We start from the raw sequence: 70556 nt of genomic DNA on the forward strand, positions 1-70556 counted from the left end.
TAATACAGGACTGTAGTTGTGTTAGCTGATTTCTTTCATCTGGCTTCATGGACAAGTAGAGTTGGGTGTCATCAGCATAACAGTGAAAGTTTATAGAGTGTCTTCTGATCAAGTCCCCTAGTGGGAGCATATAGATTGTGAATAGTATTGGACCAAGAACAGAACCTTGTGGGACACCATAGCTGACCTTAGTCTGTCGATTAGAGGTGGTTGACATGTACATAGTGCGTTCTATCCGACAGGTAAGATTTAAACCAGTTAAGAGCAGTTCCACGAATGCCTATATGGTTTTCTAGCCTCTGTAGAAGGATTTGGTGGTCGACAGTGTCAAATGCAGCACTGAGATCTAGAAGAACAAGAACTGAAACATGGCCCTGATCAGAGGCCATCAGTAGGTCGTTACTTACTTTTACCAGGGCGCTCTCTGTGCTGTGGTGTTCCCTAAAACCAGACTGAAACACCTCAAATTGATCATTGTCCTGGAGATAATCACAGAGCTGACTTGTTACCACTTTCTCCAGAAGTTTTGAAATGAAGACAAGATTAGAGATAGGCCTATAGTTAGTGAGGAACTCTGGATCAAGAGTGGGTTTTTTAAGCAGAGGTTTAATTACTGCAACTTTAAAAATCTGAGGCACATAGCCTGATGTTATTGACAAGTTAATAATGTCAAGTATGAAAGTGCTAAGTAAGGGGAACAGTTATTTAAGTAGCCATGTAGGAATAGGTTCGAGAAGACATGTTGTGGACTTTGAGGAGGAAACAACCCGGGACAGCTGTCGAGGACTCACTGGTAGAAAGGAGTCAAAATATGTATCAGTCATAGTGTCCGGTGAGGCTGCACCGGTTGTATTAGAAGAATCTAGCAGGTCTTGAATCTTTCCTCTGATAGTTACAATTTTTTAATTAAAAAAGTTCATGAAGTCACTGCTACTGAGATGAGGAGGGATGGACTGCTCAATGGACTGATGGCTCCGTGTCAGCCTGGCTACAGTGCTGAATAAGAACTTGGGGTTATTTTTATTTGCTTCTATAAGTGATGAGTAATAGCTGGCTCTGGCTTTCCGAAGAGATGCCTTGTATATTTTTAACTTATCCTGCCAGTCCTGGTAGAATTCATTATGTTTTGATGAACGCCATTTCTTCTCTAGTCGTCTAGAATCCTGTTTTAATTTACGTGTTTCCTGAGTATACCAGGGAGCAAGACTACTTCTGTTAACAGTCTTTTGAGTTAGTGGTGCAATTAAGTCAAGCGTATTATGCAACTATTCTGTAAAACTGCCCACAAAGTTATCAATGTCGGGGTGACTATGGGTAGAGTTTCTTGACACACTGAGGCTAGGCATTTTACTGAGCACTGAGGGAATTATTTCCATAAACTTGTTAACGGCACTTTCAGACAGACATCTTTTGAGAGTGCTCCTGCTCTGTAGACTTTGGTCATTTAAGATAAAATCAAAGGTTATTAATTGATGGTCAGAAAGAACTGAATTCTGAGGAGAGACATTAACATTTTTAATTTCAAGTCCGTATGCTAGGACAAGATCTAATGTGTGCTTAAAACAGTGAGTCGGTTCATTTACGTACTGAGAGAAACCAAATGACTCCAGGATAGAGTTAAACCTGTTAGCTAAGCTATCGTGGACCATATCAACATGGATGTTAAAGTCACCAACAATAATCACTTTATCTGATTTAAGCACCAGGCTGGTCAGGAACTCCGGGAACTCAGACAACAATTCAGAATAAGGTCCAGGGGGACGATAGACTCCAACAAAGAGAAGTGACTGACCTGATCTCACCTAGAAAAGAACATAGAATTGCATTTTAGATTATTTCCATGATGGGATGGGATGTGTTATTACTTACTTACTTACTTACTTACAAGTTTGTGTTCACTATGTTACAAATATTACTTACTCACTTACTTCACATTTGAAATCATTTGGCAGGAACCACTTCCATGCAAAAACAAAACAAAAACATACCAGTGCTCCCTTTTAAATATAATAAATCAATACAAGCAAGTTTACTTGATCATTCAGAGATAAGCTCTCCATGTTTCCTTCATCCATTGTTTGATGGTGTTTCCATCTGGTTTACCTCTTTATGCTGGAATTTAAAATAGTTTTCATTATTATTTTATATATATTCTTTCATTTAAAGAAAACTACAACAGATCAAATCCCTCATCCAAAACGGTTAAAATAAACGTATACTTATATACTTAAATACGTTAAATATGTTATCTGTATTAATATGCGGAAGTTATAAATGAAATCAATATCTTGAATATTAATAAAATAAATCGCCTACCATGACCTACCAATACAGCAAACTTTTTTATTGGAATGTAAATATATTTTTGTCCTTTCAAATTAACAAACAAAATATGTGTGTGAGTTGCATTATAATTTAAAAAGCTATTAATTTTTTAGCGAACTAGCTATCATGTTAACGCACCACAGAAAGTTACATTACAGGCAATGAAACATTATTTCTGAGTTGACTTAAAGCAAAAATTATAATATTTCTTACCTCAATAGACGAGTGATGCGCACCTTGTTCCGTCAAGTTACTGCACAAACGTGAGGACAAAAACGCATGTTCTGGGACGAGTAACAACAAGTGACGTGAACATCCGGAGGTTTGGAGGAAGTTGCGTATGGAGTGCGGCAGTTTGAAAACTTTTTAGCTGATGCTGAAACTACAAAACTGAACTCGGTCTTTATACTAGCACACATCTACAATTGTATTCCATGGCGCTTTTAAACAAACAAGCACAATATCTCGTTTTATTTCTGTGGTGTGACAGTGTACACTGAGCTGTGTAAAAAAAATTGAGGTCAAATTCAGATTAAATGCACATTTTTCAAGTTGAATAAACAAGGAAAATTTATTAGGAACTGGATCATTACTTTGTCAATGTGTGTTTTTCTAAACTCCTGTTTATTAGCGTGTGTGACGTCACCTCTGCAGGATCGCGATTACTGTTGACAAACGTCACGTAGATCGCTCATAATCGCAGCTAAATAAAAAGAAAACATATATCCATAAACACAATCTCAATGAAAGTTCAATTTTTATACAAAAGCACACCGGATTATAAAGAGGATCAAGCAAAATAGCACATCCAGACTTTATTTTACTCATTCATAAAACAATCTCAACATTGTGGAGTTGTAACACCTAAAAATATACAATATAGTCACTTCTACAGGACCTTTTAAGCATGTATTACTCCATGAGAGCCTCTTGACTTCCGCGATGCGTGAACAATCCAAGCTTCAAAAAATACAAATGAAGCATTTTTTACAGATATATGGTCGCCGTATACCACTTCAAAGTGGTTCGAGGTCGTTAAACACAATCTGGTGTAGAATCTTACTGTTGACATTAAACATTTCAAGTGCGCTTCATCATTTTAGAATAACGGTAGCCAAATGACAACAGCGACTCGTCACGTCACGTTACCATGGCAATGAATAGTTGGGTGACGCGTCAAATGTTACCCGGGTCGTTTGTATCCGACGTCGGGGAGTGCCTTGTATATTAATGAGTGACTCGGGTAGGCTAAAACTCTCTGTTTTTGTCACCCCTATCATAACCTGGTCCACCTTCAGTCACAGTAAACTCCTCTGGTGCAGAGACAGACTGTGACCACTAGGGGGACGCCATCAGGTACTGCTTTGACACCACAGACTGGGATGTGCTGCTGAAGTCTCATGGTGAGGACATCAGGGGTCAGACACACTGTCTAACGGATTATTCGAATATCGGCTTAGACGTTGTCGCGCCTGCTAAGACTGTCCGTTGTTACCCTAATAATAAACAGTGGGTAACAAAGGAGGTCAAGGATGTCCATAACAGGAAGAAGGTGGCTTTCAGGAGCAGCGAGGGGAGGCCATGAGGTCAGCACAGCAGGAGGTGAAGCAATGCTTGAGGGAGGCAAAGGACACCTACAGGAGGAGGTTGGAGGAGAAGCTGAGCGGGGAACAAAGGAGAGTCTAGGATGGTGTTAAAACCATCACTGGACACAAGACCAAGTCCTCTCTGACTGCAGTGGACACGGTGGAGGATGCAAACGGTCTAAACAACTTTTTCAACAGGTTTGAACAGGTCACCTCACCCTCATTGCTGCCTGCTTCAGGACCTGCCCCACACAGTGTCTGCTCGACTGCTAAAGACCTGTGCTGCTGAATTAGCTGAGCCGCTCCAGCATGTCTTCAACCTCGGTCTACGGCTGGGGAAAGTACCAACCCTGTGGAAGACTTCCTGTATCGTTCCAGCCCCTCTCCTCCTCACCATTTATTCTTCAGATTTCTGCTACAACTCAGAACTAAGTCTTGTCCAGAAGTTGCTGACGACACTGCCTATGTTGGATGCATCAGGGACATCAGCTCGTTTTACAGTTCTGCCCGTCCTTACTCTAACATTCCCTCGCTCCCTTGTCGCTATTAACCTGTTGTACTTTCGGCAAGTTTTTTATTATTATTGACTTTCTCCATGAACTGTTTCTCTAGTGATTCGTCAATCTGTTCTGGATTCCTCATTCGGGATTATTTGTATTATTCACAACAATTTTAAGACAAAGGGTGAATCTTTATTTAAGATTTATTTTTCAAAGTCAGAGATGAGGTTTTCTCGCGAACATATAGAAATACTTCCCTGTTAGCAGCACCTCTGTCTCCGCAGACGTCACCTTCATGATGGCCATCAACCTTCAGACATATGAAACTACATTTAGAATTTATTGTACGTTATAATTTCTGAATCGTGTCACCTTTGGAGGACGTCTCGGGACAGTGACGCAGCCTTCTCAGGGTCTTCCTTCAGCAGAGCCTGGTAGTTGGTGAAACTCTCCACAAGTCCGATGTAGCTGGACAGAGGTACGAGCCTTTCCACCGTCACACTGTCGTGCCTGACGAACATGAGCATGTGATTTATTTATTTTACTGTATAAGCTTATTATCATGACACAGTCAGTGGACACTTACCACTCTTTCTCAGAGTAAGGAATGGAAGAATAAGCGTCCAGGTAGTTTTGTTTGTCATTGGCGACTATAGGAGGCAAGTAGGGTTCCAGAGCGCTATAAAACTGAAACAAAAGAAAATAATAAGGAATAAAATAAGGAACAAAATTCAGTTCAAGTAATTTCATGAGGCCCGCTGGATGGTGGCTCAAATAAATGTAGATTTATTTTCATGTTGATGTTCCGACCTTAGGGTTAGAATATAAAAGAATATTAAATTATATATATATATATATATGTCAAATGATGAAAAATAATGATTGACAGGTCTGCACCTCTTGACACACTTGGTGAAGGGACTCCTGGCAGCAGTCGGAGAAGCTGACGTCCATGTATTCATATGTGAAGTTGAACAAAGCCAGAACTGCACCCGGCTTAAGGACTCTGTCGACCTCCTGAAGAAAGCGAGGTCCGTCGAAATAGTGGAGGGCAGAACTGGACATCAGCAGATCCACAGAGCTTTCAGCGACCGGCAGTTTCTCAGCTGAACATTCGCTGCAAACACAAACATTTGCCTCTGGTTTCGAACACGTGCAGTTGTCGCTCATTCACGCTCACCTGTAAGTGATGTTGGGCTTCATAGAATGTTCCAGAGCCATTTCCAGCTGTGCAGCACTCACATCTGTCCCCAACACACGGTCAAAGTGTTTGGCCAGCACCAGCGTGCCCTGACCCGACCCACAACCCACGTCCACCGCCAGCTCAAACGGACCAGCTTTCTGATGAAACAGGTTTAAAAACGTTAACAATTTACAATCATTTACAAGTTTTGTACTCGTAATACTATTCGGAACAACTACACATGTTGTTTTTGAACTTCTCGTCAGTATTCATGTCAAACAATTAACATTTTTAATCAGATTAATCGATTAATTGATTTTTTGATTAATTGTGATTAATCATAATATAATATTTCATATTTTAATCCAAAACACAGAAGGATAAATAGTTCATGCACTAAATATGTTTATTAAACATTTCATGTGAAATTCTATTGATTGGTCCAGACTATTATTTTTCGAACTACAGGGTGTTGTTTGTTTTCTTTTTTTTCTGCTTTTTTGTTTAGTTGGCGTGTCTTTATTTCGTATGCCTATTTTCTGTTTGAAAAAGAAAAAAAAAAAAAGTCCATTCATTGATTCCTTAATTCATTTAGACTAAGTTCATGATTTGGTAAAAAAAAATACAATAAAAAAAATGTTTTAAAAGACAATTACTTATTAAAAAACGAACAATATGAGTTTTAATTTGTCAATTTCTTTCTGTTCAGATGATCATTTGACCTCAGGATATTGTTGAGATGTAAGAGGAAACCAAAAAGCCCAGGAAATAAACAAAAACATTCAACGTTTTTTGGTTCTGAATTAAGTAGAAAGTTGTTTTGAAGATGATTTACCTGTTTTTCCAGAAACTTGACGGCCTCTTCGAACAACTCTGATGGAGAAAGTCTGTACTTCCAGTAGGTCTCAGCGTGTTTCTTCTCTTCAAACAGGCGGGTGGCCATCGTTGACTAGTTCTTGAGTGTCAGACCTTTAAGGTATTTGAAACATTCACTGAAGATGGACTGTTTCCCAAGGTCGTTTCTGGAGAGAGCAAACAATAAATCAAACTGTTTATATAAACCTGTTTTTTTTGTTTTTTTCTATTGATTCTATTGTATTTTTCCTAATTTCATTCTCTTATACCGTGCTGACATCACTAATTGAAATCTATGTTGTATTTGGCAATACAAGTTTCAGATTCTGATAATATTTGACTTGATTTTTTAAGTAGATTTTTAGTTTTAGAACCAAGTCTTACAACTCTTTGGCAATTATCCCTTATCACAGCCTAAATATTAACTATTATAAATTGGTTTTTCATGAGAATTGTTTTGTTGAAACAGTTTTTAGGAGATTTTGCAAATAGATTGTTAATCACAAGTGATTTTCCAAACATTTACAAAGACATTAATGCGCTTTTACAACATCAATTTTCAGGTTGATATAGGCTTTCATGTAATACAAGTAAACATCTCCTAAAAATGAGTAAGTAAGTAAGTAAGTAAGTAATATATATTTATATAGCGCTTTTCGAGACCAGGGTCACAAAGCGCTTTAACAATCAAAACAATACTCAAAACAGTACATACTTCAAAGATCAAGACAACACCGAGAACAACACAGGAGTTCGAGAAATTCAAGGAAAAGCCTGCACAAATAGAAACGTCTTAAGATGTTTCTTAAAGGAGTCAGTAGACTCCATCAAGCGCAAAGAGAGAGGAAGATTGTTCCAAAGCTTAGGAGCAACAGCCTGAAAAGATTTCTCTCCTCTGGTCCTGAGCCGTGTGCGTGGAACCATAAGTAGATTCTGATCCACAGACCTCAGAGACCGAGCTGGGGTGTAAGGCTGGATCAGATCAGTGATGTAAGGAGGAGCCTGACCATGAATAGATCTGAAAGTAAGAACCAGAATTTTAAAGTTGATCCTGAAAGAAACTGGAAGCCAGTGAAGAGTTTTAAGGACCGGAGAAATGTGAGTTCTTCTACTAGAGCGGGTCAGAATTCTCGCTGCAGAGTTCTGAATCAACTGCAGGCGAGACAGATCCTTCTTGTTAAGACATGAAAACAAACTGTTACAATAGTCCAGACGAGAAGAAACAAACGCATGGATTACAAGCTCCAGATCATGTTGTGACAGCATTTTCCTAAGTTTAGAGATTTTTCTCAGTTGAAGGAAACAGTTTCTGGTCAGTTTTCTACAGTGTTGAACAAGAGACATGTCTTTATCAAATACAACACCCAGGTTTCTCAGGCTCAGTTTGACAGACTGACCTAAGTCACCCAAGTACTGACTCAACCCTGGAATCGTATCATCAGGAGCAATCACCAGAGTTTCAGTTTTGTCCACATTAAGCTGTAAAGTGTTTTCACTCAGCCATTGTTTGATTTTTAGCAAACAATTGACTAAGCTGTTCAGCCTTTGGGGCTCAGTTGGGTCAAAAGAGCAGTAGAGCTGGATGTCATCAGCAAAAATGTGATAAGAAAAGAAAAGAGTACCATATATACCAATAGTGGATCTAGTTTCGAGTCATATTTGTTACTTTTTTTATGAAAATGCTCGAGAGTTAAAGCTTACATACCAGCAGGAGGTGATGTGTCCAACAGTCTCAAAGGCTTCGAAGCGTGTGTCGAGTAATCCGGGACGACTTTCCTTAAATGCGTGTCGAGGTGTTTGTTGGTGATGCTTCGCTATTGGTTAGAGGGCGGAGCACCAAATTATATAGAACCCCTACGTTATTGGTTTAACATCAGGTTCTACGTGCCGAACTTGCCGAAGCAGTTCACATGAGCATGTGAATAAAACAAAACAGAAGTGGATCGTGACAATTCAGCCATGAAAGATTATGATGGCACTGAAATACTTCCATATTTAATCCTTTCAAAAGACTATATATAATAATTATTCTTTTGCTAACCTTAGATTATGTAAATGTCAGAACATCAACATGAAAATAAATCTACATTTATTATTATTATTATTATATATTGCTGTTTAATTTAGTTATTTTTCTTATTTTATTCCTTATTATTTTCTTTTGTTTTATAGCGCTCTGAAACCCTACTTGAGTTATTTAGTCGCCAACTACCAGGCTCTGCTGAAGGAAGACCCTGAGAAGGCAGTCACTGTCCCGAGACGTCCTCCAAAGGTGACAAGAGTCGGAAAATAAAACGTACCAAAAATTCTAAATGTCGTTTCATATGTCTGAAGGTCGATGTCCATCATGAAGGTGACGTCTGCGGAGACAGAGGTGCTGCTGTCAGGGAAGTATTACTACATGTTCGCGAGAAAACCTCATCTCTGACCCTTGGAAAAATACATCTTAAATAAAGTTTCACCCTTAAAATTGTTGTGAATGATCTTCTCTTAATCGACCTTTTTGGAAAAGAAAATCACAATTTCCACTTCATGCATGCTTACACCTTTACATGCTGTCGCTATGGGTCACAAATACCGTGAGCTATGAGAGATTAATGTCCGACACAGAAACCCCTGGAATGCTGCTCGGGTAGGACGGATTCGCTCAACAGCCCAGGTTGGTCGGAGACACATTTGAGCTTGTCATCCATGGCAGAACCGGATCACCGACACATCCTCGACGACCCTGTTCGGGCCTAGAGATGGCAGATTAAGTGGCCCTTGAGGGAAGCGTTTTTTTTTTTGCCGGTAGAGGTGGTTTTTCTGGCCAGTCCCTACAGATGTCAAAGGACACACACCCTCCTCACACTCTTTCTCCTTCAGGGAAGATCGTGAGCGAAGCGCCGGCAGCGAAGAAACCCGAGCAATTTGAAATAAATGATCATTAAATGTAGTCGTTATATGTTAATCATAATCCAGTGGAATTTCTCACTAAGCTTTTAAGGATTTTTTTTAATTAAATAGTTTAAATGTGGTCATTAATGACTGTATTAAATGATCATTTATTTCAAATTTCTACAGTATAATCCCTCCAAATTTACCAGGATAGTAGTGAACGTACTCATGAAGCATAATCCAGTGTAATTTTTCACTAAATTTTTAAGGATTTTTTTCTAATTTAATTTTTTAAATGTAGTCAATAACATATAATGACTATATTTAATGATAATTTATTTTACATTTCTACAGTAAAATCTCTCCATATTTACCAGGATAGTAGTCAAGGTACTCATGAAGCAGTCCAGTGGAATTTTCCACTAAGCTTTTAAGGTTTTTTTTATTTTTATTTAATTTTTAATAATCATTAATTTCAAATTTCTACAGTAAAATCTCTCCAAACTTTTTCAGGATAATAGTCAAGGTATTCATGAATCATAATCCACCCACTAACTTTTAAGACTTTCTTTATAAGATATTTAAAATAAATTTGCAGTTATTGACAGATTATAATGATATAACTTTTGAATTTACCCTAAACAAGTTTAAGATACATTTCCTCTATAGTGCCAATAACACATTTTAAATTAGTTTATTCATATTGTTGATTAAAATAAATAAATGGAAACATAATACATATAAATAAAGGATATAATCATTTAGTCTAAAGAAAATAGAACAGGATTGCATCAGGTTGAATAAAATACAACATAAAACATTTTAACTGTTAATTTATTGCGTGGCAATAACAATGTTCAAGTTGTCTCAAGCGATCTGCGAGCGCTCAGCGTCTTTACCGTAAGCTTAGCAATAGATGCGCAAGATTTCTTCAGCGCATAATGGCAGTTTCGCTCTGCTGGAAGGACGGATTCGCTCAACAGCCCAGGTGGGTCGGAGACACATTTGGCTGAGCTTGTCATCCATGGCTGAACCGGATCACCGACACATCCTCGACGACCCTGTTTGGGCCTAGAGATGGCAGATTTAGTTGCCCTGGAGGGAAGTTTTTTTTGCCCAGGAAGTGGTTTTACTGGCCAGACCTCTACCAAATTTCAGCATTCCAGTGGTTTCTCTGTCGGATATTCATCTCTCATAGCTCACGGTGCACCACATACTGTACATGTTCGGCCATGTGACCCATAGCGACAGCATGTAAAGGTGTAAGCATGCATGAAGTGCAAATTGTGATTTCCTTTTCCAAAAAGGTCGATTAAGAGAAGATCATTCACAACAATTTTAAGGGTGAAACTTTATATAAGATGTATTTTTCCAAGGGTCAGAGAAGAGGTTTTCTCGCGAACATGTAGTAATACTTCACTGACAGCAGCACCTCTGTCTCCGCAGACGTCACCTTCATGATGGACATCGACCTTCAGACATATGAAACGACATTTAGAATTTTTGGTACGTTTTATTTTCTGACTCGTGTCACCTTTGGAGGCTTCTCAGGGTCTTCCTTCAGCAGAGCCTGGTAGCTGGAGAAACTCTCCACAAGTCCGATGTAGCTGGACAGAGGCACGAGCCTTTCCACCATCACACTGTCGTGCCTGACGAACATGAGCATGTGATTTATTTATTTTACTGTATAAGCTTAACATCATGACACAGTCAGTGGACACTTACCACTCTTTCTCAGAGTAAGGAATGGAAGAATAAGCCTCCAGGTAGTTTTGTTTGTCAACTAAAGGACTCCAGTAGGGTTTCAGAGCGCTATAAAACTGACACAAAAGAAAATAAGAAAAAATAACTCAATTCAACAGTCGGACTCACAGCAATATATAATAATAATAATAATAATAAATGTAGATTTATTTTCATGTTGATGTTCTGACCTTAACAGAATTCAAGGTTAGCGAAAGAATAATTATTATAAATGTCAAAGAAAAATCAAGTCAAATGTTATCAGAATCCGACACTTGTATTGCCAAATACAACATAGATTTCATTTAGTGATGTCAGTACAGTATAAAAGAATGAAATTAGGTAAAACATAATGGAAGCAATAGAAAAAAAAACAACAACAGGATAACAGGTTTAAATAAACAGTTTGATTTATTTTTTGCTCTCTGCAGAAACGACCTTGGGAAACAGTCCATCTTCAGTGAATGTTTCAAATACCTTCTGACACTCAAGAACTAGTCAACGATGGCCACCCGCCTGTTTGAAGAGAAGAAACACGCTGAGACCTACTGGAAGTACAGACTTTCTCCGTCAGAGTTGTTTGAAGAGGCCGTCAAGTTTCTGGAAAAACAGGTAAATCATCTTCAAAACACCATTCTACTCAATTCAGAACCATAACAAAGTTGTTTTTGTTTATTTCCTGGGCTCTTTGGTTTTCTTTGACATCTCAAAAACATGTTGTGGTAAGGTAATAATTTGTAAAGAAATAAATAGATAAATCACTCATATTGTTAGTAGTAATTGTCTTTTAGAATTATTGTTTTTATTGTATTTTTTTTTTAACCAAATCATGAACTGAGTCTGAATGAATGAATGAATGGACTTATTTATTTTAAACTTTTTCAAACAGAAAATAGGCATACGAAATAAAGATACACCAATTAAACAAGAAAGCAGAATAAAAAACAAAACAAACAACACCCTGTAGTTCGGAAAATTATAGTCTGGAACAGTCAATAGAATTTCACATGAAATGTTTAATAAACATATTTAGTGCATGAACTATTTATCCTTCTGTGTTTTGGATTAAAATAAAAATGACTAAATTATGATTAATCACAATTAATCCAAAAATCAATGAATCGATTAATCTGATTAAAAATGTTAATTGTTTGACATGAATACTGACGAGAAGTTCAAAAACAACATGTGTAGTATAGTATTACGAGTACAAAACTTAAATGATGTACATTGTTAACGTTTTTAAACCTCTTTCATCAGAAAGCTGGTCACACCAGAAACACTTTGACCGTGTGTTGGGGACAGATGTGAGTCCTGCACAGCTGGAAATGGCTCTGGAACATTCTATGAAGCCCAACATCACTTACAGGTGAGCGTGAATGAGCGACAACTGCACGTGTTCGAAACCAGAGGCAAATGTTTGTGTTTTCCAGAGAAAGTGCAGCTGAGAAACTGTTGGTCACTGAATATATAAATATATATATAAAACTTGTTTAAAAGATTATTTTACGGATTGGTTTATAATAGAGGGTTATTTTAGATCAGACCTGGGCAAAGTGGGGGCCTTTGACTTTATTTATGCGGCCCTCGTAATATCAAAGTATGATCATGTATAAATGGTTCTAAAACATTAACACATTTATTTTGTATTTATTATTCACTTACATTTTCACATAACACTTCCCTCCTTTTTTGTGTAATTATTTGTGTATATATTAATCCCTCAAAACATTTTTTTAAGTTAATTAAAGAATGAAAAAACGAATCTATACAGGAATAAAGTTGCAGCTTATTTAGCTTAATAAATGTCACAGCCTAATGACAAATGTCCTTTTTGTTTTAAGGGATTTATTCTTCGTTCTTTTTGCTTGACGGCCCCTAACAACATTCACAGAATTGAATGTGGCCCTCGAAGAATTTTAATTGCCCACTTCTGTTTTAGATATTAATAAAATGTAGCAACACATAAGAAAACTATAACTGTATAAACTATACAAACGCACACGCACACACACGCACGCACGCACACATTCAACACCACACAGATTGGAATTTATACGTGACTGTGTATAGAGATGTCCCCACGAGGGGGCGACATTTACACAAGTGTTGTTTAAAGTCCAGCACCGATCAAATGTAACATATATCGTTTAATAACCGTATAGATAATAATTTTAAAAATATATGACAGTGTAAATAAATACAAATTGTGTAACTAGAAGTTTTCTTTTTTTTTAACATGAATTCAACGTCACCCCCCCTCTCGTCTCCAACATGGTATGATCCAACTCCACTTCTCCCAACAACCTGCAGCGAGAGGAAGTTTTTAAACCGCTTTAAATCAGGATTTATACAAGTTTATCATGTTCTTTTGACGACGAAGATGTTTTCTTTTTAAAAAACTCCCTTTATCTAAGACGCATTTGAAAGGCTGTTCCTGCTGGTTTGTAAGTGTTAACTGTCGAGCAAAGGTTAGTCTTTCTTTGTCAATTATTTTCCAAACAATTATGACTCGAAACTAGATCCATTATTATTATATATGGTACTCATTATTAGGCGGTGTTTACTTGTTAACATGAAAGTCTTTATCAAACTGGAAATTGATGTTGTAAAAGCACATTTATTTTTCTGCAAATGTTTGGAAAATCACTCGTGATTAACGATCTATTTGTAAAATCTCCTAAAAACAGGTTTAACAAAACTATTTTCATAAAAAAACAATTTAAAAAATGGTTCATATTTATGCTGTGATAAGGAATAATTGCCAAAGATTTGTAAGACTTGAAAAATCGACTTTAAAAAAATCAAGTCAAATGTTATCAGAATCTGAAACTTATATTGCCAAATACAACATAGATTTCATTTAGTGATGTTAGTACAGAATAAAATAATGAAATGAGATAACACACAATAGAAGCAATAGAAAAAAAGAGAACCGGGATAACAGGTTTAAAAAAAACAGCTTGATTTATGTTTTGCGCTCTGCAGAAACGACCTTGGGAAACAGACCATCTTCAGTGAATGTTTCACAGGCTGATGAATAATTGAAAGACTCTTTTGAAAGAGCCACCGACACAGAAGACCTTAAAGGTCTGACACTCGAGAACAAGTCAACGATGGCCACCCGCCTGTTTGAAGGGAAGAAACACGCTGAGAACTACTGGAAGTACAGACTTTCTCCGTCAGAGTTGTTTGAAGAGGCCGTCAAGTTTCTGGAAAAACAGGTAAATCATCTCCAAGACAACATTCTACTCAATTCAAAACCAAAAAAAAGATGAATGTTTTTGTTTCCTGGGCTCTTTGGTTTCCTCTGACATCTCAAAAACATGCCGTGGTAAAGTGATAATTTGTTAAGAAATAAATTGATAAATCACTCAAATTGTTAGTTTTTTAATAGGTTTTTTAATATGATTTTTTAGTGTATATATTTTTTTCCCAATCAAGTCTGAACCCAGTCTGCACCAGTTAATGGAATTTAACGTAAAATGTAGTTTAATAAGCATATTAAGTGTATGAATTATTTCTCCTTCTGTGTTTTTTGTTCTAAAATAATGTGAACATTTATTTAAAAAGAATGAAAACTATGAAATTGTGATAAATCAATATGAATTCACAAATCCATTTATCAATAAATCAGATTAAAAGTCTTATTGTTTGACATCACTGCTGACAAGAAATCACAGTAGAAAACACATTTCAAAAAAATTGTAATCTTTCCCATTTACAATTTGTGCTATGTTGCATTCAATGACCATACATAAGTGTTGGAATTGTTCAAAAACAACATGTGTAGTTGTTCCGAATAGAATTACGAGTACAAAACTTGTAAATGATTGTAAATTGTTATCGTTTTTGAACCTTTTTCATCAGAAAGCTGGTCCGTTTGAGCTGGCGGTGGACGTGGGTTGTGGGTCGGGTCAGGGCACGCTGGTGCTGGCCAAACACTTTGACCGTGTGTTGGGGACAGATGTGAGTCCTGCACAGCTGGAAATGGCTCTGGAACATTCTATGAAGCCCAACATCACTTACAGGTGAGTGTGAATGAGCGACAACTGCACATGTTCGAAACCAGAGGCAAATGTTTGTGTTTGCAGCGAAAGTGCAGCTGAGAAACTGCCGGTCGCTGAAAGCTCTGTGGATCTGCTGATGTCCAGTTCTGCCTTCCACTGGTTCGACGGACCTCGCTTTCTTCAGGAGGTCCATAGAGTCCTGAAGCCGGGTGCAGTTCTGGCTTTGTTCAACTTCGTAACTGCGAACATGGACGTCAGCTTCTCCGACTGCTGCCAGGAGTCCCTTCACCAAGTGTGTCAAGAGGTGCAGACCTGTCAATCATTGTGTTCTGAGTGTAGACAAATATCTCACGCTCCAGATCTTTCGGAACTTGCATTGGTTTCCCCCGAAACTGGGCGACATCAGAGAGGAGCCGCCGGCGCGTCGCAATATCACCGAATCTATAATAAATCCTCCTCTTTGTACACGCACACATAACACCTTATAAATGATGCTAACAACTTAGCTTGTTAGCATACGGCGAAGACGGACAGGTTTACACGTGTTTGAAAGTTCACGATCTTATAAGAAAACAACTGAGACGAGATGAAAAGTTCTTACAATATGTTGCTTTAACTAAGGAGGTTGAAAGAGATGAGTGACTGGATCACTAGTGTTTGACTAGATCATAAGTTATTATTAATTCCGTGTATATACTGAGCCGCACGAAGTCGGCGCGCCGGCAAGACGCATCTCCATAGCAACCGAGCCTAGCAAGCTGTGCCGTGCAGCTCACAGACAGACGTAAACGACAACGAGACATAGAAGTACAAATTGAAGTACAAAGCGGGCCTCATGAAATTACTTGAACCGACCGAATTTGCTCCCGGGCCTTGAGTCCGACTGTAAACTGAATGATTTTCCTTATTTTATTCCTAAATATTTTCTTTTGTGTCAGTTTTATAGCGCTCTGAAACCCTACTGGAGTCCTGTACTCGTCAACAACAAACAAAACTACCTGGAGGCTTATTTTTCCATTCCTTACTCTGAGAAAGAGTGGTAAGTGTCCACAGACTGTGTCACGATAATAAGCTTATACAGTAAAATAAATAAATCACATGCTCATGTTCGTCAGGCACGACAGTGTGACGGTGGAAAGGCTCGTACCTCTGTCCAGCTACATCGGACTTGTGGAGAGTTTCTCCAGCTACCAGGCTCTGCTGAAGGAAGACCCTGAGAAGGCTGCGTCACTGTCCCGAGACGTCCTCCAAAGGTGACACCAGTCGGAAAATAAAACGTACAAAAAATTCTAAATGTAGTTTCATATGTCTGAAGGTTGATGGCCATCATGAAGGTGACGTCTGCGGAGACAGAGGTGCTGCTGTCAGTGAAGTATTACTACATGTTCGCGAGAAAACCTCATCTCTGACTTTGAAAATTACATCTTAAATAAAGATTCACCCTTTGTCTTAAAATTGTTGTGAATCCAAATAATCCTGAATGAGGAATCCAGAACAGAGTGGCGAATCACTAGAGAAACAGTTCATGGAGAAAGTCAATGATAATAAAAAACTTACCAAAAGTACAACAGGTTAATAACGAAAAGGGAGCGAGGGAATGTCAGAGTAATGACGGGCAGAACTGTAAAACAAGCTGATGCCCCTGATGCGTCCAACAATGGTAGTGTCGTCAGCAACTTCTGGAACGAGACTCAGCTCTGAGTTGTAGCAGAAGTCTGAAGTACATATGGTGAAGAGGAGAGGGGCCAGTACTGTCCCCTGAGGTGCTCCTGTACTGCACACCACCGTGTCAGACGTGATGTCCTTCAGCCTGACATACCGTGGTATGTCTGAGATCCCGGAGACCAGACCAGGGTGCACATGCATCCGTGTCAGTTTGTCCTGGAGCAGAGTGGGCTGGATGGTGTTCGAAGGCACTAGAAAAGTCCAGGAACAGGATTCTCACTGAGCCGCTTCCTCTATTCAGGTGGGAGTAGGTCCGATGCAGGAGGTGAATGATGGCATCTTCTACACCAGGGGTGCTCACACTTTTTCAGCATGCAAGCTACTTATAAAATGATCAAGTCAAAAAGATCTATCTACTACAAAAATGCAAAACATATATTTATTTATAAATATATTGAGGATTCTTTATATCTACAATGTATGTTGATGTACATACATAACCGCATGAGCCAATATTGCTCAACACAACACAACACAACACAAGCCTCAAGCACACTTCCGAATGTTCATCAGTCATGGTGGAAAGGTTCTTGGACTTTATTATCTTCATGTGGGAAAAGGCTGACTCACATAAATAAGTGGAGCTGAATGATGCTGTCAAGGAGGTAGCACATTTCCTCATGTTGGGGTACTTTACCCCTGTGAGTAAGTTCCAGAAATGTCAATGAGCTCTATGCTGTGTCTCAAATCGCATACTAGCGTACTAAAAGTTAGTATTTTTAGTGCGTTAGTGCGTCTCAATTCTTAGTATGCGAAATTTAGTGCGCCATGCACACTAAATTGGCGTACTAACACGCCCACAAAACTTATCATGGTTCGATGGACACTAACCACACTAAACAGCCGCCATCTTAGTGACGTTTTAAACAGAAGTTACGTCATATATAAATGCATATATATACATATACTTACAGGTGCATTTTCCGCAGCAGTAGGAGGATAAACACTTCTTCGCTGCTGATACCAGTTTAAATATCTCGCAATTATGACATTTTTTCTTTATTTCTTTTTCCAAAGTTGCAAAACGTGCTGCCAGCAGGTGTCGGCGATAGCGTTCAAACAGCTGGTTGAAACATCGTTAAATAGAAGTAGAAGAAGAAGCTGTCATGTGATTTCCGGTTAGTGTGTAGCAGCAGAGTTTGATTTGAGACATACTGTGGAGAATTTGCGTACTAGTTAGTCCGTACACTAAACTGATGCATACTAACTTCTAGCATACTAAGAGTAGTATGCGATTTGAGACACAGCACTAGACTTCAGCTCAATGTCGGCTTGTAGTGTCAAAATCTCATCTTCCACTGCAGCAGAGTTCAGGTGAAACAGTGTTGCAGTTTTTGATGAGAGTGAATCAACCTCAGCATCTTCCCGAAAAGGATAGCACATGAATGTAGCGACTGGCTCGAGCAAAGAAAAGTCTTGAAAGCGTTTGTCAAACTCTGATATAGACAATTGTTAATCACCCACTGACCGTCATTTAGTTTCGTGTATTCTGCTTGTCCAGCTACACGGAAAAACTCCTTAATCTCTGGACAGAGCTCTCGAAATCGTTGCAGGAATTTCCCTCGACTAAGCCATCTCACGTCAGTGTGTAGCACAACTCAGAGTGGTCGCAGTCAGCATTCTCACAAGCGATCTTCGTTGCAACATCCATGATCTCTTTCATGTTGAGCATTTTAGTGCATAACGCTTGTTGGTGGATTATGCAATGGTAATTTAGGAAGTCCGGGAAAGCATCGTCCTGCCTGCAATAAATCCATTCAAGCGGCCAACCATTGCGGGTGCTCCATCCGTGGTGATAGAGTTTTCCCGTTAAAGTTTTTAAACGACAGAAATATGTCCTCTCCTCGCGGCTGTTCTTTCATGGGCAGTAATTTTAATAGCTCTTCTTTTGTAGTGATATCACTAAACACCATACGAATGAAAATGCACATCTGGGCTGTGTCACTCATGTCCGTAGATTCGTCCAACTGCAGTGAGAAACACTCGCAATCTCCGATCTCCTTCCAAAGTTGCTGAGTTAAATCCTCAGCCAAGGCTTCACTTGGCTTAACTTTTCTCTTTCTCAGCTCGCTTCTCGGCGGGAAGTCGGTGTCGTATTTTTTATGAACAGTCCGAAAATGCCGCTCCACATTCCCTTTCTTTGGCATTGCGATGGTAGACTTGCAGATGAGGCAAACGCACTTGGAGAATGTCATCGTAAAAAATAAGTCCTCCTCCCAATCCGTATGAAAGTGATACTTTTTTTTCATCTTACTTGGTCCAGCTTGCCCATTCATTTTTACACCCTTTCTTAGGTTTAAGAGAAAAAAACGAAGGCTGAAAACTGGCGGTAACTCCGTAATATTATTTTAAAAATTGATTGATTTATATTAACTTTGGCACACGTACACTGGAAGAGGCGGGAGCTCAGATTGGCTGCTGTGCATGTCAATCAAATGGTGAGTGCCCCGATTGGTTTTCAGCCTTCGGTTTGTTCTCTTAAACTTGTCGAGACTCAACCTAAGCTCTCTTCACTATTTTCTTATATCATATTTTATTAAATCAGGCGATCTACTTGCAACAGCTTCACGATCGACTGTTCAGCTGAATCGGCCAGATCTTATTTTGGACTGGAACGATACAGGAAGTCTTCCACAGGGTTGGTACCCCAGCCGTAGAATGAGGTTGAAGACATGCTGGAGCGCCTCAGCTAGTTCAGCAGCACAGGTCTTTAGCAGTCGAGCAGACACCTTGTCAGGACCAGCAGCCTTCCCTGGATGAATCCTCCGAAGTACATCATGTACCTGGAGTGAGGTGAAGCTGGGAAGAGGTTGTGTGGAGCTGAGGGGGGCACAGGAAGGTGGGGAAGGTTGTAAAGTGGGCAGCAGTGAGGGTGAGGTAACCTGCTCAAACCTGTTGAAAAAGTTGTTGAGACCGTTTGCATCCTCCACCGTGTCCACTGCAGTCAGAGGGGACTTGGTCTTGTGTCCAGCGATGGTTTTAACACCATCCCAGACTCTCTTATTTCTTCTCTGCTCAGCTTCTCCTCCAACCTCCTCCTGTAGGTGTCCTTTGCCTCCCTCAAGCATCGCTTCACCTCCTGCTGTGCTGACCTCATGGCGTCCCTGTCCCTGCTCCTGAAAGCCACATTCTTCCTGTTATGGACATCCTTGACCTCCTTTGTTACCCACGGTTTATTATTAGGGTAACAACGGACAGTCTTAGCAGGGGCGACAACGTCCAAGCAGAATAATCTGTTAGACAGTGTGTCTGTCCCTCGATGTCCTCACCGTGAGACTTCAGCCGCCCATCCCAATCTGTGGTGTCAAAGCAGTCTCTGATGGCGTCCTCCACAGCTGGTGTCCACTTTCTGATCCCCCTAGTGGTCACAGTCTGTCTCTGCACCAGAGGAGTGTACCGTGACTGAAGGTGGACCAGGTTATGATCGGACCTTCCAAGTGGAGGAAGAGGTTTGGCTCTGTACGCGTCCTTCAAGTTGGTATAGAGAAGGTCAATTGCCCTGTTATTCCTGGTGGGACAATCCACCGCCTGGTGGAAAGTAGGCAGAGTAGAGTCCAGGTTGGCATGATTAAAATCCCCAGAGATGATGATAAAAGGGTCAGGATGTTGATTCTGAAGTCAGATGAGTGAGCCACGTCTCTGAGTGCCATTGATTTCACTGACGACAGATCCTCTCTTGAGTAAACAAGACGATTCTCTCCATGTTCAAAAGTATCCAGCGAAAAAATGATAATAAAGATTATTTTAAAAAACTGAAAGTTATTGATTATTGCTGCGGAGCTACTGGAGAGGCTGTCTTCGTCGTCTGCGCCTTGTGACGTATGTAAACTATGTTTCAACTTTACATTTGGCAGCTACTTTAGACATCTTTTGCTGACCTTTCTGCTATTTTGTTCTCACATAATGATTTCCGATTGTGTATAGATCTTAAAGAGCACCTAATGTGCTGATTTAAGTGTGTCATCATTTTTTCTATTATACTCATCAGTTTCTTTTTGCACAAAACTCTCATTTAATATAGATATTTACATTAGAAATATGCTTAAGCCCGGCCCAATTAAAATGCGCTGTTTTGGCCTGAGACAAAGTCCCGTCCGAGCAACCACGCCCACTCAGCTCTGATTGGTCACAAAAACACGAGTTGCATTCAATAACTCACATAAATTTCTAACTCCTAAAACTCACGTTTTGTACATTAAAAACGAATAATAAAAAGTAGGTTTGCTGCTTAATGTACACATTTAAAAAACACCTAAAGGCAGAAGTAACTCTCACCATGTTTACATAAATATTTATTTTGTTTCACGATTAACATGTAGGTTCTTAACTGATTTAGGGCTTCTAGGGGAGGACACCTCCACCAGTGTGATGTTAGACTGTTTAATTTAAACCGTAATCTCGTTTGGCGAGATTTCAGATGGAAGGGAACTTTATTAAGTAATAACTTCAAAACAGAGCAACATCATGATGAATGAACTACTGCATTTTGAAGACTTCAACATTTACAACATGTGAATAACTCAGGAGAGTTGGGTTTTCACATTAGGTGCCCTTTAAGGAACACAACAAGACTAGTGTCGAGTGATGTCATCAGGTTCACACACACGTACACACGCACACACACACGCACGCACACATTCAACGCCACAAAGATTGGAATTTATACGTGACTGCGTATAGAAATGTCCCCACGAGGGGGCGACGCTTGTGTTGAGTCCAGCACCGATCAAATGTAACATATATCGTTTGATAACCGTATAAATAATAATTTAAAAAAAATGTGACAGTGTAAATAAATACAAATTGTGTAACTAGAAGTTGTTTTTTTTAAACATGAATTCAACGTCACCCCCCTCCCGTCTCCAACATGGTATGATCCAACTCCACTTCTCCAAACAGCCTCCAGCGAGAGGAAGTTTTTAAACCGCTTTAAATCAGGATTTATACAAGTTTATCATGTTCTTTTGACGACGAAGATGTTTTCATTTTAAAAAACATCCTTTATCTAAGACGCATTTGAAAGGCTGTTCCTGCTGGTTTGTAAGTGTTAACCGTCGAGCAAAGGTTAGTCTTTCTTTGTCAATTATTTTCCAAACAAATATGACTCGAAACTAGATCCACTATTGGTATATATGGTACTCATTATAAGGAGGACGTTTACTTGTTTTACATGAAAGTCTATATCAAACTGGAAATTGATGTTGTAAAAGCAGATGTATTTTTCTGTAAATGTTTGGAAAATCACTCGTGATTGACGATCTATTTGCAAAATCTCCTAAAAACTGGTTCAACAAAACGATTCTCATGAAAAAACAATTTTAAAAATGGTTCACATTTAAGCTGTGATAAGAGATAATTGCCAAAGATTTGTAAGACTTCTACTTGAAAAATCTACTTAAAAAATCAAGTCAAATGTTATCAGAATCCGAAACTTGTATATCCAAATACAACATAGATTTAATTTAGTGATGTCAGTACAGTATGAAAGAATGAAATGAGATAACACACAATAGAAGCAATAGAAAAAAAGAGAACCCCTGAGTTATCTATTATAACCTCAGGTTCTGCGAGTTGGTGCGAAGCCCTCCAACGGCTTCGCTATGGGTTTACCCCGAGGCACCGCCTCGTCTCTGAGAAAGCTTAATGAACTCGCCACCCAGCAGGGGGCAGTACCTTCCTATAAAGGCGGGCAGCACCCGCCGCACTTTCTCCAACTGAAAACTCAGCGAGAAGGGCGGCCGCTGGGCGACGAGGTTGGAGGGCTTCGCACCAACTCGCAGAACCTGAGGTTATAATAGATAACTCAGGGGTTCTGCTTCATTGGTGCTCCGCCCTCCAACGGCTTCGCTATGGGTTTACCCAAAAGGCGAAGCCTGACGGGATAAATGTACCCCCAGCTGGACGCCGCTCCTGGAGCAGCATCACTAGGGCCCCGCCGGCCCAGGGTCCAATCCCACTTGAGCCGTGGGCCCTGAGGGGGGCACAACAGCGCTCAAGACAGTATGAGCTACTGATCCCGCCGTTACGTCGAGGAGATAGGCCTTAGCGAAGGTAGACGTGGACGCCCAAGAGGCAGCAGAGCAGATATCCTCTGCTGCCACACCCCGCAAAAGAGCCACTGAGGCTGCCACGCCACGGGTGGAATGTGCCCTCAGACCGCTAGGAGCGGATCCACCCGCTGCTCGGTAGGCACGGATAATGGCCGATCTCACCCAATGAGAGAACCTCTGGGGGGAGAGAGCCTCTCCCCGCCGGCATCTACCGTGGCAGACAAAAAGGGCATCAGAGCGCCTAAACTCGGCCACCCGCCGCAAGTAACAGGCCAACGCCCTCACTGGACACAACAGGTGGAGACGCTCCTGACCCGGGTCCGAGTGAGGCGGCGGGTGAAAGGCCCGCAGCGTGAAGGTCGTCGCCCGGAACAAGGAACTCAGAATCTTCGGGCGGAACGCTGGGTTAGGACGCAAAGACACCGAAGACTCCTCGACGCCAAAGGAAAGACACTCAGGGCTAATGGAGAGGGCACAAAGCTCACTTGCTCTCTTCGTGGTTGTTAGTGCCAGAAGGAGCGATACCTTGAAAGACAAGATATCCAATGGGACTTGGTCAAGAGGCTCGAAGGTCGGCCCTGTGAGAGAGTCCAGTACCAACTGGAGATCCCACTGAGGGCTGGAAGGCCTTGCAGGAGGTCGAAGCCTGCAGGCACCCCGCAGGAAACGCGCCACCAAAGGGTGGGCGCGAACCGAAGCACCCTCAAAACCGACGTGCCTCGTCGCTATGGCTGATGCGAACACTCTCAGTGTCGCCACAGTCCGCCCGTTATCCAGCAAATGTTGCAGGAAAGACAGGATAGCGGAGACCAAACAAGAGCTGGGGTCCAAGGACCTGTCTGAACACCAGCGGGAGAATATCCCCCACTTTGAGGCATAAAGCCTACGTGTTGATGGGGCCCGGGCGTTCTCCAGCGTGTGGAGAACGTCCGGGTCCAGGGTCCCGATCAGCTCGTCCCGTGCAGGAGCCACACCTTGAGAGGCCGGCCCAGCACCGGGGGCGCTGTCAGTGTCCCCCCCGCCTGACACAGGGCAGCGGGGCCCCAAGGGATGGCCCACGGGGCCCCGACCGCCATGCGCACCAGCTCTGGGAACCAGAGCGCCCCCGGGGAGTCTGGTGCCACTAGAATTAACCTCAGCCCCCCCCGCCTCGTCCTCCGAATCAGGGGGAGAAGGAGCCGCGGAGGAGGGAAGGCGAACAGCAGACCGACCGGCCACCTCGAATGGGCTAAAGCGTCCACGCCTAGTGGGGGGCGGTCCGAAGCCCTGAGGGAGAACCAAAGAGGGCATTTGAAGTTCTCCTTGCTGGCGAAGAGGTCTGCAACCGGGTGACCGAATCGAGACCAGATCTCGCTTGCCACTGCCTCGGACAGACCCCATTCGTCCTGGACGGCCCCCCTCGACAGTCTGTCCGCTACTGCATTCAGCTCGCCCGGGACGTGCTGGGCTCTGAGCGAAAGCAGGTGACAGTCCGCCCACAGCCAAATCTTCCTTGCCACACACAGAAGGGCTGGGGATCTGACTCCACCTTGGCGATTTACGTACGCCACGGAGGTGGAGCTGTCTGAAAATACTAGGACGTTGGACTGTGACAGTTGGGGAGAGAGGTGAAGCAGGACATTGTGAATCGCCTTCAGCTCTAGCCAGTTTATGTGTCTGAGCACCGGACTGCTCCAGACCCCACTGGCATAGGCCTGACCCGAGGTGCCTCCCCAACCTGTCAGGGAAGCGTCTGTGAACACTTGAGTGTAACGAAGGACGCAACCCAATGGAACTCTCCGCCTGAGGTTGGCGTGAGAGTTCCAGAACTGGATGTCCTGCAAAACCCGAGCGGGAAGGCGCACTTTCCGACCTCTTTCCCGCTTGAGGTCTAGCTTGAGACGACCAAACCATCTCTGAAGCTCCCTCATGTGCAGCAAGCCCAGCCGAACAACCGTGTGGGCTGCCGCCATGAGCCCCAGGAGGGACATAACAGTGCCTGCTGTTGTCACGTGACACCGAGCTTCCAGCAACTGTGTTGTCAGTCGGAGAATGGGCTGGATACGCACGTCCGGGAGGCGCGCGTATCCTTCCTCCGAGTTCAACAGTACCCCCAGGTAACTAACTGTTGAACTGGAGTCAGAGCGCTCTTGCTGAGGTTCACTGTGAACCCCAGGGTGGCAATATGGCTCAACACCTTCTGTGTGTGAGCGTAACTTTCTGCCTCTGACCTGGCAAGGATCAACCAGTCGTCCAGATAGGTCAAGATCCTTACCCCACTCACTCTCAAAGGCTCCACTGCCGCTTCCACACACTTGGTGAAGGTCCTGGGTGCCAGAGAGTAGCCGAACGGAAGTCGAGTGTACTGAAACACCCGACCCTCGAGGGCGAAACGCAAGTACTTTCGATGTCTCTTGACTATCGGTATGTGAAAGTACGCGTCGGTCAGGTCGATAGATGTCATCCAATCTCCTGGACATACACCTGAAAGCAGTTTCTTGACCGTCAACATGCGAAACGGGCGGGTAGCTATGAACTTGTTCAAATAGCTGAGGTCCAGAATGGGCCTCCAACCCCCGGTCTTCTTCGCCACGAGGAAGTACCGGGAGTAAAACCCTGACATCATCTCGGCTGCAGGGACCAGTTCTACGACCTCCTTCTGCAGCAGAGTAGACACCTCGTTTCTCAGACAGGATAGTTTCTCCTGCTCCACCATACGCGTCCAGAGAATCCCTGAAAAACGCGGGGGTTGACGGGCAAACTGTAGCGCATAGCCCCGCCTGATTACTCCCCCCAGCCAAGTGGGTCCTAGAAGTAAAACCAGGCGACTCCAAGCCGAATAATGTTCTGTCAGAACCGCAGCCCTGGCGAACCTTGGGTAGTCCTCCGGCCCGCCCCCCATGGACGGGCCGTAGACGAAAGGGCATCACACAAGCCGCGTCTCTGTCTCTTGAATCCACAGAGCATGTACTCGAGTTGGATTCACTAGAACCCCCACTCTCATACATAAAAGCCGGCTCTGTGGGAGAAGCGCGCAAGTGCGCGTGAGACACCTCAGATGCGCGTCGTGCGTGTTTCCTTCCCCCCCCGGAAGTCTTCCCAACTCCCTGAGCACTTCTTAGTGTCACCGGAGCTGACAAAACCCGCGATGTGGAGGAAAGCGCTGGAGAATTAACCCGGAGCTGAAGTGAGTTAGGTCGCGCGCGCGTCGGCACCGCATCACTCACCCGGTCCCGTACATTCTCCAGCCCCGCTGGCGGTCCCGACCTGTTCGTCACTCGTGAGATCCGACCGCCACGCACCTCTCCAGTTGATCGACCAGACGGGACGGAAGTTCCTCGCCCTCGCCTGGTCTCAGAACGGCGAAAAAACTCGCGCGTAAAAACACCAGGTTGCGTCAGTTCCATGGCGCTTCTCCGCCGCCAAACGTGACGTCCTCCACGGTGCCAGTGTTTGTAGACAGCGCTGTGGGGGAAGGAACAACCTCCGGTTAACATAGACATGTCCGGACAAGTTCCACTCACCTCATCAGCTGTCACGCTCTGTCGGGCACGAGCGCTGGTCGACGCGGAAGTAAACACAGCTGATTCAGCCGGTCTCGCGGACCTCTGCTCGTCTGTAAACAAAACACATGTGGTTGGAGTCTGCCCCTCATTCGTGTGGACAGACTCCGTTATTGCAGTCTCGGTATGACCCGGACGAAGGGGTTTAAAACCTCCTTCGGACTGTGTTATGAGAGGAAAATCACGCCGTCTATGACCGGCGGAGCATGTTAGCTTAGCATTAGCGGCGAAAGTTTCTAATGACGCCTGTGAATACGTCACACTCACAGGCGGAAACACATGCACGCTACCAACCTCTCTCTCATAACGAACCACCTAGGGAGGGGGAGGAGCCCTCGGCCGTCGACTCTGCTGCGGCTGCTGGCTCCCCCGGCTCGCGCTGCGGATCTTGGCGACGCTCACTCGTTGTTGGTGCTGCTGGGGTGGCTGGTCTCTGGTGACGCTTCCCCCCAGCACCAGATGATGATGCCGACGAACGGGATCTCCGTCTCCGCGTATCCCCGTCGCGCATCGTCATCACGCCAAACGTGACGTCATCCATGACGTTTCTCCGCCAAACGTGACGTCATCCATGGCGCCGGGATTTTCTTGACAACGCTCATCGGCGGTCAAACCCCATCAGCGCATGTCAACACGGAAGTAAACACAGCTGATCAAGCCGGTCTCGTGGACATTTGCTTATCAGGCCGACGAACGGGATCTTCTCCGCGTATCCTCGTCGCGCCTCGTCATCACGCCCATGCAGGTGATGGCGGAGCTGCGCCGCCTCCTGCCGGGCCATTCCTCTCAATGGTGCGTCCGTTCCATGGCGTTTCTCCGCCAAACGTGACGTCATCCATGAAGTTTCTCCGCCAACGTGACGTCATCCATGACGTTTCTCCGCCAAACGTGACGTCATCCATGGCGCCGGGATTTTTTTTGACAACGCTCATCGGCGGTCAAACCCCGTCAGCGCATGTCAACACGGAAGTGAAGTAAACACAGCTGATCAAGCCGGTCTCGTGGACATTTGCTTATCTGCAAAGCACATGGTTGAGTCTGCCCTTCATTCGTGTGGACAGACTCCGTTATTACAGTCTCGGTATGACCCGGACGAAGGGGTTTAAAACCTCCTCCGAACTGTGTTCTGAGAGGAAACTCTCGCCGTCTATGAACGGCGGAGCATGTTAGCTTAGCATTAGCGGCGAAAGTCTCTAATGACGCCTGTGAATACGTCACACTCACAGGCGGAGCCACATGCACACTAATACCTCTCAAGTGAACCCGTCGAGTGCTGCAGGAGGGCCATGAGACCTGCAAGAGATACTCACCTGATCGCTCTCGCATACCCCATGGTCGACTCCATGCAGCGAGCCAGTCGTCCTCCTCGTCGACATCTGTTCATGACCGATGGACGACTCAGCTCGACTCATCAGGGCCCAACACGTTGGAACGTGAGCTTGTCGAGTGCAGCGCACAGGACTGCCGTGTTGTTTTCTTAAACAACACGGCAGTCCTGTGTTGATCATAATCATGATCTGAGGCGGCGTGGGTCGACAAGCCTCGAACGCTTCCCAACACTGTCAAAAGCCGTGGGAAGCGCTCGGAAGGCCACATAATCATCACGTGTGATTTGGGCCTCTAGGCAAAACGAAGCAGACATGTGTGTCTCCTCTTCAGGGAGTCTTCGTGTACACATGGTTCACTTCAATATTCATTCGCCATCATTACATTCCACTGTCAGGAGCTTTCTCGCTGAGTTGAAAAAGGAGAAAGTGCGGCGGGTGCTGCCCGCCTTTATAGGAAGGTACTGCCCCCTGCTGGGTGGCGAGTTCATTAAGCTTTCTCAGAGACGAGGCGGTGCCTCGGGGTAAACCCATAGCGAAGCCGTTGGAGGGCGGAGCACCAATGAAGCAGAACCAGGATAACGGGTTTAAAAAAAAGTTAGATTTATGTTCTGCTCTCTGTAGAAACGACCATTGGAAACAGACCATCTTCACTGAATGTTTCAAAGACTGATGAATAATTGAAAGAGTGAAAGAGCCACCGACACGAGAACGAGTCAACGATGGCCATCCGCCTGTTTGAAGGGAAGAAACACGCTGAGAACTACTGGAAGTACAGACTTTCTCCGTCAGAGTTGTTTGAAGAGGCCGTCAAGTTTCTGCAAAAACAGGTAAATCATCTCCAAGAAGACATTCTACTCAATTCAGAACCAAAAAAAAAGGTGAATGTTTTTGTTTCCTGATCATTTGACCTCAGCATGTTGTCAACAATTAAATTGTTAGTTTTTTAATTGGAGATTTTGTTTTAAAATTATTTTTATTGTATTTTTTTTTTGTCTGAACAAAGTCTGAACCAGTTCAAGTCAAGTCAAGTTCTTTTATTGTCAAATATATGCATGTATTCAGACATATAGCATAAATGAAATTTTGGTCCTCTCTGACCCACGATGCAAAACATGAAAGCTTAACAACATTAAACACTTAAAACAATTAAAGACATTACAATTAAAGACTTAAACAGACATTAATTAAGACATTGAAGAAAATAAATAAAACAAATAACCAACAAAATGAAATAAATAATCAACAAACCTAAATAATCATCTTATTAACAGATTATAAACAAAAGTTTTAATGTACAGGTAGTGCAAGCAGAGGTGAGATTGATGGTAGTTAATGGAATTTTTACATGAAATGTAGTTTAATAAGCATATTTTGTCTATAAAATATTTCTCATTCTGTGTTTTTAGTTTTAAAATAATGTGAGGAAAACTTATTGAAACAAATGAAAACTATTAATTTGTGATAAATCAATGTGAATCCACAAATCCATTTATCAATGAATCTGATTAAAAGTCTTAATTTTTTGACATCACTACTGACAAGAAATCACAGTACAAAACACATGCTATGTTGCATTCAAGGACCATAAATAACTGTTCGAGTTGTTCAAAATATCAAGTTGTTCCGAGTAGAATTACGAGTTCAAAACTTAAATGATGTACATTGTAAACGTGTTTAAACCTGTTTCATCAGAAAGCTGGTCCGTTTGAGCTGGCGGTGGACGTGGGTTGTGGGTCGGGTCAGGGCACGCTGGTGCTGGCCAAACACTTTGACCGTGTGTTGGGGACAGATGTGAGTCCTGCACAGTTGGAAATGGCTCTGGAACATTCTATGAAGCCCAACATCACTTACAGGTGAGCGTGAATGAGCGACAACTGCAAGTATTCGAAACCAGAGGCAAATGTTTGTGTTTGCAGCGAATGTTCAGCTGAGAAACTGCCGGTCGCTGAAAGCTCTGTGGATCTGCTGATGTCCAGTTCTGCCCTCCACTATTTCGACGGACCTCGCTTTCTTCAGGAAGTCGACAGAGTCCTTAAGCCGGGTGCAGTTCTGGCTTTGTTCAACTTCACATGTGAATACATGGACGTCAGCTTCTCCGACTGCTGCCAGGAGTCCCTTCACCAAGTGTGTCAAGAGGTGCAGACCTGTCAATCATTATTTTTCATCATTTGACATTCCAGATCTTTCGTTACTCCTTGAAGTTTCCATCCTATCTAGAGAAAAACCATATTGAAGCAGAGAATTGAAGCTCTTTATATCACCACCTAAACATGGACCAGATTCACCGGCTGAGATGCAAAAACAGTGGAGGATAAGATATTTATTTATTCTTCCCACAGTGGGGACATTTGTCACATCATTTTAAATAAAACATACAAATATCCCTTCAAAATATGAAATGAAAACCAAGTTTCTAACCCTGAAATATTCAATTCAACCATGAAAGATTCTGTTGGCACTGATATACTTCCATGTTTAATCCTTTCAAAAGACTAATATATATATATATGTATATATATATATATACATATATATATATATATATATATATATATATATATAATTTTAATATTGTTTTATATTCTAACCCTAAGGTCGGAACATCAACATGAAAATAAATCTACATTTATTTGAGCAACCATCCAGCGGGCCTCATGAAATTACTTGAACTGAATTTTGTTCCTTATTTTATTCCTTATTATTTTCTTTTGTTTCAGTTTTATAGCGCTCTGGAACCCTACTTGCATCCTATAGTCGCCAATGACAAACAACAGTACCTGGACGCTTATTCTTCCATTCCTTACTCTGAGAAAGAGTGGTAAGTGTCCACTGACTGTGTCACGATAATAAGCTTATACAGTAAAATAAATAAATCACATGCTCATGTTCGTCAGGCACGACAGTGTGACGGTGGAAAGGCTCGTACCTCTGTCCAGCTACATCGGACTTGTGGAGAGTTTCACCAACTACCAGGCTCTGCTGAAGGAAGACCCTGAGAAGGCTGCGTCACTGTCCCGAGACGTCCTCCAAAGGTGACACGATTCGGAAATTATAACGTACAATAAATTCTAAATGTAGTTTCATATGTCTGAAGGTTGATGGCCATCATGAAGGTGACGTCTGCGGAGACAGAGGTGCTGCTGTCAGTGAAGTATTACTACATGTTCGCGAGAAAACCTCATCTCTGACTTTGAAAATTACATCTTAAATAAAGATTCACCCTTTGTCTTAAAATTGTTGTGAATCCAAATAATCCTGAATGAGGAATCCAGAACAGAGTGGCGAATCACTAGAGAAACAGTTCATGGAGAAAGTCAATGATAATAAAAAACTTACCAAAAGTACAACAGGTTAATAACGAAAAGGGAGCGAGGGAATGTCAGAGTAATGACGGGCAGAACTGTAAAACAAGCTGATGCCCCTGATGCGTCCAACAATGGTAGTGTCGTCAGCAACTTCTGGAACGAGACTCAGCTCTGAGTTGTAGCAGAAGTCTGAAGTACATATGGTGAAGAGGAGAGGGGCCAGTACTGTCCCCTGAGGTGCTCCTGTACTGCACACCACCGTGTCAGACGTGATGTCCTTCAGCCTGACATACCGTGGTCGATCAGTGGGATAATCTGAGATCCCGGAGACCAGACCAGGGTGCACATGCATCCGTGTCAGTTTGTCCTGGAGCAGAGTGGGCTGGATGGTGTTCGAAGGCACTAGAAAAGTCCAGGAACAGGATTCTCACTGAGCCGCTTCCTCTATTCAGGTGGGAGTAGGTCCGATGCAGGAGGTGAATGATGGCATCTTCTACACCAGGGGTTCTCACACTTTTTCAGCATGCAAGCTACTTATAAAATGATCAAGTCAAAAAGATCTATCTACTACAAAAATGCAAAACATATATTTATTTATAAATATATTGAGGATTCTTTATATCTACAATGTATGTTGATGTACATACATAACCGCATGAGCCAATATTGCTCAACACAACACAACACAACACAAGCCTCAAGCACACTTCCGAATGTTCATCAGTCATGGTGGAAAGGTTCTTGGACTTTATTATCTTCATGTGGGAAAAGGCTGACTCACATAAATAAGTGGAGCTGAATGATGCTGTCAAGGAGGTAGCACATTTCCTCATGTTGGGGTACTTTACCCCTGTGAGTAAGTTCCAGAAATGTCAATGAGCTCTATGCTGTGTCTCAAATCGCATACTAGCGTACTAAAAGTTAGTATTTTTAGTGCGTTAGTGCGTCTCAATTCTTAGTATGCGAAATTTAGTGCGCCATGCACACTAAATTGGCGTACTAACACGCCCACAAAACTTATCATGGTTCGATGGACACTAACCACACTAAACAGCCGCCATCTTAGTGACGTTTTAAACAGAAGTTACGTCATATATAAATGCATATATATACATATACTTACAGGTGCATTTTCCGCAGCAGTAGGAGGATAAACACTTCTTCGCTGCTGATACCAGTTTAAATATCTCGCAATTATGACATTTTTTCTTTATTTCTTTTTCCAAAGTTGCAAAACGTGCTGCCAGCAGGTGTCGGCGATAGCGTTCAAACAGCTGGTTGAAACATCGTTAAATAGAAGTAGAAGAAGAAGCTGTCATGTGATTTCCGGTTAGTGTGTAGCAGCAGAGTTTGATTTGAGACATACTGTGGAGAATTTGCGTACTAGTTAGTCCGTACACTAAACTGATGCATACTAACTTCTAGCATACTAAGAGTAGTATGCGATTTGAGACACAGCACTAGACTTCAGCTCAATGTCGGCTTGTAGTGTCAAAATCTCATCTTCCACTGCAGCAGAGTTCAGGTGAAACAGTGTTGCAGTTTTTGATGAGAGTGAATCAACCTCAGCATCTTCCCGAAAAGGATAGCACATGAATGTAGCGACTGGCTCGAGCAAAGAAAAGTCTTGAAAGCGTTTGTCAAACTCTGATATAGACAATTGTTAATCACCCACTGACCGTCATTTAGTTTCGTGTATTCTGCTTGTCCAGCTACACGGAAAAACTCCTTAATCTCTGGACAGAGCTCTCGAAATCGTTGCAGGAATTTCCCTCGACTAAGCCATCTCACGTCAGTGTGTAGCACAACTCAGAGTGGTCGCAGTCAGCATTCTCACAAGCGATCTTCGTTGCAACATCCATGATCTCTTTCATGTTGAGCATTTTAGTGCATAACGCTTGTTGGTGGATTATGCAATGGTAATTTAGGAAGTCCGGGAAAGCATCGTCCTGCCTGCAATAAATCCATTCAAGCGGCCAACCATTGCGGGTGCTCCATCCGTGGTGATAGAGTTTTCCCGTTAAAGTTTTTAAACGACAGAAATATGTCCTCTCCTCGCGGCTGTTCTTTCATGGGCAGTAATTTTAATAGCTCTTCTTTTGTAGTGATATCACTAAACACCATACGAATGAAAATGCACATCTGGGCTGTGTCACTCATGTCCGTAGATTCGTCCAACTGCAGTGAGAAACACTCGCAATCTCCGATCTCCTTCCAAAGTTGCTGAGTTAAATCCTCAGCCAAGGCTTCACTTGGCTTAACTTTTCTCTTTCTCAGCTCGCTTCTCGGCGGGAAGTCGGTGTCGTATTTTTTATGAACAGTCCGAAAATGCCGCTCCACATTCCCTTTCTTTGGCATTGCGATGGTAGACTTGCAGATGAGGCAAACGCACTTGGAGAATGTCATCGTAAAAAATAAGTCCTCCTCCCAATCCGTATGAAAGTGATACTTTTTTTTCATCTTACTTGGTCCAGCTTGCCCATTCATTTTTACACCCTTTCTTAGGTTTAAGAGAAAAAAACGAAGGCTGAAAACTGGCGGTAACTCCGTAATATTATTTTAAAAATTGATTGATTTATATTAACTTTGGCACACGTACACTGGAAGAGGCGGGAGCTCAGATTGGCTGCTGTGCATGTCAATCAAATGGTGAGTGCCCCGATTGGTTTTCAGCCTTCGGTTTGTTCTCTTAAACTTGTCGAGACTCAACCTAAGCTCTCTTCACTATTTTCTTATATCATATTTTATTAAATCAGGCGATCTACTTGCAACAGCTTCACGATCGACTGTTCAGCTGAATCGGCCAGATCTTATTTTGGACTGGAACGATACAGGAAGTCTTCCACAGGGTTGGTACCCCAGCCGTAGAATAAGGTTGAAGACATGCTGGAGCGCCTCAGCTAGTTCAGCAGCACAGGTCTTTAGCAGTCGAGCAGACACCTTGTCAGGACCAGCAGCCTTCCCTGGATGAATCCTCCGAAGTACATCATGTACCTGGAGTGAGGTGAAGCTGGGAAGAAGTTGTGTGGAGCTGAGGGGGGCACAGGAAGGTGGGGAAGGTTGTAAAGTGGGCAGCAGTGAGGGTGAGGTAACCTGCTCAAACCTGTTGAAAAAGTTGTTGAGACCGTTTGCATCCTCCACCGTGTCCACTGCAGTCAGAGGGGACTTGGTCTTGTGTCCAGCGATGGTTTTAACACCATCCCAGACTCTCTTATTTCTTCTCTGCTCAGCTTCTCCTCCAACCTCCTCCTGTAGGTGTCCTTTGCCTCCCTCAAGCATCGCTTCACCTCCTGCTGTGCTGACCTCATGGCGTCCCTGTCCCTGCTCCTGAAAGCCACATTCTTCCTGTTATGGACATCCTTGACCTCCTTTGTTACCCACGGTTTATTATTAGGGTAACAACGGACAGTCTTAGCAGGGGCGACAACGTCCAAGCAGAATAATCTGTTAGACAGTGTGTCTGTCCCTCGATGTCCTCACCGTGAGACTTCAGCCGCCCATCCCAATCTGTGGTGTCAAAGCAGTCTCTGATGGCGTCCTCCACAGCTGGTGTCCACTTTCTGATCCCCCTAGTGGTCACAGTCTGTCTCTGCACCAGAGGAGTGTACCGTGACTGAAGGTGGACCAGGTTATGATCGGACCTTCCAAGTGGAGGAAGAGGTTTGGCTCTGTACGCGTCCTTCAAGTTGGTATAGAGAAGGTCAATTGCCCTGTTATTCCTGGTGGGACAATCCACCGCCTGGTGGAAAGTAGGCAGAGTAGAGTCCAGGTTGGCATGATTAAAATCTCCAGAGATGATGATAAAAGGGTCAGGATGTTGATTCTGAAGTCAGATGAGTGAGCCACGTCTCTGAGTGCCATTGATTTCACTGACGACAGATCCTCTCTTGAGTAAACAAGACGATTCTCTCCATGTTCAAAAGTATCCAGCGAAAAAATGATAATAAAGATTATTTTAAAAAACTGAAAGTTATTGATTATTGCTGCGGAGCTACTGGAGAGGCTGTCTTCGTCGTCTGCGCCTTGTGACGTATGTAAACTATGTTTCAACTTTACATTTGGCAGCTACTTTAGACATCTTTTGCTGACCTTTCTGCTATTTTGTTCTCACATAATGATTTCCGATTGTGTATAGATCTTAAAGAGCACCTAATGTGCTGATTTAAGTGTGTCATCATTTTTTCTAGGACCTCTATTATACTCATCAGTTTCTTTTTGCACAAAACTCTCATTTAATATAGATATTTACATTAGAAATATGCTTAAGCCCGGCCCAATTAAAATGCGCTGTTTTGGCCTGAGACAAAGTCCCGTCCGAGCAACCACGCCCACTCAGCTCTGATTGGTCACAAAAACACGAGTTGCATTCAAGAACTCACATAAATTTCTAACTCCTAAAACTCACGTTTTGTACATTAAAAACGAATAATAAAAAGTAGGTTTGCTGCTTAATGTACACATTTAAAAAACACCTAAAGGCAGAAGTAACTCTCACCATGTTTACATAAATATTTATTTTGTTTCACGATTAACATGTAGGTTCTTAACTGATTTAGGGCTTCTAGGGGAGGACACCTCCACCAGTGTGATGTTAGACTGTTTAATTTAAACCGTAATCTCGTTTGGCGAGATTTCAGATGGAAGGGAACTTTATTAAGTAATAACTTCAAAACAGAGCAACATCATGATGAATGAACTACTGCATTTTGAAGACTTCAACATTTACAACATGTGAATAACTCAGGAGAGTTGGGTTTTCACATTAGGTGCCCTTTAAGGAACACAACAAGACTAGTGTCGAGTGATGTCATCAGGTTCACACACACGTACACACGCACACACACACGCACGCACACATTCAACGCCACAAAGATTGGAATTTATACGTGACTGCGTATAGAAATGTCCCCACGAGGGGGCGACGCTTGTGTTGAGTCCAGCACCGATCAAATGTAACATATATCGTTTGATAACCGTATAAATAATAATTTAAAAAAAATGTGACAGTGTAAATAAATACAAATTGTGTAACTAGAAGTTGTTTTTTTTAAACATGAATTCAACGTCACCCCCCTCCCGTCTCCAACATGGTATGATCCAACTCCACTTCTCCAAACAGCCTCCAGCGAGAGGAAGTTTTTAAACCGCTTTAAATCAGGATTTATACAAGTTTATCATGTTCTTTTGACGACGAAGATGTTTTCATTTTAAAAAACATCCTTTATCTAAGACGCATTTGAAAGGCTGTTCCTGCTGGTTTGTAAGTGTTAACTGTCGAGCAAAGGTTAGTCTTTCTTTGTCAATTATTTTCCAAACAATTATGACTCGAAACTAGATCCACTATTGGTATATATGGTACTCATTATAAGGAGGACGTTTACTTGTTTTACATGAAAGTCTATATCAAACTGGAAATTGATGTTGTAAAAGCAGATGTATTTTTCTGTAAATGTTTGGAAAATCACTCGTGATTGACGATCTATTTGCAAAATCTCCTAAAAACTGGTTCAACAAAACGATTCTCATGAAAAAACAATTTTAAAAATGGTTCACATTTAAGCTGTGATAAGAGATAATTGCCAAAGATTTGTAAGACTTCTACTTGAAAAATCTACTTAAAAAATCAAGTCAAATGTTATCAGAATCCGAAACTTGTATATCCAAATACAACATAGATTTAATTTAGTGATGTCAGTACAGTATGAAAGAATGAAATGAGATAACACACAATAGAAGCAATAGAAAAAAAGAGAACCCCTGAGTTATCTATTATAACCTCAGGTTCTGCGAGTTGGTGCGAAGCCCTCCAACGGCTTCGCTATGGGTTTACCCCGAGGCACCGCCTCGTCTCTGAGAAAGCTTAATGAACTCGCCACCCAGCAGGGGGCAGTACCTTCCTATAAAGGCGGGCAGCACCCGCCGCACTTTCTCCAACTGAAAACTCAGCGAGAAGGGCGGCCGCTGGGCGACGAGGTTGGAGGGCTTCGCACCAACTCGCAGAACCTGAGGTTATAATAGATAACTCAGGGGTTCTGCTTCATTGGTGCTCCGCCCTCCAACGGCTTCGCTATGGGTTTACCCAAAAGGCGAAGCCTGACGGGATAAATGTACCCCCAGCTGGACGCCGCTCCTGGAGCAGCATCACTAGGGCCCCGCCGGCCCAGGGTCCAATCCCACTTGAGCCGTGGGCCCTGAGGGGGGCACAACAGCGCTCAAGACAGTATGAGCTACTGATCCCGCCGTTACGTCGAGGAGATAGGCCTTAGCGAAGGTAGACGTGGACGCCCAAGAGGCAGCAGAGCAGATATCCTCTGCTGCCACACCCCGCAAAAGAGCCACTGAGGCTGCCACGCCACGGGTGGAATGTGCCCTCAGACCGCTAGGAGCGGATCCACCCGCTGCTCGGTAGGCACGGATAATGGCCGATCTCACCCAATGAGAGAACCTCTGGGGGGAGAGAGCCTCTCCCCGCCGGCATCTACCGTGGCAGACAAAAAGGGCATCAGAGCGCCTAAACTCGGCCACCCGCCGCAAGTAACAGGCCAACGCCCTCACTGGACACAACAGGTGGAGACGCTCCTGACCCGGGTCCGAGTGAGGCGGCGGGTGAAAGGCCCGCAGCGTGAAGGTCGTCGCCCGGAACAAGGAACTCAGAATCTTCGGGCGGAACGCTGGGTTAGGACGCAAAGACACCGAAGACTCCTCGACGCCAAAGGAAAGACACTCAGGGCTAATGGAGAGGGCACAAAGCTCACTTGCTCTCTTCGTGGTTGTTAGTGCCAGAAGGAGCGATACCTTGAAAGACAAGATATCCAATGGGACTTGGTCAAGAGGCTCGAAGGTCGGCCCTGTGAGAGAGTCCAGTACCAACTGGAGATCCCACTGAGGGCTGGAAGGCCTTGCAGGAGGTCGAAGCCTGCAGGCACCCCGCAGGAAACCCGCCACCAAAGGGTGGGCGCGAACCGAAGCACCCTCAAAACCGACGTGCCTCGTCGCTATGGCTGATGCGAACACTCTCAGTGTCGCCACAGTCCGCCCGTTATCCAGCAAATGTTGCAGGAAAGACAGGATAGCGGAGACCAAACAAGAGCTGGGGTCCAAGGACCTGTCTGAACACCAGCGGGAGAATATCCCCCACTTTGAGGCATAAAGCCTACGTGTTGATGGGGCCCGGGCGTTCTCCAGCGTGTGGAGAACGTCCGGGTCCAGGGTCCCGATCAGCTCGTCCCGTGCAGGAGCCACACCTTGAGAGGCCGGCCCAGCACCGGGGGCGCTGTCAGTGTCCCCCCCGCCTGACACAGGGCAGCGGGGCCCCAAGGGATGGCCCACGGGGCCCCGACCGCCATGCGCACCAGCTCTGGGAACCAGAGCGCCCCCGGGGAGTCTGGTGCCACTAGAATTAACCTCAGCCCCCCCCGCCTCGTCCTCCGAATCAGGGGGAGAAGGAGCCGCGGAGGAGGGAAGGCGAACAGCAGACCGACCGGCCACCTCGAATGGGCTAAAGCGTCCACGCCTAGTGGGGGGCGGTCCGAAGCCCTGAGGGAGAACCAAAGAGGGCATTTGAAGTTCTCCTTGCTGGCGAAGAGGTCTGCAACCGGGTGACCGAATCGAGACCAGATCTCGCTTGCCACTGCCTCGGACAGACCCCATTCGTCCTGGACGGCCCCCCTCGACAGTCTGTCCGCTACTGCATTCAGCTCGCCCGGGACGTGCTGGGCTCTGAGCGAAAGCAGGTGACAGTCCGCCCACAGCCAAATCTTCCTTGCCACACACAGAAGGGCTGGGGATCTGACTCCACCTTGGCGATTTACGTACGCCACGGCGGTGGAGCTGTCTGAAAATACTAGGACGTTGGACTGTGACAGTTGGGGAGAGAGGTGAAGCAGGACATTGTGAATCGCCTTCAGCTCTAGCCAGTTTATGTGTCTGAGCACCGGACTGCTCCAGACCCCACTGGCATAGGCCTGACCCGAGGTGCCTCCCCAACCTGTCAGGGAAGCGTCTGTGAACACTTGAGTGTAACGAAGGACGCAACCCAATGGAACTCTCCGCCTGAGGTTGGCGTGAGAGTTCCAGAACTGGATGTCCTGCAAAACCCGAGCGGGAAGGCGCACTTTCCGACCTCTTTCCCGCTTGAGGTCTAGCTTGAGACGACCAAACCATCTCTGAAGCTCCCTCATGTGCAGCAAGCCCAGCCGAACAACCGTGTGGGCTGCCGCCATGAGCCCCAGGAGGGACATAACAGTGCCTGCTGTTGTCACGTGACACCGAGCTTCCAGCAACTGTGTTGTCAGTCGGAGAATGGGCTGGATACGCACGTCCGGGAGGCGCGCGTATCCTTCCTCCGAGTTCAACAGTACCCCCAGGTAACTAACTGTTGAACTGGAGTCAGAGCGCTCTTGCTGAGGTTCACTGTGAACCCCAGGGTGGCAATATGGCTCAACACCTTCTGTGTGTGAGCGTAACTTTCTGCCTCTGACCTGGCAAGGATCAACCAGTCGTCCAGATAGGTCAAGATCCTTACCCCACTCACTCTCAAAGGCTCCACTGCCGCTTCCACACACTTGGTGAAGGTCCTGGGTGCCAGAGAGTAGCCGAACGGAAGTCGAGTGTACTGAAACACCCGACCCTCGAGGGCGAAACGCAAGTACTTTCGATGTCTCTTGACTATCGGTATGTGAAAGTACGCTTCGGTCAGGTCGATAGATGTCATCCAATCTCCTGGACATACACCTGAAAGCAGTTTCTTGACCGTCAACATGCGAAACGGGCGGGTAGCTATGAACTTGTTCAAATAGCTGAGGTCCAGAATGGGCCTCCAACCCCCGGTCTTCTTCGCCACGAGGAAGTACCGGGAGTAAAACCCTGACATCATCTCGGCTGCAGGGACCAGTTCTACGACCTCCTTCTGCAGCAGAGTAGACACCTCGTTTCTCAGACAGGATAGTTTCTCCTGCTCCACCATACGCGTCCAGAGAATCCCTGAAAAACGCGGGGGTTGACGGGCAAACTGTAGCGCATAGCCCCGCCTGATTACTCCCCCCAGCCAAGTGGGTCCTAGAAGTAAAACCAGGCGACTCCAAGCCGAATAATGTTCTGTCAGAACCGCAGCCCTGGCGAACCTTGGGTAGTCCTCCGGCCCGCCCCCCATGGACGGGCCGTAGACGAAAGGGCATCACACAAGCCGCGTCTCTATCTCTTGAATCCACAGAGCATGTACTCGAGTTGGATTCACTAGAACCCCCACTCTCATACATAAAAGCCGGCTCTGTGGGAGAAGCGCGCAAGTGCGCATGAGACACCTCAGATGCGCGTCGTGCGTGTTTCCTTCCCCCCCCGGAAGTCTTCCCAACTCCCTGAGCACTTCTTAGTGTCACCGGAGCTGACAAAACCCGCGATGTGGAGGAAAGCGCTGGAGAATTAACCCGGAGCTGAAGTGAGTTAGGTCGCGCGCGCGTCGGCACCGCATCACTCACCCGGTCCCGTACATTCTCCAGCCCCGCTGGCGGTCCCGACCTGTTCGTCACTCGTGAGATCCGACCGCCACGCACCTCTCCAGTTGATCGACCAGACGGGACGGAAGTTCCTCGCCCTCGCCTGGTCTCAGAACGGCGAAAAAACTCGCGCGTAAAAACACCAGGTTGCGTCAGTTCCATGGCGCTTCTCCGCCGCCAAACGTGACGTCCTCCACGGTGCCAGTGTTTGTAGACAGCGCTGTGGGGGAAGGAACAACCTCCGGTTAACATAGACATGTCCGGACAAGTTCCACTCACCTCATCAGCTGTCACGCTCTGTCGGGCACGGGCGCTGGTCGACGCGGAAGTAAACACAGCTGATTCAGCCGGTCTCGCGGACCTCTGCTCGTCTGTAAACAAAACACATGTGGTTGGAGTCTGCCCCTCATTCGTGTGGACAGACTCCGTTATTGCAGTCTCGGTATGACCCGGACGAAGGGGTTTAAAACCTCCTTCGGACTGTGTTATGAGAGGAAAATCACGCCGTCTATGACCGGCGGAGCATGTTAGCTTAGCATTAGCGGCGAAAGTTTCTAATGACGCCTGTGAATACGTCACACTCACAGGCGGAAACACATGCACGCTACCAACCTCTCTCTCATAACGAACCACCTAGGGAGGGGGAGGAGCCCTCGGCCGTCGACTCTGCTGCGGCTGCTGGCTCCCCCGGCTCGCGCTGCGGATCTTGGCGACGCTCACTCGTCGCACGCCGCCGCTGTTGCCGATGTTGTTGGTGCTGCTGGGGTGGCTGGTCTCTGGTGACGCTTCCCCCCAGCACCAGATGATGATGCCGACGAACGGGATCTCCGTCTCCGCGTATCCCCGTCGCGCATCGTCATCACGCCAAACGTGACGTCATCCATGACGTTTCTCCGCCAAACGTGACGTCATCCATGGCGCCGGGATTTTCTTGACAACGCTCATCGGCGGTCAAACCCCGTCAGCGCATGTCAACACGGAAGTAAACACAGCTGATCAAGCCGGTCTCGTGGACATTTGCTTATCAGGCCGACGAACGGGATCTTCTCCGCGTATCCTCGTCGCGCCTCGTCATCACGCCCATGCAGGTGATGGCGGAGCTGCGCCGCCTCCTGCCGGGCCATTCCTCTCAATGGTGCGTCCGTTCCATGGCGTTTCTCCGCCAAACGTGACGTCATCCATGAAGTTTCTCCGCCAACGTGACGTCATCCATGACGTTTCTCCGCCAAACGTGACGTCATCCATGGCGCCGGGATTTTTTTTGACAACGCTCATCGGCGGTCAAACCCCGTCAGCGCATGTCAACACGGAAGTGAAGTAAACACAGCTGATCAAGCCGGTCTCGTGGACATTTGCTTATCTGGAAACAAAGCACATGGTTGAGTCTGCCCTTCATTCGTGTGGACAGACTCCGTTATTACAGTCTCGGTATGACCCGGACGAAGGGGTTTAAAACCTCCTCCGAACTGTGTTCTGAGAGGAAACTCTCGCCGTCTATGAACGGCGGAGCATGTTAGCTTAGCATTAGCGGCGAAAGTCTCTAATGACGCCTGTGAATACGTCACACTCACAGGCGGAGCCACATGCACACTAATACCTCTCAAGTGAACCCGTCGAGTGCTGCAGGAGGGCCATGAGACCTGCAAGAGATACTCACCTGATCGCTCTCGCATACCCCATGGTCGACTCCATGCAGCGAGCCAGTCGTCCTCCTCGTCGACATCTGTTCATGACCGATGGACGACTCAGCTCGACTCATCAGGGCCCAACACGTTGGAACGTGAGCTTGTCGAGTGCAGCGCACAGGACTGCCGTGTTGTTTTCTTAAACAACACGGCAGTCCTGTGTTGATCATAATCATGATCTGAGGCGGCGTGGGTCGACAAGCCTCGAACGCTTCCCAACACTGTCAAAAGCCGTGGGAAGCGCTCGGAAGGCCACATAATCATCACGTGTGATTTGGGCCTCTAGGCAAAACGAAGCAGACATGTGTGTCTCCTCTTCAGGGAGTCTTCGTGTACACATGGTTCACTTCAATATTCATTCGCCATCATTACATTCCACTGTCAGGAGCTTTCTCGCTGAGTTGAAAAAGGAGAAAGTGCGGCGGGTGCTGCCCGCCTTTATAGGAAGGTACTGCCCCCTGCTGGGTGGCGAGTTCATTAAGCTTTCTCAGAGACGAGGCGGTGCCTCGGGGTAAACCCATAGCGAAGCCGTTGGAGGGCGGAGCACCAATGAAGCAGAACCAGGATAACGGGTTTAAAAAAAAGTTAGATTTATGTTCTGCTCTCTGTAGAAACGACCATTGGAAACAGACCATCTTCACTGAATGTTTCAAAGACTGATGAATAATTGAAAGAGTGAAAGAGCCACCGACACGAGAACGAGTCAACGATGGCCATCCGCCTGTTTGAAGGGAAGAAACACGCTGAGAACTACTGGAAGTACAGACTTTCTCCGTCAGAGTTGTTTGAAGAGGCCGTCAAGTTTCTGCAAAAACAGGTAAATCATCTCCAAGAAGACATTCTACTCAATTCAGAACCAAAAAAAAAGGTGAATGTTTTTGTTTCCTGATCATTTGACCTCAGCATGTTGTCAACAATTAAATTGTTAGTTTTTTAATTGGAGATTTTGTTTTAAAATTATTTTTATTGTATTTTTTTTTTGTCTGAACAAAGTCTGAACCAGTTCAAGTCAAGTCAAGTTCTTTTATTGTCAAATATATGCATGTATTCAGACATATAGCATAAATGAAATTTTGGTCCTCTCTGACCCACGATGCAAAACATGAAAGCTTAACAACATTAAACACTTAAAACAATTAAAGACATTACAATTAAAGACTTAAACAGACATTAATTAAGACATTGAAGAAAATAAATAAAACAAATAACCAACAAAATGAAATAAATAATCAACAAACCTAAATAATCATCTTATTAACAGATTATAAACAAAAGTTTTAATGTACAGGTAGTGCAAGCAGAGGTGAGATTGATGGTAGTTAATGGAATTTTTACATGAAATGTAGTTTAATAAGCATATTTTGTCTATAAAATATTTCTCATTCTGTGTTTTTAGTTTTAAAATAATGTGAGGAAAACTTATTGAAACAAATGAAAACTATTAATTTGTGATAAATCAATGTGAATCCACAAATCCATTTATCAATGAATCTGATTAAAAGTCTTAATTTTTTGACATCACTACTGACAAGAAATCACAGTACAAAACACATGCTATGTTGCATTCAAGGACCATAAATAACTGTTCGAGTTGTTCAAAATATCAAGTTGTTCCGAGTAGAATTACGAGTTCAAAACTTAAATGATGTACATTGTAAACGTGTTTAAACCTGTTTCATCAGAAAGCTGGTCCGTTTGAGCTGGCGGTGGACGTGGGTTGTGGGTCGGGTCAGGGCACGCTGGTGCTGGCCAAACACTTTGACCGTGTGTTGGGGACAGATGTGAGTCCTGCACAGCTGGAAATGGCTCTGGAACATTCTATGAAGCCCAACATCACTTACAGGTGAGCGTGAATGAGCGACAACTGCAAGTATTCGAAACCAGAGGCAAATGTTTGTGTTTGCAGCGAATGTTCAGCTGAGAAACTGCCGGTCGCTGAAAGCTCTGTGGATCTGCTGATGTCCAGTTCTGCCCTCCACTATTTCGACGGACCTTGCTTTCTTCAGGAAGTCGACAGAGTCCTTAAGCCGGGTGCAGTTCTGGCTTTGTTCAACTTCACATGTGAATACATGGACGTCAGCTTCTCCGACTGCTGCCAGGAGTCCCTTCACCAAGTGTGTCAAGAGGTGCAGACCTGTCAATCATTATTTTTCATCATTTGACATTCCAGATCTTTCGTTACTCCTTGAAGTTTCCATCCTATCTAGAGAAAAACCATATTGAAGCAGAGAATTGAAGCTCTTTATATCACCACCTAAACATGGACCAGATTCACCGGCTGAGATGCAAAAACAGTGGAGGATAAGATATTTATTTATTCTTCCCACAGTGGGGACATTTGTCACATCATTTTAAATAAAACATACAAATATCCCTTCAAAATATGAAATGAAAACCAAGTTTCTAACCCTGAAATATTCAATTCAACCATGAAAGATTCTGTTGGCACTGATATACTTCCATGTTTAATCCTTTCAAAAGACTAATATATATATATATGTATATATATATATATATACATATATATATATATATATATATATATATATATATATATATATAATTTTAATATTCTTTTATATTCTAACCCTAAGGTCGGAACATCAACATGAAAATAAATCTACATTTATTTGAGCAACCATCCAGCGGGCCTCATGAAATTACTTGAACTGAATTTTGTTCCTTATTTTATTCCTTATTATTTTCTTTTGTTTCAGTTTTATAGCGCTCTGGAACCCTACTTGCATCCTATAGTCGCCAATGACAAACAACAGTACCTGGACGCTTATTCTTCCATTCCTTACTCTGAGAAAGAGTGGTAAGTGTCCACTGACTGTGTCACGATAATAAGCTTATACAGTAAAATAAATAAATCACATGCTCATGTTCGTCAGGCACGACAGTGTGACGGTGGAAAGGCTCGTACCTCTGTCCAGCTACATCGGACTTGTGGAGAGTTTCACCAACTACCAGGCTCTGCTGAAGGAAGACCCTGAGAAGGCTGCGTCACTGTCCCGAGACGTCCTCCAAAGGTGACACGATTTGGAAATTATAACGTACAATACATTCTAAATGTAGTTTCATATGTCTGAAGGTTGATGGCCATCATGAAGGTGACGTCTGCGGAGACAGAGGTGCTGCTGTCAGTGAAGTATTACTACGTGTTCGCGAGAAAACCTCATCTCTGACTTTGAAAATTACATCTTAAATAAAGATTCACCCTTTGTCTTAAAATTGTTGTGAATCCAAATAATCCTGAATGAGGAATCCAGAACAGAGTGGCGTATCACTAGAGAAACAGTTCATGGAGAAAGTCAATGATAATAAAAAACTTACCAAAAGTACAACAGGTTAATAACGAAAAGGGAGCGAGGGAATGTCAGAGTAATGACGGGCAGAACTGTAAAACAAGCTGATGCCCCTGATGCGTCCAACAATGGTAGTGTCGTCAGCAACTTCTGGAACGAGACTCAGCTCTGAGTTGTAGCAGAAGTCTGAAGTACATATAATGAAGAGGAGAGGGGCCAGTACTGTCCCCTGAGGTGCTCCTGTACTGCACACCACCGTGTCAGACGTGATGTCCTTCAGCCTGACATACCGTGGTCGATCAGTGGGATAATCTGAGATCCCGGAGACCAGACCAGGGTGCACATGCATCCGTGTCAGTTTGTCCTGGAGCAGAGTGGGCTGGATGGTGTTCGAAGGCACTAGAAAAGTCCAGGAACAGGATTCTCACTGAGCCGCTTCCTCTATTCAGGTGGGAGTAGGTCCGATGCAGGAGGTGAATGATGGCATCTTCTACACCAGGGGTGCTCACACTTTTTCAGCATGCAAGCTACTTATAAAATGATCAAGTCAAAAAGATCTATCTACTACAAAAATGCAAAACATATATTTATTTATAAATATATTGAGGATTCTTTATATCTACAATGTATGTTGATGTACATACATAACCGCATGAGCCAATATTGCTCAACACAACACAACACAACACAAGCCTCAAGCACACTTCCGAATGTTCATCAGTCATGGTGGAAAGGTTCTTGGACTTTATTATCTTCATGTGGGAAAAGGCTGACTCACATAAATAAGTGGAGCTGAATGATGCTGTCAAGGAGGTAGCACATTTCCTCATGTTGGGGTACTTTACCCCTGTGAGTAAGTTCCAGAAATGTCAATGAGCTCTATGCTGTGTCTCAAATCGCATACTAGCGTACTAAAAGTTAGTATTTTTAGTGCGTTAGTGCGTCTCAATTCTTAGTATGCGAAATTTAGTGCGCCATGCACACTAAATTGGCGTACTAACACGCCCACAAAACTTATCATGGTTCGATGGACACTAACCACACTAAACAGCCGCCATCTTAGTGACGTTTTAAACAGAAGTTACGTCATATATAAATGCATATATATACATATACTTACAGGTGCATTTTCCGCAGCAGTAGGAGGATAAACACTTCTTCGCTGCTGATACCAGTTTAAATATCTCGCAATTATGACATTTTTTCTTTATTTCTTTTTCCAAAGTTGCAAAACGTGCTGCCAGCAGGTGTCGGCGATAGCGTTCAAACAGCTGGTTGAAACATCGTTAAATAGAAGTAGAAGAAGAAGCTGTCATGTGATTTCCGGTTAGTGTGTAGCAGCAGAGTTTGATTTGAGACATACTGTGGAGAATTTGCGTACTAGTTAGTCCGTACACTAAACTGATGCATACTAACTTCTAGCATACTAAGAGTAGTATGCGATTTGAGACACAGCACTAGACTTCAGCTCAATGTCGGCTTGTAGTGTCAAAATCTCATCTTCCACTGCAGCAGAGTTCAGGTGAAACAGTGTTGCAGTTTTTGATGAGAGTGAATCAACCTCAGCATCTTCCCGAAAAGGATAGCACATGAATGTAGCGACTGGCTCGAGCAAAGAAAAGTCTTGAAAGCGTTTGTCAAACTCTGATATAGACAATTGTTAATCACCCACTGACCGTCATTTAGTTTCGTGTATTCTGCTTGTCCAGCTACACGGAAAAACTCCTTAATCTCTGGACAGAGCTCTCGAAATCGTTGCAGGAATTTCCCTCGACTAAGCCATCTCACGTCAGTGTGTAGCACAACTCAGAGTGGTCGCAGTCAGCATTCTCACAAGCGATCTTCGTTGCAACATCCATGATCTCTTTCATGTTGAGCATTTTAGTGCATAACGCTTGTTGGTGGATTATGCAATGGTAATTTAGGAAGTCCGGGAAAGCATCGTCCTGCCTGCAATAAATCCATTCAAGCGGCCAACCATTGCGGGTGCTCCATCCGTGGTGATAGAGTTTTCCCGTTAAAGTTTTTAAACGACAGAAATATGTCCTCTCCTCGCGGCTGTTCTTTCATGGGCAGTAATTTTAATAGCTCTTCTTTTGTAGTGATATCACTAAACACCATACGAATGAAAATGCACATCTGGGCTGTGTCACTCATGTCCGTAGATTCGTCCAACTGCAGTGAGAAACACTCGCAATCTCCGATCTCCTTCCAAAGTTGCTGAGTTAAATCCTCAGCCAAGGCTTCACTTGGCTTAACTTTTCTCTTTCTCAGCTCGCTTCTCGGCGGGAAGTCGGTGTCGTATTTTTTATGAACAGTCCGAAAATGCCGCTCCACATTCCCCTTCTTTGGCATTGCGATGGTAAACTTGCAGATGAGGCAAACGCACTTGGAGAATGTCATCGTAAAAAATAAGTCCTCCTCCCAATCCGTATGAAAGTGATACGTTTTTTTCATCTTACTTGGTCCAGCTTGCCCATTCATTTTTACACCCTTTCTTAGGTTTAAGAGAAAAAAAAGAAGGCTGAAAACTGGCGGTAACTCCGTAATATTATTTTAAAAATTGATTGATTTATATTAACTTTGGCACACGTACACTGGAAGAGGCGGGAGCTCAGATTGGCTGCTGTGCATGTCAATCAAATGGTGAGTGCCCCGATTGGTTTTCAGCCTTCGGTTTGTTCTCTTAAACTTGTCGAGACTCAACCTAAGCTCTCTTCACTATTTTCTTATATCATATTTTATTAAATCAGGCGATCTACTTGCAACAGCTTCACGATCCACTGTTCAGCTGAATCGGCCAGATCTTTTTTTGGACTGGAACGATACAGGAAGTCTTCCACAGGGTTGGTACCCCAGCCGTAGAATGAGGTTGAAGACATGCTGGAGCGCCTCAGCTAGTTCAGCAGCACAGGTCTTTAGCAGTCGAGCAGACACCTTGTCAGGACCAGCAGCCTTCCCTGGATGAATCCTCCGAAGTACATCATGTACCTGGAGTGAGGTGAAGCTGGGAAGAGGTTGTGTGGAGCTGAGGGGGGCACAGGAAGGTGGGGAAGGTTGTAAAGTGGGCAGCAGTGAGGGTGAGGTAACCTGCTCAAACCTGTTGAAAAAGTTGTTGAGACCGTTTGCATCCTCCACCGTGTCCACTGCAGTCAGAGGGGACTTGGTCTTGTGTCCAGCGATGGTCTTAACACCATCCCAGACTCTCTTATTTCTTCTCTGCTCAGCTTCTCCTCCAACCTCCTCCTGTAGGTGTCCTTTGCCTCCTTCAAGCATCGCTTCACCTCCTGCTGAGCTGACCTCATGGCGTCCCTGTCCCTGCTCCTGAAAGCCACCTTCTTCCTGTTATGGACATCCTTGACCTCCTTTGTTACCCACGGTTTATTATTAGGGTAACAACGGACAGTCTTAGCAGGGGCGACAACGTCCAAGCAGAATAATCTGTTAGACAGTGTGTCTGTCCCTCGATGTCCTCACCGTGAGACTTCAGCCGCCCATCCCAATCTGTGGTGTCAAAGCAGTCTCTGATGGCGTCCTCCACAGCTGGTGTCCCCCTAGTGGTCACAGTCTGTCTCTGCACCAGAGGAGTGTACCGTGACTGAAGGTGGACCAGGTTATGATCGGACCTTCCAAGTGGAGGAAGAGGTTTGGCTCTGTACGCGTCCTTCAAGTTGGTATAGAGAAGGTCAATTGCCCTGTTATTCCTGGTGGGACAATCCACCGCCTCGTGGAAAGTAGGCAGAGTAGAGTCCAGGTTGGCATGATTCAAATCTCCAGAGATGAGGATAAATGCATCAGGATGTTGATTCTGAAGTCAGCTGAGTGAGCCACGTCTCTGTGAAGATGAACAAGCTTTTCCCTCGGTAGATCCACTGGTCGTTGAGGGCAGACAGCTCGTCAATCTTGTTCGTCAATGAATTGATGTTCCCCATCGTGATCGTGGGTATCGACGGTCTGTGACGATACCGGCGCTGGAGTTCAACCGGAATACCATGACGATCTCCAGGACGTGCCATTGATTTCACTGACGACAGATCCTCTCTTGAGTAAAAAAGACGATTCTCTCCATGTTCAAAAGTATCCAGCGAAAAAATTATAATAAAGATTATTAAAAAAAACTGAAAGTTATTGATTATTGCTGCGGAGCTACTGGAGAGGCTGTCTTCGTCGTCTGCGCCTTGTGACGTATGTAAACTATGTTTCAACTTTACATTTGGCAGCTACTTTAGACATCTTTTGCTGACCTTTCTGCTATTTTGTTCTCACATAATGATTTCCGATTGTGTATAGATCTTAAAGAGCACCTAATGTGCTGATTTAAGTGTGTCATCATTTTTTCTAGGACCTCTATTATACTCATCAGTTTCTTTTTGCACAAAACTCTCATTTAATATAGATATTTACATTAGAAATATGCTTAAGCCCCGCCCACTTAAAATGCGCTGTTTTGGCCTGAGACAAAGTCCCGTCCGAGCAACCACGCCCACTCAGCTCTGATTGGTCACAAAAACACGAGTTGCATTCAAGAACTCACATAAATTTCTAACTCCTAAAACTCACGTTTTGTACATTAAAAACGAATAATAAAAAGTAGGTTTGCTGCTTAATGTACACATTTAAAAAACACCTAAAGGCAGAAGTAACTCTCACCATGTTTACATAAATATTTATTTTGTTTCACGATTAACATGTAGGTTCTTAACTGATTTAGGGCTTCTAGGGGAGGACACCTGCACCAGTGTGATGTCACAATGTTTAATTTAAACCGTAATCTCGTTTGGCGAGATTTCAGATGGAAGGGAACTTTATTAAGTAATAACTTCAAAACAGAGCAACATCATGATGAATGAACTACTGCATTTTGAAGACTTCAACATTTACAACATGTGAATAACTCAGGAGAGTTGGGTTTTCACATTAGGTGCTCTTTAAGGAACACAACAAGACTAGTGTCGAGTGATGTCATCAGGTTCACACACGTACACACGCACACACACACGCACGCACACATTCAACGCCACAAAGATTGTAATTTAAACGTGACTGCGTATAGAAATGTCCCCACGAGGGGGCGACGCTTGTGTTGAGTCCAGCACCGATCAAATGTAACATATATCGTTTGATAACCGTATAAATAATAATTTTAAAAAAATGTGACAGTGTAAATAAATACAAATTGTGTAACTAGAAGTTCTTTAAACATGAATTCAACGTCACCCCCCTCCCGTCTCCAACATGGTATGATCCAACTCCACTTCTCCAAACAGCCTCCAGCGAGAGGAAGTTTTTAAACCGCTTTAAATCAGGATTTATACAAGTTTATCATGTTCTTTTGACGACGAAGATGTTTTCATTTTAAAAAACATCCTTTATCTAAGACGCATTTGAAAGGCTGTTCCTGCTGGTTTGTAAGTGTTAACCGTCGAGCAAAGGTTAGTCTTTCTTTGTCAATTATTTTCCAAACAAATATGACTCGAAACTAGATCCACTATTGGTATATATGGTACTCATTATAAGGAGGACGTTTACTTGTTTTACATGAAAGTCTATATCAAACTGGAAATTGATGTTGTAAAAGCAGATGTATTTTTCTGTAAATGTTTGGAAAATCACTCGTGATTGACGATCTATTTGCAAAATCTCCTAAAAACTGGTTCAACAAAACGATTCTCATGAAAAAACAATTTTAAAAATGGTTCACATTTAAGCTGTGATAAGAGATAATTGCCAAAGATTTGTAAGACTTCTACTTGAAAAATCTACTTAAAAAATCAAGTCAAATGTTATCAGAATCCGAAACTTGTATTGCCAAATACAACATAGATTTAATTTAGTGATGTCAGTACAGTATGAAAGAATGAAATGAGATAACACACAATAGAAGCAATAGAAAAAAAGAGAACCAGGATAACGGGTTTAAAAAAAAGTTTGATTTATGTTCTGCTCTCTGTAGAAACGACCTTTGGAAACAGACCATCTTCACTGAATGTTTCAAAGACTGATGAATAATTGAAAGACTCTAGTGAAAGAGCCACCGACAGGAGAACGAGTCAACGATGGCCATCCGCCTGTTTGAAGGGAAGAAACACGCTGAGAACTACTGGAAGTACAGACTTTCTCCGTCAGAGTTGTTTGAAGAGGCCGTCAAGTTTCTGCAAAAACAGGTAAATCATCTCCAAGAAGACATTCTACTTAATTCAGAACCAAAAAAAGATGAATGTTTTCATTTCCTGGGACTTTGGTTTCCTGATCATTTGACCTCAGCATGTTGTAATTGAAGAAATTGATAAATCAACAATTCATTTGTTAGTTTTTTAATTGGAGATTTTGTTTTAAAATTATTTTTATTGTATATTTTTTTGTCTGAACCAAGTCTGGACCAGTTCAAGTCAAGTCAAGTTCTTTTATTGTCAAATATATGCATGTATTCAGACGTATAGCATAAATTAAATTTTGGTCCTCTCTGACCCACAGTGCAAAACATGAAAGCTTAACAACAGACATTAAACACTTAAAACAATTAAAGACATTACAATTAAAGACTTAAACAGACATTAATTAAGACATTGAAGAAAATAAATAAAACAAATAACCAACAAAATGAAATAAATAATCAACAAACCTAAATAATAATCTTATTAACAGATTATAAACAAAAGTTTTAATGCACAGGTAGTGCAAGCAGAGGTGAGATTGATTGTAGTTAATGGAATTTCACATGAAATGTAGTTTAATAAGCATATTTTGTCTATAAAATATTTCTCATTCTGTGTTTTTAGTTTTAAAATAATGTGAGGAAAACGTATTGAAACAAATGAAAACTACTCATTTGTGATAAATCAATATGAATCCACAAATCCATTTATCAATGAATCTGATTAAAAGTCTTAATTTTTTGACATCACTACTGACAAGAAATCACAGTACAAAACACATGCTATGTTGCATTTAAGGACCATAAATAACTGTTTGAGTTGTTCAAAATATCAAGTTGTTCCGAGTAGAATTACGAGTACAAAACTTAAATGATGTACATTGTAAACGTGTTTAAACCTCTTTCATCAGAAAGCTGGTCCGTTTGAGCTGGCGGTGGACGTGGGTTGTGGGTCGGGTCAGGGCACGCTGGTGCTGGCCAAACACTTTGACCGTGTGTTGGGGACAGATGTGAGTCCTGCACAGCTGGAAATGGCTCTGGAACATTCTATGAAGCCCAACATCACTTACAGGTGAGCGTGAATGAGCGACAACTGCAAGTATTCGAAACCAGAGGCAAATGTTTGTGTTTGCAGCGAATGTTCAGCTGAGAAACTGCCGGTCGCTGAAAGCTCTGTGGATCTGCTGATGTCAAGTTCTGCCTTCCACTGGTTCGACGGACCTCGCTTTCTTCAGGAGGTCCATAGAGTCCTGAAGCCAGGTGCAGTTCTGGCTTTGTTCGACTTCGTAACTGCGGACATAGACGTCAGCTTCTCCGACTGCTGCCAGGAGTCCCTTCACCAAGTGTGTCGAGAGGTGCAGACCTGTCAATCATTCTGCTCTGAGTGCAGACAAATATCTCACGCTCCAGATCTTTCAGGACTTGCATCGGTTTCCCGCGAAACTGAGCGACATCAGAGAGGAGCTGCCGGCGCGTCGTGATATCACCAAATCTATAATAAATCCTCCTCCTTGTACGCGCACACATAACACTTTATAAATGACGCAAACCACTTAGCTCGTTAGCATAGACGGACAGGTTAAAACTTGTTTGGAAGTTCACGATCTTATAAGAAAACAACTGAGACGAGATGAAAAGTTCTTACAATATGTTGCTTTAACAAAAGAATGGTTTCAAAGAGACGAGTGACTGGATCACTAGTGTTTGACTAGATCATAAGTTAGTATCACTTCCGCGTATATACTGTACAAGACGCGTCGCCATAGCAACCGAGCCTAGCAAGCTGCGGCATACAGCTAACTGACAGACAGAGACATAGACGACAACGAGACATAGAAGTACAAATTGACAACTTTACAGAACGTGACACTGATTGGTCGAAGTGCGCATTTAAGAAATCCTTGATTTATACAATAAAAAATGCTAAATTATTGCACATGTTTTCGATATGCATATCGCACGTGGCAATATCGCAATATCGATATTTTTTTAGTATATCCTGCAGCCCTAAAACATACAAATATCCAGATTTAAATTATTCCAAAACCCTTCAAAATACAATTTATTGAATTCAAGTTTCAAGTTTCTAACCCTGAAATTTTCGATTCAATCATGAAAGATTCTGATATACTTCCATATTTAATCCTTTCAAAAGACTATATATCATTTTACATCATTTACTATATATCATTAAACAATTTCCCGAAGGAGACCTCCTGAGGGATCAATAAAGTTTTACCTTACCTTACCTTACCTTATTTTTGACATTCATAATATAAATTATTATTGCTAACGTTAGATTCTGTAAAGGTCAGAACATCAACATGAAAATAAATTGAGTTTTGTTCCCTATTTTATTCCCTAATATTTTCTTTTGTGTCAGTTTCATAGCGCTCTGAACCCCTACTGGAGTCCTTTAGTCGCCACTGACAAACAACAGTACCTGGACGCTTATTCTTCCATTCCTTACTCTGAGAAAGAGTGGTAAGTGTCCACAGACTGTGTCATGATAATAAGCTTATACAGTAAAATAAATAAATCACATGCTCATGTTCGTCAGGCACGAGAGTGTGACGGTGAAAAGGCTTGTACCTCTGTCCAGCTATATCGGACTTGTGGAGAGTTTCTCCAGCTACCAGGCTCTGCTGAAGGAAGACCCTGAGAAGGCTGCGTCACTGTCCCGAGACGTCCTCCAAAGGTGACACGATTCGGAAAATAAAACGTACAATAAATTCTAAATGTCGTTCATATGTCTGAAGGTTGATGGCCATCATGAAGGTGACGTCTGCGGAGACAGAGGTGCTGCTGTCAGTGAAGTATTACTACATGTTCGCGAGAAAACCTCATCTCTGACCCTTGAAAAATACATCTTAAATAAAGGCTCACCCTTATAATTGTTGTGAATGATCTTCTCTTAATCGACCTTTTTGAGAAAAAAAAAATACAATCTAAAAGACGTGTCCAAAGTGTGACCATTATTTGTACTGTGACATTTAAAACGACCGGATTTAGAACAACTCCACATTAAAGTCTCGTCTTAAAGTAATCAAATGTGATTTTAAAAACAAAGAAGACAAAGGAGCGAAAGGAAATACAACAACCTTTAAAAGATTAAAATTATAATTGATTCAAATCACACAGTCTAGTTCAAACACTACTAAAAAAAAAATCTCCACAAAATTGCGGGAGAGTCATATCTCACAGTCTGAGTTCAAATCTAAAAATAATACAAATAATTCCGAATGAGGAATCCAGAACAGAGTGGCCAATCACTAGAGAAACGGTTCATGGAGGAAGTCGGTAATAATAAAAACTCAACGAACCTGTATAAATGAAAACGCTGACAAAAGTACAACGGGTTAATAACGACAAGGAAGTGAAGGGAATGTCAGAGTAATGACGGGCAGAACTGTAAAACGAGCCGATGCCCGTCTCTGGAAAGTCCAGCGTATAAGAAGGCAGGATGATTTGCAGATTTCCTTTGGCAGTGTGTCTTCTGATGTCCCGCCTTACACAGTTTGGAACTAATTGCAGACAAACAATAGGAAACAAGAAGCCAAACTGAAAGTGTCTCAATTTTTTTTTTAAATCAACCACCTTGGAAAAACGTAATAGTAATAATCACCAAAGTAGTTTTTCAAAAAATAAAAAATGAATCCTTGCATGGCACTGATTTTATGGTTTTATAACTTTGTTTCAACATTACATTTGGCAGCTACTTTAGACATATTTTGCTCACATTTCTGCTATTCTGCTAAGTGTGTATATATCTTAAGGAAAGCAACAAGACTAGTGTCGAGTGATGTCATCGGGTTCATTTTCATTCACAATTTTACTAAGATAAAATTCTAGACATGTTTTTAATAGACTTGGCGGCAGAGTGGTTCACTTCCAGGCTTGGCCAACTTGTGACCCTTTTTTGTGGAGTTCGTATGTTCTCCCAATGTTGCGTGGGTTTACTCAGGGCACTCCGGTTTCCTCCCACAGTCCAAAAACATACAGAGGTTGATTGAGAACTTGGGGGAATTGTCCGTAGGTATGAGTGTGTGTGTGAATGGTTGTGTCTTTGTGTGCCCTGTGGCAGACTGGCGTCCTGTCCAGGGTGTCCCCTGCCTCTCGCCCTATGAAACTGGGATACACTCCAGTCTCCCCGCGACCCCCATAAGGGATAAAGCGGTAGAAGATGAATGAAAATGAATGAATGAATAAAATGTAGCAGCACATAAGAAAACGATTTCAACGAATTTATTCTGATCTCTCACTGACTACATACACACACGCACACGCACACGCACACGCACACGCACACGCACACACACACGTTATGTCATCAACTTCACAGAGTGTAAGACTGGAATTTAAATGTGACTGTAGAGAGACGTCTCCCTGAGGGCTCAACTGTCATCGTAAAAAACAACTATTCATTTTACTTTTGTTTGATCGCATTACAGCGTCAAAATCAAAGTGAATTTTCATGAGATGATCAAAATACATCTTTGAAAAAAAACAAAAAACAAAACCTTTCACCTTCTTGCGAATGCTCCCGTGGATTCTGACATCAGACGGATCAGTCAATAGATTTCCCTTTTCTCTTGCTCAAAACTGGTTGTCGTCGACTGAATTTTTTATTCTATTTCGTCTATTCTTTATTACGTTTTGTTGTAAATGTAAACACGTCCCTTTGATCAACTGCATGTTCCTGAGAGTTTGACTTATTGTTAACAAATATTGTTTTATTATTATTATTTATTTTTTAAAGGTTATGTTAGTGAAAAATGTGGATTTCTAAACGTTATTTATTGAGGTTTTAAACCATAAGGTTATTTTAAGGCATTTCAAGCTTGTGGTGCAACTAAAATATACATCTGGAAACACTTGTATGAAGTCACATAGGTTTAGAAATACAGAAATCATATGAGTTCAAATAGAGAAACGTTGCACGTTTTGTAATGTGGAAACTAAGCATGATTAAAGAAAGAGTGAATGTACAGTATGTGTATGTGAAAAATAGAAAATTATACGATTACAGTTGAAAATTGTTTGGTTATAGTTGAAAATTGTTTGATTATAGTTAAAAAACATTTATTGATTATAGTTGAAAATTGTTTGACTACAGTTAAAATGTTTGACTATAGTTGAAAATTGTTTGATTATAGTTGAAAATTGTTTGATTACAGTTGAAAATTGAGTCTACATGAAGTCGCCTTCAAATAAAATGCATTGATAAATGAAGGTCAGCAAAATATCATTTACATCTGCAGAAACTGCACTGAGAAATATATACAGTATATTTAGTAAAAAACATATTGCATCAGTTAAACTAGCATCATTTAAAATAGCAAATTCTTCTTTATTGACTTTGTAACGTCCATCCCTGTGGAAGAAGGTCTGCCGATAACATTATCCTAAGAACATTAAAACTAGATATGTTATTTGCCTTAATTTTCCACAGTCAAATTACACTTCTTTTGAAGAAAAACTGCTGTTGGACAATGAATAACTTACCACGGAATTAATATAAAACTATTGCAGACAATCTGCCAATCATCCTGCTTTCTTATACGCTGGATTTTCCACAGACCAGCGTCAGCTCTTTTTACAGTTCTGCCCGGGATGACTGTGACATTCACTCCCTCCCTCGTTATTATTAACCATTTGCCTATGTGATTTTCTGGACTACCTGGATACTGACTGCCCTTTTTAAAGCCCGACATAATAAGAAGGCCTGCATCTCAGTGATAACAAATTTAAAATAAAAGAAGTCAACTCTATGTTGCAGTTTGTGGACAGGGTTTCTGTAAGAGCTGGAGTGGTATCAAATAAAAAGATTCATTTCGTCAAACAGTGGAAAGTCTGGATTGTCTTCTTTTAATGAAATTATTCTGACAAGTTATCCTGGCACTGACACATTATCGTCTCTCCTCGGTTTAACCTTCCCCTTTCCCAACATTCTCTTCTCCTCTTACATAAATATGAGAACAAAGGTTGTGTTCCCCATGGAGGGAACAACAAAGCAGCACTGACAGCTTTCTAACGTCTCATTGTGTTATTTGTTTTATATTTTCTTCTTTTTCATGGAAAGACCTCCTATTGTGATAAAGTTATGTTTCTTCCATGTGGATCTTATTTAGTCTATAAACAGCAGCATCAAAGACATTTGGACTGTTCAAGATGAAGGGGAACCTGGTTGATGCAAATACAGCAAATGCATTAACATTTCTAAATATACGGTACCAATATGTTGCTTCAGTCTTTAGAGTTCAAGATGATGCATATATTTTTAACCTGTTTTTGTCTCAAAATCATCAAGGAATATCTGTATGCATCTGTAATAATTATGTTGATGTACTTGTGTTTTCAACAATGAATCAGTTCTTTTGAAGAATGCAAAGACGGATTGATGCCATTCTTCAGAGGATTTGTCTGAAGGACTAACTACTAAGTACATAAATAAGTAAGTAAGTAATTTGTATTTAGGAACCAATAGTTTTAATCTAATATTTCATACATTTGTGCAATTTGAGATGCATGACCTGAAAAAATATTAAATCAGGGGAAACAATAATACTGATTTAATTTTTTATTGTGACTTAGGAAACATTAAGCAAATTCTATTTTTTTCTCCTTTTTTAGTAACCTACCTTCACCTGTGACAAATAGAAGGACACAAAAAACAATAACAAGTAGTCCAGAAAATCACATCAAATGGTTAATAATAACGAGAAAGGGGGGGAATGTCACAGTCATCCCGGGCAGAACTGTAAAACGAGCTCACGCTGGTCTGTGGAACATCCAGCATATAAGAAGGCAGGATGATTGGCAGATTGTCTGCAATAGTTTTATGTTCATCCTGTGGTTGGTTATTCATTGTCCAAAAGCAGTTTTTCTTCAAAAGTAGGTGTAATTTGACTGTGGAAAATCAAGGCAAATAAACATCTGTGATAATTATATTGGCAAAATTCAGAGATACGACCACCGCCGCGCATCAATTGTATGTATCAACGCAGTTTGTGATGGATTGCGCATTGAGAAGTGAGGCACTGCCTCACCTTCCTCCCCTGACCACAAGTCAAGTCAAGTCAATTTTTATTTATAAAGAACTTTTAAAAACAACCAAGGTCGACCAAAGTGCTGTACATGTGCTAAAAAACATAAGATGCAAAACATTAGATGCAACGATATAAAAGCCACACAATGCAGGGCACATCATGACACACACAAATGGAAGCAACGGGTTTTTAACTCAACATAAATTAAAGGCCGCGGAATAAAAGTGCGTATAAAGTGATGATTTAAAAAGTTCAATGGTCTGGGCGCTTCGGATGTGCCAAGGCAGGGCAGGGAAGTCCCTGTGGTACATTCAATATAGGACCTGATAGAACTGGAGCTGCACAGCCTTCATCACTCTCCCCTCTGCTTGCACTACCTGTGTATTAACTTTGTTTTTTGTTTATATTGAGTTTATTAGTTGATTATTTATTTCTTTTTTTTGGTTATTTATTATTTAATGTCTTAATTAATGTCTGTTAAGTCAAGTCTTTACTTGTTAAGTCTTTAATTGTTTTAAGTGTTTAATGTCTGTGGTTAAGTCCTTTCAACCGTATCCTTGTTTTTCATGTTTGTCATGTGTTGCATTATGGGTCAGAGAGGACCACAATTTCATTTATGCTGTATGTATTTATACATGCATATTTGACAATAAAAATAACTTGATTGTATGTGTTTAATTAAGTAATCTTTGTATTATTTACAAGGATTCAATCTGAGGATTAATGGTTTATTATTTACAAATGTATTTATTAATCTTTTTTTATTTAGGTAATTCGAGACACAATTTTTTTTAAATACAAAAACCTTTTTAACGTGGATTATGAAAATTCAGCCGCATACCACGTCAACATTAATAATAAAAAGGGAAATGCCGGTTGGTGCTGTGCGGAACTGTCTTTTCACTCCCATTAGTACACGGACGACAATTCCGTTCCGCTTTGACTGCACTTCCGGTGCCTGTTATGCCGGAGCCAACTTGTGACAGCTGACTCCCTACTCGTTTTTAACCCCCCGTTTGAAGACATTTCTGTCACATTTAACGCCAACAAACTGTACACGAGCTTAAGAGCGTCCACTTGTTTCCGACTGGAGATCCACGGCTGGAGTTTGAAGGCAGGAGAACGACCGAGGATGGTGTAGCACGGAGCGCTAGCTCTCAGATAGCAGGTACAAACACTCTCATAACAAACACCATAATAAAGTACTTTCAAGTCCAGCTTCTGATCCACTCTGTGTTCCTCGATCCTGGAACCTACAGCTGTGACGACCAGCAGCACAAGTGACATAACAGCGTTGTTTAAGCCCTAGTGAGTGACGAGGCAAGATTTGAACTAGTAAAAGTGTGGGTTGGATTAACTTGGTTAGATTTAAAACTGTTCAGATTGTTGTAGTAATACCATCCAACTTCCTGGAGAATTGATAAAACATGAGAATACTTACAGGTTTATTGTTTTAAGGACATGATGAGATGACACAAATAAAAGAAGGATTACCTCAATTTGAAATGCCCCCATAAAATAATATATATGCATATACACACACACATACACACACACACACACACACACACACACACACGTGCACACAAATAAACAAACAAAAAGCAAGACAAATATTTGAATATTTTATTTTTACTCTGCTAGGGTTTTTTTGGTTGATAAGGTTGTACAAAAATGTGTTCATCAAAAACATGTTTTATATTATAATTCATCAGCCCTTTATTGTTTTTTATATTTTTTAACGCATTCCATTTTCTCATTTAATATGCAAATATATTTCCTCATATGTTCATTTTGGTGTTGCAATTAAACTTCCTTCTGCTAGATGGCAGCAGTCATCAGGTCCTAAAGGAACCTGGTGATGACTGAGGATGAGAGGATACAGTGACTCCAGCAGCTTTTAAAAGCTGAAGTTTGGACATAATTTGGTTTGAAAACAAATGAAAGCAGTGACGACTTCGTCAAGAGTCATGTGGTCTGTAAATTCTGCAACACCAGAGTACTGTACAATACTACATATATAAACTTGTTACTACACTATCACAACATCAGAGTCAAGTACTCGACAATACTAAAAATATATACTACATTATCACTATATATCGTATTGTTGACCTGTGTATTGTGACGCGTATCGCATCGCCAGATTCATGCCAATACACACCCCTAGAAGTAGATGTATGTTTTGCTGTATTGGAAATACACATCATGACATATTGTACGGCTCATAATCTAAAATGTTGCGGAGCTGCAATCTTAATTAAGAATTGTACTTGAACAATGTACCATTTTATGTTTGGATTGACTTAGGCCCGAAAATGAATGCACGATTATCCCCTTAAAATCATGTGCATATTGGACATGTCATTGAACATGTCAATCAATTAAATGATTTTTAATGTAAATTTAGTTTAAAGCAACTTATTTAGCTTCAAAATATTTACTCTGCACTTTCTATGCAGTGCAGTGATTGACAGCCGAGGCAGGTGTGCGTCTGTGACACAAACTTCTTGGCCTCGACGACACCCGATATTTACGCCCTGGGCTGCTCCGAGGGCGAAACCCACCGCAGTCCGCGGTGAACCTGATCATAAGAAAAAGCGCCCGTCACTCTAGAAGATGATATGACGGTTTAATTGAATCAAAGTTTTGCTGCTGACTCACATTTTCAAAGATGACTAGCGTTTCAAGTTCAAGTTGCCTCTTATTTTCTTTTAAGATGGAGCACTTTTAGACGAGGAAAAATGACATGACTCGATAATATTTATCACTAATGCCTTAAAATAATAACACTTTTCAAGCAATCAATTTATTTGGGTGGTTTGTTAAACCTCAGGTCGCAAAAATACAGAATTCAATTCAAGTTTAAAATGCACTTTACATTACATTATGTGCTAATTTCCCGTGACATCTACAATAAAAACTAACAACAGTATGTAAGTAAGTAAGTCATTTATATTTGTAGAGTGCTTTTCCAGACCAGGGTCTCAAAGCGCTAAAACAATCAAAACAATACTCAATGAAATATCTGCTACAAGGTCAAGACGACACCGAGACAAACACAGGTGTCCCAGAAAATCAAGGAAAAGCCTGCACGAATAAAAGTGTCTACAGATGTTTCTTGAAGGAGTCAGTAGATCATCAAACACAGAGCAAGATTATTCCAAAGCTTAGGAGCAACAGTCTGGAAGGATTTCTCTCCTCTGGTCCGGAAGCGTGTTCAGGAACCATCAGTAGATTCTGATCCACAGACCTCAGAGCCCGAGCTGGGGTGCAAGTCTGGATCAGATCACTGATGGAAGGTCTGAGCATGAATAGATCTGAAAGTAAGAACCAGAATTTTAAAGTTGATCCTGAAAGAGACTGGCAGCCAGTGAAGAGTTTTAAGGATCGGAGAAATGTGAATTCTTCTACTAGGGCGGCTCAGAATTCTTGCTGCAGAGTTTTGTATTAACTGCAGGAGAGACAGATCCTTCTTGTTCAGACATGCAAACAAACTGTTGCAACAGTCAAACATTCATGGTAACATGTCATGAATAAAAGCAGCAAGATGAATCATGTTTCGAAACTCGGTACCACTGAAGAATTATTGTTGGTTCCACAAGTTTAATACCCAACCCTATATAAACATAAATATTATTATTAAAGTCAATTTGATTTGAACAAAATGTATACTTTATTTTCTTCTGGCATGTTATTTTGTTGACTTAAATATCTTGACAGTTGCAAGGTTTTTTGCAACACAAAACAACAAACATTTTTTACTTAAATTTATTTTCTTTGTGTTCTCAAATTTCTCAAAAATCCCTTTATTTAAATAAATACCAACTTTCTAGTTCCATGTGTTGTAATTTTTGCTTTTTATTTAAAGGATAGCCAGTGTAATATTTGAACACTGGTATTTGATCAGTATCTGTCTATACTTAAAGCCAAGGTATCAGTATCGGTGATAATAAGGTCAAGTAGGCGCATCCCTATTTATTCGTTACTACAATTGCTTCCTTGAGTACTGACCACTGAGCAGTTTAGCATGTCAGAAGTATTAATCATAACAAGCGCATGCTAACAGCTTACCACTGTACATAATTATTATTGATGATGGGAAAACCCCAGCAGTTATGTTTGAAAAGTGAGACTGCAGAAGCAAAATCTTAGGAGATAATAACAAATCCAAAACTCATGCATAGTCTTTAAAATGTAAGTAAACTGAGTTTGATGTAGTCCCGGAGAAAATATCTGTCATTAAGTTATTGAATATCAAAAAGTGAAGTCGACAAAAAAAATCTTTCTGGGTTGAAGGAACAAAAACAACTGAAGATGTGTGGTTTTTACTCCGACACTGATGGAGCCACTGAGTTATTGAATCAACTTTGGAACATGTGGGTTGTTTCTATGGCAACAATATCCATCTCTTTTTTGGTCCTATCGTTTAATCAAAACCAGTCCGGGAGATGGTTTTGACAGTTTTGAATTACTTCCAAAAAGTCTTGATGTCAATTTCTAATGCTAATAAAAATTAACCTGAGATAGAAGCAGGCCTAATGTCACAGGCTGGATTACATTTTTATTGCTGTGATAATCACTCTTTTAAACACTAAATATCTGGATGGATAGATGGATAGATTGATGGATGTAAAGATAGATAGATAGATAGATGGATGTAAAGATAGATGGGTGAATGGATGTAAAGATGGATGGGTAGATGGATGTAAAGATGGATAGATAGAGGGATGTAAAGATGGATGGGTAGATGGATGTAAAGATAGATGGGTGAATGGATGTAAAGATGGATGGGTAGATGGATGTAAAGATGGATAGATAGAGGGATGTAAAGATAGATGGGTAGATGGATGTAAAGATAGATAGATTGATGTAAAAAAAAGATGCATAGATAGATGGATGTAAAGATAGATAGATGGATGGATGTAAAGATAGATGGGTGAATGGATGTAAAGATAGATGGGCAGATGGATGTAAAGATAGGTGGATGGATGTAAAGATGGATAGATAGATGGATGTAAAGATCGATGGGTAGATGGATGTAAAGATAGATGGATGTAAAGATAGGTAGATGGATGTAAAGATGGATAGATAGATGGATGTAAAGATAGATGGGTAGATGGATGTAAAGATAGGTAGATGGATGTAAAGATGGATAGATAGATGATGTAAAGATAGATGGATGTAAAGATCGGTAGATGGATGTAAAGATAGATGGGTAGATGGATGTAAAGATGGATAGATAGATGATGTAAAGATAGATGGATGTAAAGATCGGTAGATGGATGTAAAGATAGATGGGTAGATGGATGTAAAGATAGGTAGATGGATGTAAAGATGGATAGATAGATGATGTAAAGATAGATGGATGTAAAGATGGATAGATGGATGTAAAGATGGATAGATAGATGGATGTAAAGATAGATAGATTGATGTAAAAAAAAGATGGATAGACGGATGTACAGATAGATAGATAGATAGATAGATAGATAGATAGATAGATAGATAGATAGATAGATAGATGGATAGATGGATGTAAAGATAGATGGTAGATGGATGTAAAGATAGATAGATGGATGTAAAAAAAAGATGCATAGATAGATGGATGTAAAGATAGATGGTAGATGGATGTAAAAAAAAAGATGCATAGATAGATGGATGTAAAGATAGATGGTAGATGGATGTAAAGATAGATGGATGTAAAGATAGATGGTGGATGGATGTAAAGATGGATGGGTAGATGGATGTAAAGATAGGTACATGGATGTAAAGATGGATAGATAGATGGATGTTAAGGTAGATGGATGTAAAGATAGGTAGATGAATGTAAAGATGGATAGCTAGATGGATGTAAAGATAGATGGGTAGATGGATGTTAAGGTAGATGGATGTAAAGATAGGTAGATGGATGTAAATATAGATGGGTAGATGGATGTCAAAGAAAGAAAGATGGATGGATGGACATCCTTCTGGAAATTATTTGTCCAGCACACAGCAACACAGACGATAGATTAATAAAACAAGAGCAAAGTGAAATAAAAGACAAATGAAAGAAACCTAGTATAAAAGAAAAATAACACAAAGAAAAAGGATACAAAGATTAACACAGGATAACATCATCTTTTCACTTCACTCCTGCCCCCAAGAGCATTCATGCTCCATCTGCTTCTCTGCTCACTGATGACAGTGTTCAGAGGATGATGTCATCGTCCATGATGGACAGTAGTTTGTCCAGTGATCTCCTCTCAGCAACTGTCACCAGTGAGTCCAGCTTCAACCACAGAGGCTCCTGACCCACCTGTTGACACTCCTCTTGGACACATTCCCACCCCAACACACCACAGCATAGAACACCGACCACCACAGACTGGTAGAACATGCAGAGGAGCTTCCTGCAGATGTTAAATAATCAGAGCCTCCTCAGAAAGTACAGTCTACTCTGAACTTTTCTTATACACATAGTCTGTGTTGCAGGACCAGTTTACTGTCCAGCCACACACTGATGGTGAAGCTATTGTTTCACGGGAGGGGTTCACTTGACAGTTTGGCTCGGGGCTGGTGTTTTATTATGATTTACTGCTCATACTTGTCTGTCTCTGCCTCCCTACTGTGTTCTGCAGCTTATTATAGTAACTGTGTACACAGCAAGTTTCATGGGACTTGTATTAATGACATTCACACACTCGGTATTCCTTTTCACCAAAAGTGTTACAAGTTCCATTGACTTTTTTATTATTTTCCTTTGTTAGAGACGTTAGATCCATCCTTGGTGAATGGCTTTATTGATCTATCAAACAACACTGTGTTGCATTAAGATGTCTTTTTTCTTTTCTTTTTTTTAAATGGTAACAGCATTCCAGTTGTCAAGAGTGGGGCGACTCAAGGGGACTCGGCAGGGGAGCCATGCTGACCTTAGCGAGGAAAATGAAGAGGAACGATGGCGGGTTGACGGGCAGCGCCTCCGGAGCCTCTGATACCACTCACAGGGTCTCAGTAAGGGACCGTCTCCTCACCAAAGGTACCGGATCCTGACAAAATATGAAGAAAAAAAATAAATACTGTAATTTCTCTATACCTTTAAGAAACATCTTAAGACGTTTCTATTTGTTCAGGCTTTTCCTTGATTTTCTGGAACTCCTGTGTTGTTCTCAGTATTATCTTGATCTTTAAAGTATATACTTGTTTTGATTGAGTATTGTTTTGATTGTTAAAGCGCTTTGTGACCCTGGTCTGGAAAAGCGCTATATAAATAAATATTACTTACTTACTTACTTACTATACCTTATATTTACACAAATATTTAGTTTCTAGTTTAACATGTATATTTGTTGATATTATAAAGTTTTTCCTTCTCTAAAGAGTTTAGTTTCAGCTTAGTTAAATACATGTATTTGTGGAGTGTAGAAACAAACATATGTTCAGTTTAACGTGTTTACTTTTGTGTTTAAAGCTGCAAATGTTTGTGTTTATTTACCGTCTTTTCTTCTTTTCTTTTTTTCCAAACAGAAGTTGCAGAACTTGAAGCCAATCTACCTAGTAAGTAAACATGATTAAGCAGTTTTTAAAAATGTATTTCATAAAAGTTGTATTCAATTAAACCCCACGTTTGGCTTAAACACCTTAATAACATTTATGATGCTTATGTATGATGGAGCTTCTCTTAAAAAAAAAACAAAGAATATTCATTGATTTATTTATACCTTAAAGGTTTTTGGTGAATAACAACAGCACCAGATCAAATAAGAACATACAGTATAATTATCATAATAATTACACATTTGTTATTTTCACCACGTGTGTCAGTTAAGTAATATACGGGCCTTCATCTAATATTTATAGGCTTTCAGCCTTTTTTAGGAAATGCATCTTAAGAACCGTCAACTAGAAAATCTAAAATTAAAAAGATAACTAAGATTAAAGGTTAAAATATGTTAATTTTTAAACATTATGTATACAAAACACAAAGTTATGCCCCTCGTTAAACTGCCATTTTGAGATATAAACATAATTCTTGATGTTATGTACCCGTTTAATTTATATATGTTGAAATTGTTTTTTCATTTTTTTAATATACCATATATAAATGGTAAATGTTTTTTACACAAAACAGGAGATATAAATAGAATAAATAATTTGAACCACAACAATATTCATCTAAAGTCTGTTTTAGACCTAATAATAAGACTACTTATTCTGTTTGTATGTATATTTTCCTCAGATATATTGATCAAATGTACTGTAGTTTTCTTGAAGTTAACCAACAGCTTAAAACATATAAACAACACAAACTTTTGTCTGGATTCTGTTTTTTGGAAGAAACTTTTTTTGTTAATCTCCCGAAAGATCAAGATTTCTCTGCGAGTGAACTCGGTGGCTGATGTCAGATATTGTTATTGATTCATCTGACATTTACTTTAATCTCTCGGTGATATTTCCAAAACCATTCATTTTGCCTCCTCCTGTCTCAGGTGAATGACAGTAAAGGTGAATCATGACGGACGTCCCAAGTATTCTTTTGTGATCAGTTAAACCCATATATTTTAATGATTGTCTATTTTTACAGTTTATAGTTTATGTTTATTTAATTAGTTTTATATTTTTACTGGAAGCTGTATCTGTGTTATCATTTGAATATAAGCTATATTAGAAGTATGCAGGTGATGATTCCACTTATTTGGCTTCGTAATACTAATTATTTGCCGTTACGAGAGTAATTTTTTAAACTTGTAATACATTGTTCTCACCACCAGGAGGGACTGTGGTGCCATAGAAGACCGTCTCGTTACAGAATTTGAAACACTCACATTTTATATCATTCATTAAATCGTTATTGTGAGAATTAATAACATTAAAAACCGATTGAATTGTTAAATGTTCCGTCTAAACGGTGCCTCTGATCTTTAATTCCAGATACATGCAAAGCCAGTTTTCCAGATGAAGACAAGTTGCATCATTTTCAACTTGCAGTGTCTCCTGGTAAGATAATCATTTTTATTTTTTACTTGAATGTCCTTTTATTCTTTATTAATATATATGTCAAAGTACTGGATCTGGAGTCCTACTATTGGAATTCCAATCCGTACTGTAGTATTCCTGATCCTACTAGTAGAGATTGGAATCATACTACTGACAAAATGATTTGTGGGTAAGAATTGTATCACCATTGCCAGGGGAAAAAAAAGACAAACATTTGTGACACAAAACAGACAGAAGATCCTCCTGAGATCTAATTCTAAAGTAAGGTTTGAGGGTTTTTGACAACTTATCCCAGCAAAGTGCTGAGGCTGCAGAAGAACCCCTGGAACAATGTGAGAGCTCGAGGGCTGAAACACCTGATTAGGTGAAAATCACATGGAAGCAAGTTTGAGAAATTAGATACTAAAAATAGCCAAAGTTAGTATGGCAGATAAAATATAACTTTATATATACATGTATATATTTATGTCAGAGTACCGATTGGATTTCAGATTCTACTAGTGAATTCCAATCTCTACTAGGAGAGTCCTACTACTGTATTGGGATCTGAATATTGGAATTCTACCAGGACAATCTCATATTCTAATATGATAAATATTGATTTTATTTTGATGTAATCAAACCCTGAACCTAACCCATATCAATATTAAGATCCCAGTTTAGTAGCAGGATTCCAATATGTACTAGATTGGAATTCCAATTTGTACTGATTGGAATCTGTACAGTGACATATACATTTAAAGGTCTTACACTGCCATGTTTAATTTATAATTAATTTATCACATGTACTGTTTATCATAAGTTTTACCAGTGTTACCAACATTTTGCCATTTTGCTAAAGTATTCAAATATTCCTCTGTATAAAACAAAAAAGAAGCTTTCTCATAACTTAAGATGACTGAAGATTTACCCATCCTTACTCAGTATTGTGAATTTGTAAAAAATCATAAGTAGTCATTTAACTTAGTATAAATCTCACAGTACAGATTGGAATCTAGTAGGATCTGGAATCCTACTAGGAATCCTACTAGTACAGTTTGGAACTGGTAGGTTTCCAGATATGGGTTAGGGTTAGGGTTTGTAATTCGAATTTTGTAATTCGAATTGTAGATTGTCCTGGTAGAATTCCCATTTTTCCTCGGACAGATTGGAATTCCAATATTCAGATCCCCATACAGTAATAGGATTCTAATCGTTCCTAATAGAGATTAGAATTCACTAGTAGAATCTGGAATGCTGCTAGTACAGATTGGAATTCCATTCTGTACTAGTAGGATTCCAGATCCTACTGGATTCCAATCTGTACTTTCACATATATATATATAAAGGTACATTTTATCCGGCATACTAATTTTTTTTGCTAATTTTAGCATCTAGATGGTCAAACTTGCTTCCCTGTGATGTTTTTCACCTAATCAGGTGTTTCAGCCCTCAAGCTCTCGCATTGTTCCAGGGGTTCTTCTGCAGCCTCAGCACTTTGCTGGGAAAAGTTGTCAAAAACCCTCAAACCTTACTTTAGAATTAGATCTCAGGAGGATCCTCTGTCTGTTTTGTGTCACTCATTCTTTTCCACCTGGCAATGGTGATACAATTCTCACCCACAAATCATTTTGTCGACAGACTGCTGACTATAGAAGTAAAGCAACATCAAAATGAGACGCGTGTTGCTGTCCGTTACCCGAGTCCTGGTTTAGAACATTTATAATCCCAGTGTCGTTAAACATTTCAGGTTATAGGTTGATTATAAGCTCTTTTACAATTCATGTTCTTTTCAATTTAATTGATATTTTATTCTTCCCACATGAGGGAAATTGAAGTTGGTTCAGCAGTACATGTATTAAAAACAATAATAAATAAAGATAATAATGATAATAAACCAAACAAAACAACAACATAAGGATTACAAGTAATGGTTAAAACATGTTTTTTTTAATGCACACACTACAGCCGTAAAGGAAATAAGATAAAATAAATAATTAAAAAAAAACTGCAGTGCATTCCGGTATAAATATTAAAGCAGCACTATGTAACATTTTGAAATTGTTATTTCAAATGTTCTTTTCTGTAACGATTGGTTTAATTTCTTATTTATGATTCTAACACAATCTTTCAAAACCAACACATTGATGCTTTTCATGCATACATTTCTATGCCGTTTTATTTGATTGTTTTCTTCTATGATCAGATAAGTTAAAAACTACCATATATCTTAGAGGATGACTCAACCACTACTATACACTCCCACTTCCATATACAGAAAACAATGTCAAATCCTTTTTAAAGCCTATTTTCTTCATCGTGAATCTGTGGTGAATTTGTTTCCGCACGATGTTTCGGGTGCACTTGCGCTCGCCAATTGCAGCACACTCGACAAGCAACGCTGCAAGATAAGATGTGTATTCATGTTTGTAAGATAAGAGAAAGCTGCATTTGCATCAATGCACATGTGGTCGGGGGCTTTTCTCGCTTTTTCCAACCTTCTTTGCCAAGATAAAGGAAAAAATGTCTGTTTACATATGTGTCCAAACGTGCATTCAATTTTCCTGTGATTTAGTGGAAGCGACGAATACTTGTTTAAGATTTAGACGAGGAATCGGTTTAATGTTTCTCATAGCATTGAGACTTGATTCAAAACAGGACATAGGATTCACTCCCATATCTTTTAATGGAGTAAGCAGCAGATATAAGGCTTTGATGTTGCATTTAAAACGGTTGTTTAATGTTCTGAATAAACAGATATGATGTGCACCAACTTTACCAAACAAATTAAGTGTTTGAATGAGTTAGTGTAGGTCGGTCTGGTTGACATTTGTACTTGTAACATGTGAACAAATTGGAAAACAAATGTGTTTGTGGTATCC

The 70556-nt window shown here is 41.7% G+C and overlaps 6 protein-coding genes across 9 annotated transcripts in view; 5 read left to right on the forward strand and 1 right to left on the reverse strand.

Moving 5' to 3' along the window:
• Nucleotides 1-4627: 4627 nt before the first annotated feature.
• Nucleotides 4628-6537, reverse strand: LOC148068108 (putative methyltransferase DDB_G0268948). Its single transcript, XM_087804569.1, has 6 exons — nt 6430-6537; nt 5592-5752; nt 5309-5528; nt 4998-5098; nt 4784-4921; nt 4628-4721 (listed from the first exon to the last, which is right to left on the reverse strand). Exons 1-6 carry the CDS (start codon nt 6535-6537, stop codon nt 4628-4630), a joined length of 822 nt encoding a protein of 273 aa, XP_087660695.1.
• A 6850-nt stretch (nt 6538-13387) lies between these two features.
• Nucleotides 13388-16534, forward strand: LOC148068109 (putative methyltransferase DDB_G0268948). Its single transcript, XM_087804213.1, has 7 exons — nt 13388-13540; nt 14058-14293; nt 14940-15100; nt 15164-15383; nt 16018-16118; nt 16195-16332; nt 16395-16534. The coding sequence occupies exons 2-7, from the start codon at nt 14186-14188 to the stop codon at nt 16486-16488; spliced, it is 822 nt and encodes a 273-aa protein (XP_087660339.1). The 5' UTR covers nt 13388-13540; nt 14058-14185; the 3' UTR covers nt 16489-16534.
• A 5170-nt stretch (nt 16535-21704) lies between these two features.
• Nucleotides 21705-30958, forward strand: LOC148068110 (putative methyltransferase DDB_G0268948). The gene is made up of 7 exons (XM_087804212.1): nt 21705-21868; nt 28346-28551; nt 29417-29577; nt 29641-29860; nt 30442-30542; nt 30619-30756; nt 30819-30958. Exons 2-7 carry the CDS (start codon nt 28444-28446, stop codon nt 30910-30912), a joined length of 822 nt encoding a protein of 273 aa, XP_087660338.1. The 5' UTR covers nt 21705-21868; nt 28346-28443; the 3' UTR covers nt 30913-30958.
• A 5190-nt stretch (nt 30959-36148) lies between these two features.
• On the forward strand, nt 36149-45442 carry LOC148068111 (putative methyltransferase DDB_G0268948). Of its 2 annotated transcripts, none has more exons than XM_087803992.1 (7): nt 36149-36313; nt 42820-43025; nt 43891-44051; nt 44115-44334; nt 44926-45026; nt 45103-45240; nt 45303-45442. In XM_087803992.1, the coding sequence occupies exons 2-7, from the start codon at nt 42918-42920 to the stop codon at nt 45394-45396; spliced, it is 822 nt and encodes a 273-aa protein (XP_087660118.1). In that variant the 5' UTR covers nt 36149-36313; nt 42820-42917; the 3' UTR covers nt 45397-45442. The 2 variants fall into 2 exon arrangements, with proteins under 2 accessions (XP_087660118.1, XP_087660119.1); XM_087803993.1 differs by having other exon boundaries at nt 36149-36289.
• Nucleotides 45443-50766: 5324 nt separating this feature from the next.
• On the forward strand, nt 50767-54561 carry LOC148068112 (putative methyltransferase DDB_G0268948). 2 transcript variants are annotated; one of them, XM_087803989.1, is made up of 7 exons: nt 50767-50948; nt 51470-51680; nt 52582-52742; nt 52806-53025; nt 54054-54154; nt 54231-54368; nt 54430-54561. In XM_087803989.1, the coding sequence occupies exons 2-7, from the start codon at nt 51573-51575 to the stop codon at nt 54521-54523; spliced, it is 822 nt and encodes a 273-aa protein (XP_087660115.1). In that variant the 5' UTR covers nt 50767-50948; nt 51470-51572; the 3' UTR covers nt 54524-54561. The 2 variants fall into 2 exon arrangements, with proteins under 2 accessions (XP_087660115.1, XP_087660117.1); XM_087803991.1 differs by having other exon boundaries at nt 50767-50924.
• Nucleotides 54562-59673: 5112 nt separating this feature from the next.
• The window catches only part of ube2f (ubiquitin-conjugating enzyme E2F (putative)), a 36318-nt gene continuing 25435 nt past the window's right edge, over nt 59674-70556 (forward strand). For both annotated transcript variants that reach the window (XR_015713197.1, XM_087804474.1), the window contains exons 1-4: nt 59674-59887; nt 65572-65737; nt 66226-66255; nt 67630-67695. Coding sequence is in view for 1 of the 2 variants with exons in the window: in XM_087804474.1 (XP_087660600.1) it covers nt 65623-65737; nt 66226-66255; nt 67630-67695 (211 nt within the window). In the remaining variant the exon portion in view is untranslated. The remainder of the gene's footprint in view (nt 59888-65571; nt 65738-66225; nt 66256-67629; nt 67696-70556) is intronic.

The sequence above is a fragment of the Callionymus lyra genome, chromosome 12, assembly GCF_982586985.1.
Source record: "Callionymus lyra chromosome 12, fCalLyr1.hap1.1, whole genome shotgun sequence".
In the NCBI taxonomy this organism is placed as follows: Eukaryota; Metazoa; Chordata; class Actinopteri; order Syngnathiformes; family Callionymidae; genus Callionymus; species Callionymus lyra.

Bases quoted from the DNA above. Each gene is read 5' to 3' on its own strand.
- LOC148068108 (XM_087804569.1), bottom strand. From the start codon at position 6,537: ATGGCCACCCGCCTGTTTGAAGAGAAGAAACACGCTGAGACCTACTGG. The intron at 5,753-6,429 runs GTAAATCATCTT...CTGTTTCATCAG, and splicing joins TCAAGTTTCTGGAAAAACAG to AAAGCTGGTCCGTTTGAGCT. The intron at 5,099-5,308 runs GTGCAGACCTGT...CTTTTGTTTCAG, and splicing joins TTCACCAAGTGTGTCAAGAG to TTTTATAGCGCTCTGGAACC.
- LOC148068112 (XM_087803989.1), top strand. From the start codon at position 51,573: ATGGCCATCCGCCTGTTTGAAGGGAAGAAACACGCTGAGAACTACTGG. The intron at 51,681-52,581 runs GTAAATCATCTC...CTCTTTCATCAG, and splicing joins TCAAGTTTCTGCAAAAACAG to AAAGCTGGTCCGTTTGAGCT. The intron at 53,026-54,053 runs GTGCAGACCTGT...CTTTTGTGTCAG, and splicing joins TTCACCAAGTGTGTCGAGAG to TTTCATAGCGCTCTGAACCC.
- LOC148068109 (XM_087804213.1), top strand. From the start codon at position 14,186: ATGGCCACCCGCCTGTTTGAAGGGAAGAAACACGCTGAGAACTACTGG. The intron at 14,294-14,939 runs GTAAATCATCTC...CTTTTTCATCAG, and splicing joins TCAAGTTTCTGGAAAAACAG to AAAGCTGGTCCGTTTGAGCT. The intron at 15,101-15,163 runs GTGAGTGTGAAT...TTGTGTTTGCAG, and splicing joins AAGCCCAACATCACTTACAG to CGAAAGTGCAGCTGAGAAAC.
- LOC148068110 (XM_087804212.1), top strand. From the start codon at position 28,444: ATGGCCATCCGCCTGTTTGAAGGGAAGAAACACGCTGAGAACTACTGG. The intron at 29,861-30,441 runs GTGCAGACCTGT...CTTTTGTTTCAG, and splicing joins TTCACCAAGTGTGTCAAGAG to TTTTATAGCGCTCTGGAACC. The intron at 30,543-30,618 runs GTAAGTGTCCAC...CATGTTCGTCAG, and splicing joins CCTTACTCTGAGAAAGAGTG to GCACGACAGTGTGACGGTGG.
- LOC148068111 (XM_087803992.1), top strand. From the start codon at position 42,918: ATGGCCATCCGCCTGTTTGAAGGGAAGAAACACGCTGAGAACTACTGG. The intron at 45,027-45,102 runs GTAAGTGTCCAC...CATGTTCGTCAG, and splicing joins CCTTACTCTGAGAAAGAGTG to GCACGACAGTGTGACGGTGG. The intron at 45,241-45,302 runs GTGACACGATTT...ATATGTCTGAAG, and splicing joins TCCCGAGACGTCCTCCAAAG to GTTGATGGCCATCATGAAGG.